Raw genomic sequence first — 72,089 nt, 5'->3', positions numbered from 1 at the left:
AGGACATGTGTGGGAAGAGCAAGCTAGACCACAGAATTTTGGCATTGGCTTTCTATTGCCTTGCCTTTACTGTCACTGAGACCTTAGACCAGTCACCTATCACCCCTGAGCTCCCAGATTCTTTTTTAAAAAATATATTTTTATTGATTTCTGAGAGGAAGAGAGAGAGAGAGAGAGAGAGAGAGAGAGAGAGAGAGAGAGAGAGAGAAACATCAGTGATGAGAAAGAATAATTGATTGGCTATCTTCTGCACGCCCCCTTCTGGGGATCGAGCCCAAAACCCGGCAGGTGCCCCACACGGGAATCTAACTGTGACCTCCTGGTTGATGCTCAACCACTGAGCCACACCACCAGGAAATCCTCCCAGATTCTTGACACCTCCCCCTTCCCCCCCAACCCCCCTCCCTCCTCCCAGCTCTTCTGCTTTAATAACACTCATCTCCAATCCATTCGGCCACCTCTACTTACCTCCTTGCATCTTGGTACTTGCCATTTCTCCAAATGGGTCATTTCTAGAAACTAAAATTCTGAAATACCCATATTGGTCTACCACTTCCATTATCTTGTGGTTATCAAACTCAATTCTTTTCCTTTTGACTTTCCCCTATATACCAAGCCTACCTTCCCATCCTGGCTTCATTTTCTTTTCTTCCCTTTCTGCTTTGGGCCATATGACTCATCAATTAATTCACCAGATCCTAAAATATTCTCACCTTCTGGACCCTCTGATAGTTCTCTCCCCTGCCTTAATGATGATTTTGAACTTTTACTGAGTGTCAGACACTGTTCTCAATTCTTTTCAAAATTTAACCCATTTAATCATCACAATTCTCTGAGCTAGGACTGTTATACCCTCATTTTGCAAATGGGAATACTGAGGCCAAGCAGCCAGTAGGTGGCAGAGCCATGATCTGAACCCAGGCTGTCTGGCTGCAGTTCATGCTGGTGATCATTATACTATGCTGCCTAAACTACTGTGCTCCACAGACAGACAGCTCTTCTTCACTGATGCCTACGGTTACTGAATAATTTTATAAGCCTGCTTGAATCAGTGCCTGCAAGAAAGTCTTTACTCCCCAAACCAAGTTCATCAAGTCCTATCCCTTTTACCCCAAATTTTTCTGCACTTACTTGGTGTCTTCCCTTCTCGTATCAGGGAGAGTCAGAGTTGTTGTTATTTGTAATTGAGTTATTTGATTTTCTGTGCATTTCACTCTGCTACAAGCTAACCACCACTTAAAAAAAAAATCCATGAATGCCAAGGGTATGATCTAAGATTTTCAACCCATAGCCTCAGCTCCTAAGTCAATGTTTACCAAGCCTGATAGCATGTAAAATGCCCTACGTGCACAACTAGGAATTTGGAATTTCTGCCATTCCCCAAGATGGGTATTTATTGAACCTGATACCAATGGAGCCACCAACTCTAGCCTTCCTCTGTCACCCACACTGGATGTCTGGTCTGAATGGCAGAGCTATAAATCATTACTTGTATGGCTAGGACTCTTGCCAGCTTTCTCTTTCCAGAGGCTAAACCATGTTCTCATCTCTATCCACTGGCTGGAATTTTCCTCCATCCCTGATGAAGTTCCTCCTGGAAACAAATAATGTCACCCAACATGAAAAAACAAAACAAAAGCAAATCTCTCAAAATCAACTAAAAAGTATAAGACTGAATTCATGCAGAGTTTGTATATTCCTTATCACAGTGGTTCTTAACCTTTCCCCTAATTCAACAAAGCTATTGATAGCAGTGGCTCACAAATGCACTGATTCCCATGGGGGTTGGCCATGGGCCACATATGTTTTTGGAGGGTCACACCAGAATGTCTGGGGAGAGCTGTAGTTCAGAAAAAGCCCTCCAGGGGACTCTGGTATCGCCACCTCTCTGGGTATTCCCATGCATGCCCTGAGATAACAAGGCCTGCTCAATCACTGTCTTGGTTTGGTTTATTGGATACCAGACCGCCTGTTCCTCTGTGTATTTGGTTAGAAGAGCAGGCTTCAGGGTTAGACTGTCTGGGTTAGAATCTTGGCTTTGCCCCTTAACTACTCTGTGCCTCAGTTTCACTGATACCCTGAGCTTCCTAGAGCCATCTCTTCGTTTCTGTCTGCCTACAGAACATGAATCTGTTCAGATAGTGTTGGCAAGACATCCCTGACCTCAGATGGGCCCACATCTTACCCCAGCCCAGGGTATGATCATGATTTGTCAAGAACAGTCATAGAAATCTCTTCCCTTTTGGCCAGGGATTAATCTAAAGGTGGGCTGTGACCCAGTTATGGCTAGAGAGATGTAAGGGCAAATCAGCTGATGGGTGAGGTGGGGCAGAATCCATCCCAAATATAAGACAAATCTTTGAGGGGAGAGAACTCTTCCTTGCTCTTCCTGCCTGGATGCTGACATGATCCTAGAGGTGCAGCAACTATCCCGTGGCTTGGAAAGGAGAGTCGACATGCTAAGAAGGGACAGGGAAAAACAGAGACTAGTAGCTGAACTGTGTTATGGAGCCTCTGCACCAGCTCTGGACTTTGGACTTCTTATTCAGTGAGAAAAGCAAACAATTCATCTGTCAAGCCCCAGTAGATTATGTTACTTCCAGAATGCATTCTTATCTGGTATATTCAGTTTCTAACTTATAAAGTGAGGATAAAAATAGTACCAACTGAAAAGGAAGAAATAAAGTTATCTCTGATTGCCCATAACATGGTCTTATATGTAGAAAATCCTAAAAATTCCATGGAAAAAAACTTGTTAGAACAAATACATTCAACAAAGTTTCAGGATACAAAGTCAATGCACAAAAATTATGGTTAGATGGTCTAGACGTGTTTCTTCATGTTAACAATGGACAATCTGAAAAAGACATTAAGAAAACAATTTTATTTACAATAGCATCAAAAAGAATAAAATAGTTAGGTGTAAATACTTGTACACTGATAACCATAAAACATTGCTGAAAGAAATTGAAGAACACCTGAATAAATGGAAAGACATCCTATGTTCAAGGACTGAGAGACTTAACATAATTAAGATGTCAATGCTACCAAAGGCAATATACAGATTCAATACAATCACTACCAAATTCCCGATGACAGTGTTCTGCAGAAATAAAAAATTCCATTCTAAAATTCATATAGAATTTCAAGGGACCCCAAATAGCCAAAATAATTTTGAGAAAGAAGAACGAAGTTGGAAGTCTGACACTTCCTAATTTAAAAGCTTACTACAAAGTTATGGTAATCAAAACAGTGTAGTTCTCATATAAAGACAAAAATACAGACCCATGGGATAGAGTGGTGATCCCAAAAATAGACTCAACATGTGGTCAAATGATTTTCAACAAGGATGCCAAGACCATTCAATAGAGATAGGACAGACTTTTCAACAAATGGTGCTGGGAAAACTGGATATCCAAATGCAAAAGAATGAAGGTGTACCCTTGCCTTATGCCATATGCAAAAATCAACTCAAAATGCCTCAAAGACCTACACATACAAGCTAAAATAAACAAACAAAAAAACTCCTAGAAGAAAACATAGGGGAAAAGCTTCATGACATTGGATTTGTCATCGAGTTCTTAGATATGTCACCAAAAAGCACAGGCAACAAAAGAAGAAATGGATCAAATTTCATGAAAAGAGGACTTTATCAAAATTACAAATGTGTGCCTTTCAGGACATTATCAACAGAGTGAAAAGACAACCTATGAAATGGGAGAAAATGTTTGCAAATCAAATATGTGATAAGGATTAATATTCAGAATATATAAAGAACTGCTACAACTCAAAAAATCAAAAAACAACCCAATTAAATGAACTTAGGCCTTGAATAAACATTTTTCCAAAGAAATTATATAGATGGCCAATAAGCACGTGAATAGATGCTCAACATCACTAATTATTAGGGAAATGAAAATAAAAACCACAAATAGATAACACTTTACACCCATTAGAATGATTATTATTTTTTAAAAAGTGGTTTCTCAAAAAATTAATCAGAATTGCCATATGAACTCAATTACCCTATGAGCCATTAATTCTATTTCTGATTGTATATCCAAAAGAATTGAAGGCAGGAACTCAAAAAGATATTTTTACACCAGCATTCATAACAATATTATTCACAATAGCTAAAAGGTGGAAGTAACTCATGTGTCCATTGACAGATGAATGAGCAAACAAAATATGCTATATACATACAATGGAATATTACTCATCCACAAAATAGAAGGAAGTTCTGACACATGTTACAATGTGGATGAACCTTAAAAACATGCTATGTGAAATAAGCCGGATACAAAAAGGACAAATATTATATAACTCCACTTATATAAGGTACCTAGAATAGTCAAATTTATAGAGACATAAGTAGAATAGTGGTTACTAGGGGCTCTGGGGCGGGGGGATGGGGAGTTATTATTTAACTAGAGGCCCGATGCACGAAATTCATGCAAGGAGCTCGGCCCTCGCAGCCCTGGCTTTGTTCAGAAGGACATCCGGAAGGTCGTTTGGCTATCTGGTCTAATTAGCATAGTACGCTTTTATTATTATAGATGCATATGGAGTTTCATTTTGGGAAGATGAAGAAATTCTGGAAATGGATAGTGGTGATGCTTGCACGACAATGTGAATGTACTTAATGCCACTGAACTGTACACTTAAAATGGTTAAAATGGTAGATTTTATGTTATGTGTATTTAACCACCTCAGGGAAGTTGTAAGCATTAAATGAGGTAACTCCTATAAAATGCTGGGCATAGTGTTTAACACACAGATCACATTCAACCCATGTTGTTGTTATTAACACTCATTACAGTCCTTGTAACTTGTTCCTAAATGCCCTGCCCTCCTGTCTCCCGCCCTCTCCAGCACTGGAGACTGAAGGCCTGGCATTCCTAGGCTAAGCCCCTTCTTGTCCTGAGCCAATGGTAACAAGCTTTGCTAGAAAGAATCCCCTATCCCCAGAGAAGTTATCTTCATGGGCACCCATCGGAGCCTCAGATCACAGCAGCCTTTGGTCCAGGATCCCGGTTCCAGATTCCTCTCCCTTGCCTGAGGAGGACTGGTTCTGACCTTGAGTCGATCTGGGGGCAGATTGCCTTTGCTCACCTTCTACATGTGGACACAGCAGACAACAAGCCAGATTTTCTGCCCTCCAGGAATTTAGTTTCTAGTTGAGAAAGACAGGCAATAATCATGTGACTGAAAAATAAGATGATTTTGGGTAATGAGAACAAAATAGCATAGGATGATAATGAGTGGAAAGGTTGTTTTTAAGTACAGTGGACTGGGAGACATCCAGGTTGATAATCCAGGTTGAGCCTGGAACAATGAGAAGGAGTCTTGTAGAGACCAGCTGAATGACTGCTCCAGGCAGAACAAACAGCAAACACAAAGTTCCACAGCGCAAAAGTGTGAAGAGTTTGAGGGATGGCAGGAAGGGGGAGGCAGGGAGTGAGGGTGGAGGTGGTCAGAGGTGAGGTTGGAGATCTTGTAGAGGCCTATAGGACTTGGTTAGGATTTTGCTTTTTGAGCCTAGGGTAGTGTTAAACCACTGGCAGTTGCCAGGAAGAGGAGTTAAGGAGCCTGACCGTTGCTCTGGGTGCTGTGTGCAGGATGGATGGTGTATGGGTAAGAGTGGAGGCAGGGGGACTAGTTGGGAGGCTGCCACACAAATCAGGCTGGACATTGTGGCTTCAACTTAGGTGGTACACGTGGAGGTGGTGAGACACGGAGTTGTGGTTATATTTTGGAGGCCAAATTAGCCCAACTGGATTAAAGAAGGAGAGGAAGTGAGGACATCAAATATGGACAGGACTGTATAGGAACCTTACTGGGAAAGGCTTTGGACTTGATTGAGTGGAGGGTAAAGAGAAGAGAGATACCAAAAGTGACTCCCATGGTTATGGTCTGTGCATCTGGGTGGATGGAGGTAGCAGTCACATAGGTTGCACCGTTGGTACAGGATGTTGGGAAGGATGGGCGCTGTTCTTCAGCTCCACATCTGCCCAGGGCTGCTTGGAATTTGCATGAACTGAAGAACCCCTTCTCTGTGGGTGGGCCAATGTTCTTGGTCATTAAGCAACAAAGATTAATTTCACGAGAAAGCCATGTGAATGCCCAATAATTTACACACAGGTTTTAAATTGGTTGTGTGTCTTTAAAATCTAAAAAAGCAAACATTAGCTCTCAAATCTGCTGTGCTGCACCACTTCTGGCTTCTTGAGAAACCATTTCTTATTTATTAACAAGCACTCTCTACTGCCAGCAGCTTTCTTTTAATTTTATTTGGAAAATAGCAATTAGCCAACGCTGCTTTCAGTTGTTCACATGAATTAGCCTCAATTTATATACTCAGCTGTGGGAATTATTCCAGGGTTACTTACTAACCCAAATAAGTTATTAAAGATAGTTAAATCATGAAATAAAAGTTGATTTTTAAAGTTCAGCCAGAAAAAGGAAAGATTCGCTTCTATGATAATTTTTAATTTGAAAAATACATATAACCATCATCCTTCCCCCAAATTTTTGAGGTTACTCTGCCAATTTTAAGTGTCCCCTGCTTCTAAATACTACAGATTTCTTGCCTTTGAAACACATTAGTCTATATAATAAAGGAGGTGAATGTGAATTAACTTTGTTTAAAAAGCTAGAAAACAATTTCAAAACAATCATCATTGCTTTCCCAGCAATAATGTTATAAAATATAAAGAATATTTTAAGAAATTACCAGTATCCCTGGAAAGGAAAATAAAAGTATACCTTGCTGATGATTGACTGTAAATTTCTCTAACTTTCCAGTTCTAGGTGCTCCTTCTTTTTACTAAGTTGTGATAAAAATGCTCATTTCAGTAAATCGATTTTAAAGAAGGAGCAAAGCAAACTGGAGAAAAGGTGGGCATTTCTTTCCTGAAGACTAAAGAGGATCAGTGTTCTCACTGCTGGTGAGCATATTCTGAGAAACCCAGGACTGTAACCTAATGTTCACTTGTGATTTCTACTTGTCTTCCTTCATTTTCATCATGTACCTTCCCGGCTCAAAATCTCGATGGAATGCTGTATTTTTTTTTAAACAAGATTTTAAATGCATAAACAACAAAAGGATATACTAAGAAATGTCCTTGCCTAGTCCCCAGCCACTTAATTCCCCTCCCCAGGTTCAATCAATGCTTCCAGTTGGTTGTGTAGCCCTCCCTTCAGAGATTTTATACATTCACACACAATTATATATATACATGTGTACACTCATCATCCAGATTCAACTTCTTTTAAAAATAACTTTATCGCCCTAACAGGTTTGGCTTAGTGGATATTGTCAGCCTGCGGACTGAGGGGTCCTGGTTCAATTCTGGTCAAGGGCACATGCCTGGGTTGTGGGCTCGATCCCCAGTAGGGGGCATGCAGAAGGCAGTCGATCAATGATTCTCTCTCATCATTGATGTTTCTATCTCTTCTTCTCTGAAATCAATAAAAATATATTAAAAAAAACCTTGATCTTTTGAACTAGTTTATGAATATAAAAAGCTATAAAAACATTGCAGAGTTTCTGTGTACACTTTATCTTTCCCCCAAAGATAACATCTTACATAAGCATAGCACATACTTGAAACTAAGGAAAATGATGTTCGTATTACTAGTATATTACTAACTCAAATACAGAACTTATTCCATTCATTTTCATCCATCTTATTTTCATATAATAGCATATTATGATAGTATATTATAATATAGCATATTATATTAGTATAATAGCACATCACTGTATACTTTCTGTTCAGCACCTTGTTTATTTTTTTACAACATAACCTGGAAATTGTATCAAATTAATACATAAAGCTCTTCACTTTTAAAAAAAGTTTTAGGGTAGCTGCATGGAAAATCAATTTGACCAGATCTTCATTGCTAGGCTTTTCAAGTGGCTCTCAATCTTTTGCAATTACCAACAATTCTATAGTGAATAATTCTGTACATAAGTTATTTTACATGTGTGAGTATATCTGTAGGAAGAATCTTTAGAAGTAAGACGACTGGGTCAAAGGTATGTGGATTTGTAATTTTAATATTGCCAGATTAACCTCCAGAAAGATTTATCAATTTATATTCTCCCCAGTTTTATGTAAGCAAATTCCTATTTCCTCAAAGCCTCACTAACATAGTTTACTAATCTGATAGAGGGAAAAGTATATCTCAGTGTGGATATAGTTTTACATTTTTTCTTATTACAAATATGGTTGAGCCTATTTTCATATGTCTAAGGGTCATTTGCATTTTCTTTTTGGCAATGTCTCATGTGTTCTCCTACTGAGTCATGAGATTGTTCTTATTGATTTGAGGAAATTTTATATTTAGGGAAATTAGTTTTCACTCTAAAGTTTTAAATATTTTCCATTAACTTGTTGCTTGTTCTTTAAAAAAAAGAAATTTATTAACCATTTTTTGAATTCTGGAGATTGTTTCATACTTAGCAAATAGCACTAATCAGTACCAAACCAAATGTTCATAGAATTGAGAGCTAGCATCTCTGAGAACCAAGAAAGAAAGGCCCTGTATCCTTACAGATGGGTTGGTTAGGCGATGATACCAGCATGCAAAGTACAAGGCCCCAAACTAGATACTGTGATAGAAGTTTGTGAGTAGTTGCTCTTGGTATGTTGCAGATCCCTCGTTACATGGGTTCAAGCTTCACTGAGATGATTTTCAGCAACCAATAGACATTTTAAGACAGAGAGAGGGGGTTAAAAGTCTTCAAGAGGGGGTGATTATAATAGTGGAACTTGGCATCCAAGTCAAGTAAAAAGGTAAATGAAGATATGAGAGGTGGGACAAGAGAGACTGAAGAGATGATAGGGTCAATGGATTGGAGGTGCTGGGGGAGGCAGAAAATTGCTGTACTTGGTGCTTGAGAAAGTAAGTTGGAAACATAGGAGTTGGCCATCAGGGAAAGGGTGAAGTGCTTAAGATGGAGAGGATGGAGGTTGTGGCAGCGACGGTCATGTTTCCACAAAACCCACTTCCTTTACCTCCTGGGGCCACAGCTATACTAGGGCCCACCCTCCCTTTCAGGTGCTTGGGGCCTTGGGACTGAGTTCTGGCCAGTGGAATGTGAGTAGAAAAGGACCATGAAATTTAGAGGCACGGGGATCAGAGGATTCCCTTGGAGGGGATGTAATTCACCTTTTCTCCCTCATCCCTTCCTAAATAGATGCATAGCAACACAAGGTCAGCTCCATCTACACAGAACTGTTAATAGTCATCTCTGGGCAATGGGATTGGGAATGGAAGTAATTTAATTTTCTACTTTTGTACATTTCCAAATTGTTTACATTTTTTTGCAAAAAATGTAATACTTTGATAATGATGAAGTCAAAGCTATGATATGCAAAACTTCATGTACTAGTAAGTATTTTGTTATGGATACCCTACTAAGTAGGTTTCTGATCCAAGATTATGATTATATTACCAGGGATAAAGAAGGCTAAAGGTCATTTTGTAATCAAGAGATCCAATCAACCAAGAGGACATAGTAATCTTAGATGTTTCTAAGGGTCATATGCCTATTCCTGATATTCTAATTGGGAGCCACCAACAAAGCAACCTGGTTGGAGTAGGGGTGGAAGCAGTTCTTGCAAAGCAGGAGACCTAAGTAGAAGCAACAATAAATGCCCATTAGGAAGATGCTCAGTTTGACCAGTCCAAGGATATGAACAGAGATGTGGTACAGAATAAGGGACATTAGGATGTTCTGGGAAGTTCAGGGGAAACCTCAAATCTCTAGGACAGCCTTTCCTTTCTGCTCTCAAGGGTGTTTATTATTGGCATTTGTGGAAGAAATGAACACATGTATGAAACTGTCAATTTCAACTCTAAAATTGGCTTATTTATTTATTTATTTGGGACAAGCTGAATTATTTGATGATGGAATCATGGCTACTAAAAGATGTACAGCATTTGATGAAGCTAACAGGTTTTTTGAAAACATATATTGGTTCATTTATTTAACAAAAGACAGTATGTTTTCTACTACTCAAAGTAGAGTCGCTGGATACTGATTATTTCACATCTCCCTTACATTAAGCGGATAGCTTCTAGGTTTGGTTTGCATTGAAGGGAATACATGAGCATGAAACTTTTTTTTTATCAGGTTCTATTTCCATATTTACCTGACAAATGGTACAGCCTTTTCTCTATATTAATTTCTCTGCCTTTAACATGGTTTCACATACATTATTTCTTGGTAATTTAATTCAAAAGGTTTTCTCCTGCTCCAGATAGGAGCAGGCTAACAGAGCACTTACTCTGTGGGGAGCTGGCCCAGGAGGCGCCAGTCTGCATCTGATGTGATCACAGGCTCGTTGGTGAGGGACACTGAATACACACAAAGAGAGTATGATAAGGAAATCATCTCTGTCACCATTTTGGAATTCTAGTTTGTAGGCACCATTTGGAACCCAGCTTCAGCCTTACGGGAGGGTTTAATAGGTCCCTCGGGAAAAATAATGAGACATTTGGAACTGAGGGATGGCAATGGAAACATTGCTTTCTTCTACAAATACTTTCTCTCTCTCTCTCTAAAAATAAATAACTCTCCTTCTTCCAAAATAGACTTACTATTTTGCCCTTGAAAAAAATTGTCTGAAAAACTTGATTTGCTGAAACAAACATTTTATTTAGAAAAAAAATTGTCTAGAAAATTGTTCTAACCAGTGTAATTTTCACTCTCTCTAAATGATAATACAGCTTCAGCAAAACCTCTTTTTTTACCACTGGATCGCCTGCTGTCTTTGCATTATTACATAACTATTCGGGCTTGTATACCTTTTATCTCCCAACTCCAGGGAAGAAGGTGGATTTTATTCCCTTTGCATATCCTTCAGTGCTCAGCACATATATAGTATATATGCAACAAGCATTTGCTAAGTGAATGAATAAGTTGATGAATTAATGACTACTAAAAGCTTAACAATTTTGAAGCTGTCTGTAAGCCTTCTTTCTGATATATTGTGGATTATATTACAGTTTGTTTTATAATAAAGCAATCTATAAGTAGCCATCTCATATGTAGACATATTTACCTTTTGAAAATATTGATGACAGAAAAAGGCAGGACAAACAGGTGGAACTGGGGAGAGATGGTCCCCAAAAATAGAAGTATGATAATGTGAAGAGTCTTTTGGACTAAGGGTGGGAGAAAAAGAAAAGGAAGCTTTTTAGAGAAGGTGGTGATCATCAGGCATGGCACTTATACAAGGGTAAGAGGGTAAATAGGGTTCTGAGACTCAGTTTCCAATGTGTGTGTGTGTGAGGGGGAGGTGGAGGGGTTATCACACAGCACCAAGTAATTCTCCGGAACCAGCTAAATATTCTACAATTCAACTCAGTTCTGACGCTATCTACCTGGAAATAGCATCAGATCCCATAGGTTCATTGTTTAGTCCTACAAGAGAACTCACCCCCCCCCCCCCACCGCCAACTACAGATGCCAGTTATTGCCCATACTTCTGACTGACCAGCTGTAGATTGGAGGTTCTAGTGAGCCCCCTCCTTGGACTTCAGACACCAGTTGCAAGTCTAGGTTGTTACCTGTACTTCTGACTGATTGGCTAGAAATCAGAGGTTCCCACAATCTCCTCCTTGGGTTTGATTGCCTTGCTAGAGTTGGCTCACAGAACTCAGAGAAATAGTTTACTTACTAGAACATCGGTTTATTGTAAAAGGACATAACTCAGGAATAGCCAGATGGAATAGGTACATAGAGCAAGGTATAGTAGTCCACCCTTATCCACGGAAAATATGTTCTAATACCTCCAATGGATGTCCCAAACCATGGAGAGCCCTGAACCCTAAAAAACACTATGTTTTTTCCTATACATACATACATGTGATAAAGTTTAATTTATAAATTAGGCACACTAAGAGATTAATAATAATAATGAATAATAAACTAGAACAATTTTATTACAACACCATATGACAATAAAAGTTATGTGAATGTGGTCATTCTGTCTCAAAGTATCCTACTGTACTGTACTCACCCTCCTTGAGATGATGTGAGATGATCCAATGCCTACGTGCTGAGGTGAAGTGATAAATGACTACAGTTTTTAATAATATCACTCAATATGTTGGTCACTGACAATCCAACTTTTCAGGAGGGAATTAGGGCAGTAAAAATATTAGCTAGATTTATGGTTCTTTCCATTATAGGAAGTGAGACAGAGCGTTTTATGTATGGGACATATAAGATGGTGGATAGGAATTTAGTTTTCCAGTTTCCATTGCTGTAAAAGTATTTTCAAGGCTTTTTTCTCCTTGGACTAAAATGTTTCCACCTCCAAATTTCAACATAAGTTGTTTGTTTATTCCCCCCATTTTTTTATTCTCCTTTATTACTTTCTGTGTGGGTGAGTGCCAGCAGATGTCAACATAGCTTTGAGGCCTGGTACTTATAGGATAATTAGAAGAACTTCCATCTTGAGAGAAAACACAATTCCTTTAACTGAGAAATTAAGCTAATGGACCTTTATCTCATTTGCCTGGTGTGATGGTCCCTGAAGCTGGCTGGTGGTCAGAATGCCCTGGGAAGTTTTTCACATATTTTCCACTGTTGATTAATTCATTTCAATGGCAAGAGTAGTATGCGCTTTGGGTTAAAATGATTCAAGAAGTGCAGAAGGATAAAGAGTTGAAAGGAGATGCCTTCTCTCTGCTAAGTGAAATAAGTCAGAGAAAGACAAATGTCATATGATTTCATTTATATGTGGAACCTAAAGAACAAAACAAACAAATAGAAACAGGCTCATAGATACAGAGAACAGACTGATAGTTGTCAGAGGGAAGGGGGGCTGACGCTTGAGTGAAAAAGGTGAAAGGGTTAAGAAAAACAAATTGGTAGTTACAGAATAGTCAAAGAGAGGTAGATTACAGCATAGGGAATATAGTCAAAAATATCAAAATTATTATTATTATTATTTACTAGAAGCCCGGTGCACAAAATTTGTGCACGGCGGGGGGTTGTCCCTCAGCCCAGCCTGTACCCTCTCCAATCTGGGACTCCTGGAGGGATGTCCGACTGCCCGTTTAGGCCCGATCCTGGTGGGATCGGGCCTAAACGGGCAGTCGGACATCCCTCTCACAATCCAGGACTGCTGGCTCCCAACTGCTCACCTGCCTGCCTTCCTGATTGCCCCTAACCGCTTCTGCCTGCCAGCCTGATCACCCCCTAACCACTCTGCTGCCAGCCTGGTTGATACTTAACTGCTTCCCTGCCAGCCTGTTTGCCCCCAACTTCCCTCCTCTGCCAGCCTGGTCACCCCTAACTGCCCTCTCCTGCAGGGTTGATCACCTCCAATTGCCCTCCCTTGCAAGCCTGGTCCCTCTCAACTGCCCTCCCTTGCAGGCCGGGTGCCTCCCAACTGCCCTCCCCTGCTGGCCATCTTGTAGTGGCCATCTTGTGTCCACATGGGGGCAGCTATATTGTGTGTTGCAGTGATGATCAATCTGTATATTACTCTTTTATTAGATAAGATAGAGGCCTGGTGCATGGGTGGGGGCCAGCTGGTTTGCCCTGAAGGGTGTCCCGGATCGGGGTGGGGTTCTCTTGGGGCGTGGGGTGGCCTGAGCGAGGGGCCTGTGGTGGTTTGCAGGCCAGCCACGCCCCCTGGCAACCTAAGCGGAGGCCCTGGTATCTGGGATTTATTTTCCTTCTACAATTGAAACTTTGTAGCCTGGAGCAGAGCCAAGCCTGCTGTTCCCTCCGGGGCGGCAGCCATCTCTGTGGCAGTTAATTCACCTTCTACAATTGAAACTTTGTTGCCTTAAGCGGGTGGGCCCGGCCAGGGTGTGCTTTAAAGCTTTGCTTCCCCTGTTGCCGCCGGCAACCCTGGCCTGCTCTCTCAAGCTCCATTCTGCCGCCATTTGTTTGAATTTGTTTACCTTCTATAATTGAAACTTTGTAGCTTGAGTGGAGGCTTAGGCCTGCAACGGCTATGGAAAGCTTGGCTTGCTCTGTTACCTGGGAAACCTTGCTCTCTGTGGCTGTAGCCATCTTGGATTGGGGTTAATTTGCATACTCGCCCTGATTGGCTGGTGGGCGTGGCTTATGTAGCGGAGTGATGGCTAATTTGCATATTACCATTTTATTAGAGAAGATTTAAAAAAAAATATCATATAATTATGTATGGGGCCAGGTGGGTACTTGAAACATTGGGGGGGGGGGCACTCTGTAAGGTACATGATTTTCTTTTTTTCCCCCATTGTTTTTTATTTTATTTTTTAACTCTTTATTGTTGAGAGTATTACAGATGTCCCCCTTTTCTCCCCAATGGTCCCCCTTCACCAAGATCCCACCCTGCCCCAGGCCTTAACCACCCTATTAATTATCTGTGTCCATGGGTAATGCATGTATGCATATAAGTTCTTTGGTTCATCTCTTCCCACCACCCCCCTCCCAAGTACATGATTTTCTAACCACTATATTGTACAACTGAAACTAATACAGAATAATATTGAATGTGAACTGTAATTGAAAAATACCATTGAACCTAAAAAAAGGTAAATGTCCTCTCCTCCACTTTGTACTTCCTAGAATAAGCCCACTGTGCATTGCCTTGCAAAAAAATGTTTGTACATAATGCCATCATATGCTTACTTACACCATCCCCCCCCCCCCCCCCCCCCCACACACACACAATGTGACCATTCTACATCTACCATTCTGTAACTTGCTTGTCCCGGCCCCTGTCTTCTTTTTTTTTTTGCCCCTGTCTTCTGAACACCTTTATATGGAGCACATGCAGCTCCACTTCAGTCTTTCACATGCGTGTTTTCCATTAAAATGGTTCTGATTCATTGGATCAGGTGAGGCCCAGGAAGTTGTACTTTTCACAGAAGCTCCTCCGTTATTTCTGATGTAAGCTAGCCCACTCACTAACATTTTGAAAACACTGTCTTAGCTCGTGTCATTTCCATGTTCGGCTGAAGCTTTTCCTCATCAGGACTAGACACCATGTTTTCCTTCTCCTTGCTTGGTAAGAAGAAGAAATGCAATATACAGCTACCCCCAAAGAGATTTCTTATAATGATAATAAAATTCTCCTATACACACAAGGAAGAAAAGTTTCCTTGGCAACAAGTAGCAAGTATGGAAGATAATAGGTAGAATTTATCATAAGAATAAGGCGACATTTCTCCTGAGAGCGTGTCAGAGTGCAGCAATCTAAATGTGCTACTTACAGGTCTGCATGCAGAGCAGAGAATAAACACCTGATGTTCAAAGATAAATAGATGATAATGGCAAAGTAGTTAAAATTAAATATCACTCGTTTTTTTTTAAACAGCTAAAAGGGTATCTTTTCTAACAAAATCATCTTTACCTTGAACTTGGGTCCTGGTGAATTGCCTTAACTATTTTTCCCTGTCAAGAGATAAAGACTTCACTTTTGAAAAATGCTATTCAAAGCGGCGGGTGGGGATTTTGAATAGTCTTCTAGGAAACAATTAAAAGTCAGTAAGCCTGCCAACGAGCTTTTCTGGGGCTCCCCCGGAGTAGAAGCTTGTCATCCACCAGCAATGAAATGTGTTTTTCTGCAGGATGAGTCATGGCTGGTCAAATTAAGACTTGCCAGGAACCGTAATTAAAGCAATGTAAGTTAAAGTCCATTTCCTCCCTTAGGAAAGATTATAAATGGTGTGGGGGAGGGGACTTATGAATATTGGATCTATTAAATTTTAGCTTAGAGGACAGCACCTGCCCATCCAAACTGAACATCTCCCCAGCTTGTGACAAGTAGCTGAAATGATGAACTTCCAAGGCATGAAGATCAAGTTTTATTTTAACCACATCATATCCCGCCCCCCCCCAAAAAAAAATCAAACAAAATTCAAAAGATCTTTTAAGCATAAATTTGGGATATATATATATATATATATATATATATATATATATATATATATGAAAAACTGGAATAAAAGCTGAACACTTTCAAAGAGCATCCTCAGAGATTCCATTTTGGATTTTATGAGTCATGAGAATATCTCATTTTGGAAATTAACACTTTAAAAATTCAAACAGAATGAGAATGTGTATCATAACTATGAAAACTCTGGAAGCATATTTTAGTTTGTACTTCTAGATTGGTTTCTGAAGACACATTCATTAATTAATCTATTTATTAGTCACTATATTAGTTACAGTCCTTTGGTTAAAGTTAGAAATCGAGTCAAGTTAACTTAAGAAAAACTGGAATAGATTGAAAGGAAATCACAGTTTAACACTATCAAAGGAGAAATTTGTCACACATAAATAAAGAATGGCAAAGTCATTAAAATGAAGCAAACTTTTTTTTTTTTAAAAAAAAAAAAGCTAAAAGTATTCCCTTCTATCAAAATCATCTTGAATTTGGGTCCTGGTGAATTGCCTTACCTATTTTAGTTACCAGCAGGCCTCAGGAAAAATTAACCAGAGCAGCTCTGGAGGTTCCATGAACAGGCTCTTTTGGGCATTGCCATCAGGATGACTCAGCTCCAGCTGCTTTCCACCCGGTGTCACTCTGCTCAAGAGTCAGATTCCTGGGAAAGAGTTGGATTAGCCCAGTTTGGACAACAGCTTACCCCTCAACCAAATCTCCTTGGTGAGATGCCATGGCTTACAGTCCCATCAGGACCACATTGAATGGGAGGTGAAGAGTTACCCAAAAGAAAGTCAGATTCTTGTGATAAGAAGAAGGGGGAGGAGCCTAGCCAGTGTGGTTTTAGTGGATTGAGCATTGTCCCAAGCACCAAGAAGTCACTGGTGTGATTCCTGGTCAGGGCACATGCCCAAGTTTCAAGCTCCATCCCAGTAGGGGGCCTGCAGGAAGCAGCCAATAGATGTTTCTCTCTCACATCGATGTTGCTCTTTTTCTCTCTCTCAAATCAATAAAAATATATTAAAGAGAAAGAGGACAAGGTGGACAAGGAAATGCTTGCCAAGCCAAAATCATAGCAATCCAGTACTGTCACTTAGTATATCAATTAAGATGACTTCAGTGGCAAGTAGCAATAACTAATAGGATTGTGAACAGTAGAGATTTCTCTTGTCTCACTACCTTACAAGAAGTCCAGAGGTTGGTGGTCCCAGAAGTTATTCAATAAATACTCATGATGAGTAGATAGAGAGATCGAGGAAAGACAGGAGGTAGGCCATAAACTGGGGAAGTGAGAACAGCTAGAAAGAGCAGTGGAAATAGTTTCAAACTGTCTAATTTATTTCTACTACTGGGGGAGATATTGACACTATTAAAGCCAGAGAAGAGAGAGGAAAGTGGTAAAAGTGAGATGTCTTTTCTGGTAGCATGGGGTGGAGTCTAAGGCACGGGGGAAGGTGACCTCTGTACAGAAAAAATACAGACCCATGTGCTGTGGGGTTGCAAATGCCCATCTCAATTTTTGATGAGCATGGCCACATTATGTGACTACCCCAGCAGCCCAACTCCAGTGACATGTCATATGTAGAGATCTGCTGATTTTAAATGCCTATAATTGACTCTTGCTGCCATAAGCCTTCTCCTGTTAGGTGTTGTTCATTCCCAGTGACATTGGTGAAGTACTTCTCAGAACCATTCAGAGGGAGGGTTTGAGGGCCAAGTCCCCACTTAAAAAAATATTGATTAATTTTAGAGCGAAAGGAAGGGGGAGAGAGATAGAAATATAGATAGAGATAGAGAAACATCAATTTATTGTTTCACTTATTTATGCATTTATTGGTTGATTCCTGTATGTGTCCTGACTGGGGATTGAACCTGCAACGTTGGCATATTGACATAATGCTCTAACCGACCAACCAAAGCAGTCCCCACTTCTAATCATAGAGCCTGAACTGGTTTCATGTATGTCCCTGGCAAGCTATGGAGATAAGAATTTCATTCTGGGCTGATAGGTAGGAATTACTTCCAATTTATTGTGCAGGGAACTCTAGGTCATGGTCTCTTGTGGGTGATGATAGTTCACTGTATGGCAAGAGAAGCTCAAATACTAGGACTGTATGTTTCACTGGGACTCCAAAGCTGTAATTTCTTCCAATTTTTTTTCTTGTTGGTTGTACATTTCAAAAGCAAGTGCAATAGATACTAAGGATTGAGAATGTCAAGAAATGCTACTTGATTATCCCTGCACAAAATTGCTGGGAGCACTCTCTGATCTGGCTGGTTGACTCTTTCTTCAAGTTCTCTTTACACCAACTCTATGACTCAGTGAACATTTTCTCAGCATCCCTCAGAGAAAATATAGCTCAAGTTTACTGAGATCTTACCAGGTGTTTGGCTAAGCTCTGGGAATGCAAAGTTGAATAAAACCTTGACCTTGTGGAATTTGTGTTTTGGTGGTGGTAGTGCGGGAGCGGGGCGGTGGGGGGCGGTGTAGAGATAAGACATCGTGATACAATGTGGTAAAGAATGTGCCTAAAGTACAGAGGGAATAGGAATGATTTCTTCCAAGGAACAGAGGAGAAGGCTTGCCAAGGGATTCAGAGCAAGAATCCCTTCATTGGAAGGTGTCACTTTGGCATGCAGACTGTTTTGAGTGAAAGACCATCAGGGTCCAAAAAGACTCAGGAAGAGCTTATTACCTCCTCTTTGCCTAACAGAATTTAGATAGAGGGCCTGGCCCAGGAATAAAACTGTCATCAGAGATAACTACAAAGAGTATGTATTAGGTGTAATGAGCTGGGGAGGGAGCTAGGTAGGGCCTGGAGATCAAAGTCTTCTGTGTCCCATGGTAAAGCTGAACTGCTTTACGTATATTGATTCATTTAACTCTCACAACAACCTTCTGTGGTAGGTAATGTAACAGTGGAGAATTGTAACCCACCCCACCATTCTTTTGACATTGTTTCTGTAAATGCGGAGTCTGAATTACATGGAGCGTGTAGATAAACAGCATGCTTGTATAAGAATCCTAGGAACTAACTTCAGGAAATACAGGCTCCAAATTTCCAGTTCTAGGAAATTTGCTGACCTTCAACCATAGAACCAGGATGATGAGGACCAGGATGATACATACCAGACTAGCACTTGACCAGTTTTGAGATCCTTACAGGCATGGACTGTGCCGGCCCATGTGTAGAGAACTTTTCAACCCCCTCCCCTTGATCTCTTTGTTCTGCTTTCCCTCTCCCTCCTTATAAAAACCTCTGCCTGCACTGAGAGGCTGAGATGGGCCTTATGACAAGAGCCCCCCATTTTCTCAGGTGCCCGGCACTTAAATAAACCACTTTCCTTTTAAACTAATATTTGTCTCACTAATTTGGCTTTCATGGCAGCAGGTAGCAGAACCTTGGTTCCAGTTATAGTCCTATTATTTTTCACAAATAATAGGAAATGGAGACAGAGAGAGGGACTATGTAACTTGGTAGTTAGTGGTAAATTTGAATTTTCACCCAAGCTGCCTGGCTCTAGAATCTGTGCTGTCTATTGTGTAGATTATATCTATATCAAACATTTATGAGAGAGAGAGATAGAAAGACAGAAAGAGAGAGGGGGGGGCGCTTTAGATTATTCAGTTATAAATGTTAGGAGTTGACCCCATAACTGACTGGCTCCAAAGTCCTAAACCTTCAATTTCTTGCTCTGCTTCATCTTAAACATAATATGAGTGTTCACCAGGCTTTTCACAAAGACATTCAGAAAACTGAACTTCTGCAGAATTAAAAGAAGCATAGTAGAGACATCTCTGATTCCTGTTGGGATTAGAAGCAGTCAGTTACAGGGGAGGCTGGAGAAACTCAAGGTGGGCCGATTGAGAGTCTGTAAGAAATTAGGATACAGAATACAGCTTCAATCTATGGTTTCCAGCCTGAGACATTGTATCTAAAATCATATTAAGCCCAGCCAGTTTGGATCAATGGTTGATCGTTGACCTATGAACTAGGACAGTGGTAGGCAAACTGCGGCTCGCGAGCCACATGCGGCTCTCGAGCCGTGGTTTGCTGCTCTGTTGACTAATGAGTTTGCCGACCATTGAACTAGGAGGTCGTGGTTTGATTTCTGGTCAGGGCACATACCTGGGGTTGTGGGCTCGATCCCCAGTACGGGGCATGCAGGAGGCAGCTGATCAATGATTTTCATTATTAATGTTTCTATCTCTCTCTCCCTCTCCCTTCATCTCTGAAATCAATAAAAATATATTTTAAAAAATCATATTAAGTTATTCAAGCCAGGAACCACAATAGTAATCTATCTATCTATCTATCTATCTATCTATCTATCTATCTATCTAGATATACTAAGTGACAAATATACATGTATTTGGTTATTTATTAAAGCATTTAAAATCAGAAAATGATGTCCCTCTTTATCTCCCTGAATCCTGGCCTAGTTTTCTCTATTAAAAGGGCCTGAATTTGGAAATCACTTTCTTTAGAAACCCCTTTGAGTCCAGACAATCTCTTTGAGCCCAAATTCCTTGTGCTTTAGCTAATGATTAAATGTCTCCTTTTCACTTTCCAGTTTCCTCCTTCTTTTCCAAGCAATTTAATCTTAACCATTTATGTATATTGTTTAGTTAGTCATGGCAACGAAGCCACTTGATAGGCCAATTAGCAACTAAATTTAGACATGCTATTGACAGTCCAGCTGTGTTAGCCAAATTTTTTAGATTCTAGCATAAAGGCTTGAGTGATCTCCATGAATTGCCAATACACTTGGAAATGATGGTGTAACTAAAGAAAAAGTTCCCTTAGCCTATTAGAATATATCGTCTGGCTTTCAAATACATTTGCAAAACCATTATGAGGGTGAGAATGTGGCTCATTTAAAGCAGTCTATGAAAAACATAATCTGGTGGGGAGAGGAATTCCTTCGGAGGAAAATAACTTTTGGGGAGAAATGTGGATTTCAGAATTTCAATATCAAGCTTCATTTTATTTTCCAATTTAGAGAACAAGTATGGAATTTTTAAAATCCCATCTTTAAAAACTAAACTTATAAAATTATAGTATGTTGCAATGAAGACTTCGTATATACACATCTAAACTGTCTCTCACGGTTTTCTCTAAGGTTTGACAGTGTTTTATAATTTTAAAAAAATTTTATTTCTTGATTTGAGAGAGAGAGAGAGAGAGAGAGAGAGAGAGAGAGAGAGAGAGACATCAATTTGTTGTTCCACTTATTTATACATTCATTGGTTGATTCTTGTATGTGCCCTGACAGGGGATTGAAAAGCCTTGATATATTGGGACGATACTCTAACCAACTGAGTTACCCAGCAAAGGCCCTGTTTTAGAATTTAAAATATGTGATCTTCATTGTGATTCACATGAAAGGGCATTTGCACATTTAACATTACTTTTGTAAATGAATATGTAACATTGAAAGAATCTTTTTGTGGGTTTTTTTTTAAGCCATCAAAGATAATTCAACCATGTTTCAAATCCTCAAAAATAATATGCAAAATAACCCACAGAAACTAAAAAGAATTTCAAGCAAGTTCCTTCCTGCTTATGGTTGAATTCTAGCTTGATCTCTCTTTCAATTCACCAGGGCAAGCTTGTCCACTCTGCTCAGGAGAATAGATGTTTTTCAGATCCTGAATGTTCACCTACCCAAGGAAAATGCTCACAGTTCCCTGAAGGAAATGAGGGTATTTGCTTAACAGTTTGCTTGGGAGAAAGGGACATGACATTATTTATTTTACATGTGCGTTAAACGTCCATCATGGTGCCCATTAGGCACCAAGCAACAGGTTTGTCACCTGCCTGCTGGACACCTCCTCCTGGTTCTCCTCATTATTGTAGAGAGCCGCTGACTCTGCATTCTAGATCTCAGCTGGACCTGCTCAGTCTGTATTCACGGGAGCACAAAACATTGTACGAGCTTTGGTGGTGGCTTAGACACCAATTTAAAATGCAACAACATCTCCATTTACTCCTTTTTTTTTTTTTTTTTAAATCCTCACCCGAGGATATCTTTCCATTGATTTTAGAGAGAATGGACGAGAGAAGGAAAGACAGAGAGAAACATCGATGTGAGAGAAACACACCCATTGGTAGCCTCCTGCAGGAGCCCCAACCGGGGCCCCGGGCCGGGGAGGAGCCTGCAACCGAGGTACATGTCCTTGATCAGAATTGAACACGGGACCCTTTGGTTTGCAGGCAGACACTCTATCCACTAAGCCAAACTGTCCAGTGCAACATCTCCATTTATATGAAATATTCAGAATAGGCAAATCCATAGAGACAGAAAGCAGGTTAGTGGTTGGCAGGGACTGAGAATGAAGGAAGGGAGTGTGGAGTGAGTGCTTATCAGGTACAGTTTCTTTTTGGGGTGATGGAAATGGTTTGGAAAGAGATAGTGGAGATGGCTGCAAAGCATTGTGGACACTAAATGCCACGGAATCATACAGTTTAAAATTGCATGGTTATGTTATGTGAATTTTATGTCAATTTATAAAATGTAACAACATCGAAGTGCAAGGGCTGGCAGTGATTGTTGAGGGAAAAGGATGCTATATTTCTGGTCTAGGCCCAACTCTCTCCCTTTAGCTTAGAGAAAATGAAGTAGATACATTGTGGGAGCTCTAAAATGGGGTCCCACCAGATGCTTGACGGCAGGGCACCAGATCACATTTTCTGGGACCCCTTCTGGCTCTGAAATCCTAGGAGATTTGCTTAGCACAGCTTTCGCTCCATTCTTGGGACTCTGCCTATTCATTAGTTCTAAGCCCTGAGACTTGGTGCGCTGAGGTGCCCATACCTAACACACAAAGCCAAGAAGCTTTAAGAGCAAGGCATCTTCTTATCCTCCGGTGTCAACCAAAATGTCACATCATCAGCTAAAAACCACTTGTGTTTTATTTAAAACATTTTTTTAACATATATTTTATTGATTTCAGAGAGAAAGGGAGAGGGAGAGAGAGCTAGAAACATCAATGATGAGAGAGAATCATTGATCAGCTGCCTCCTGCACGCCCCACACTGGGACCAAGCCCGCAACCCGGGCATGTGCCCTGACTGGGAATCATACCCTGACCTCCTGGTTCATAGGCGACGCTCAATCACTGAGCCACGCCGGCTGGGCTCCACTTGTGTTTTTAATCTCAGCCTGTTATGTTGGCTGAATATCCATCTTCATTGCACTTACCTACACTGGTGATTTGGGGCTTTTTTTTTTGGTCTCTTTCTAAGGTCAGCAACGTGGCAGCACAGGTGGATGCTCACACCTATTCCTGGGCTCCTGCATTGGTCCAAACCCTGAGCCAGATGCTGGAGAAACAACGATGAAGCCACACCAGGCCTGATCTCAGTGTCAATGAGCAGATAGTCCAGTGGGAGAGACAGATGGCAAGCTAAGAATCGCAGAGAAACCTAGAGCTGCCACCGTGACAACTGCTTTGAGGACCGAGAGGCTGTGTACTCGGGGCATTTAACCTCGTCAGGGAGGTGAGACAAGGCTTCTCTGAAGAAGGAATAAGTACTTTGTAAAATTGGAAAGCCGCGCAGGAATTAACGAGGCAAAGAGGAGAGAACAGAGTGTCCCAGGCAGAGGGCAGCCAGTGCAAAGGCGGAGTGGTGGGAGGGACACGACATAAACAAGAGACCGAAGGAGAGGTGGATGGAGGTCAGACCAAGCAAGCCGAAGTTAGGGCTTCTGTGTTTATCTTGCGAGTAATGGACAGCTATTGAAGATGCTCAGGAAGGGGGGCGGGGTGATCTAATTAGATCTACATTCTGAGAAGTCAGTCTTTGTTGTAGGGAATGGAAAGGGAAGGGGAGTGGCCACGGTGCCTGACCAAGCTCTCCTCCTCCCCTTCCTCTCCAGTCCCTGTGGTATGGACAGAGCGATAGGAGTGCAACAAGCCTGGCTGATCAATTGCCACCCCCTCTCCTCCTCCACGACTGGTCCCTTGAAGAACACGTGATGGAGAGCTGGCTCTGTCAGAGTGACTACTGGGAACGCAGCAGGAATTGCCAGAAAAGATGCACGGGCTTTCTCTTTGGCTTTGAACTTGAGCACACATTGAGGGGCCGCGGTAGCCATCTGGCCACCATGATGAGGGGAGTCTGATGTTACCAGGAGCCACCCAGTGGGGCCCGAGAATGGGGCTGAGCTGAGAGATGGTGTGAAGCTGAGTCCTGATGACTTCCAGTATCTTGTCAAAGCACAGCCCAAGTGGTCCTGGCTTATGTCCATTTCAGTCCTGTGAGCCAATGCTTCTTGTTTTGCTTTTGCCAGATCTCACCCAATAGTGAGAGGGCTGATGGGCAGCAGGGGAGCCTGGGAGCGGTGTCCATCTGGGCATGCCCATCTGCTGCATTAGGACAGCGGGGGCAGGGATTCCTGTTTCAGCTCCTGCTGCCAAGCAGAGGGGCACCAGAGCCGGGGCAGGAGGGAAACGACCATCGGCCTGGGCAGATGTATTTTTGGGGGCCTGGTAATCTCATCTAGCTAGAACAGGTTGTGTAATTTAGCCTTGTGTAGGCTGAAAAATTACTGTGTAGGGGGCTACTGTCTCTTGGTTTCCTAGTAAAGTTCTTCTTGGAAGCTCGGGTCTGCTCTTGGTTGATCTGAGTGGGAAAGGGAGGGAACCAGGGGACCAGAGAGATCAGAATGTTCTGGAAGCTGTCGGGTGGAGAAGGGGGTGTGTGTGGCAGTCACCGACGCCAAGCTTCAGCTCCAGGGAGTGTGCCTGTGGCCAGGCGCCAGGAAAAAAACATGACTACCCTTCTCTCCTACCCGTGATGAGACTCCCTGCTCAGCTCCTTCCCACCCAGCCTCCCCAGCCAGCCACTCTGGGAGCCTCAGCAAACACTTCAGGTTTTCAGAAGCAAAGCTGCCTCCCCAAATCTCAGGATGACCTGAGGCCCCAAAGTCGGCCCTTCTCATTCTCCCAAAGGAGGAATAATATCCACGCGGGAGGGTAAGTGAGAGGGAATGCCATCACTCCAGCCTGTCTTTCAGGATGAAGGAGGCAGAACAGCATCACCGAGGGAGCTGGGCAGGAAATGAGGAGCCGTGGGTTCAAGGTCTTGCTCTGCTAACTAATAAAGCAACGGTGAGCTGGACCTTTTGGCTCTGCTCCTCACTCTCACGCGAGAGCATTGGATTCGATCGTCTTAAGTCAAATGCTATACCTGTTACAGTGGCTCACTGCCTTTTTACACTACTCAGAAAATGACCCCTCTCTCAAGTTTCGGGAAAATCACCTGCTGTTTAAGTCTCTTAAGTGAAAGCGGGCAGCTTCTTTCTCTCTCTGAGCCTACAGAGCATTTGACCTTGGATCTTCCCTCCCAGGGCTTTGAGTCTAGACAGAGAGGCATGTAGGTAGGGTGGGGTTGGGTTTGTGACGGCAACGTGGGTAGAGGCAGGGCAGGCAGAGTGGCACTGGAGGTCAGAACCCTGCACCGTGGCTGCGCTGTCCCATTGCCCAGCCTCCCTTGCTTCCCGACTGCTTCCCAGGTTGAGTCCCCAGCCTTCCTGTTAAGTCTGTGAACCACCCAACAGAACTTACCCCTTAAGGTTTTCATGAGGGTTAAATGAGATAATCTACGCACAGTATTTGACACTGTGCCTGACCCACAGTAAGAGCTCAAAAGTGTATTATTATTGTTTTCAAAAAGATGATGTAAATTGTTTTTGAAAACCCAGTCCAAGGATTAATAATGGCAGTTGGGCTTAAGCATGTTTTCACAATGATTTTCTTTCACTTCCCCTCACCCTCCTCCATTTGCACTCACACACAGACATTTTACCTGCTCTCCTCGTGCAGTAAGGCAACAAAAAGTGTGGGACACCGTCTCTCCTCAAGGTGCTAACGGTGGAGTCAGAGAGATACGAAATACATACATTTAATGCCACCTGTTTAAAAATGTCATGTATGGGCTAAGTAGCATATTCCATAAGAAAATGGTTTGAAACATGTTCAAATATTAAATAAGGAGAATTATAAGGGAAGTCCCAATATATTTCAAATCACTACTTTGATAGTGATAACTCTCTCCAAGACAAATTAAAATCAACAGTAAAAAATATTAATACATTTTTAAAAGAAATGCATTTGGGGAAAAAAAAAGTTCTCAATGATTCCTGGATTGATAGGTAATGGAAGTCACAAAGTATAACTGAGCAACAGTGAAAATACAAAATACCAAACCTTTTGGGATGCAGTACAAGCAATATTTAGAAGAGAGAAAGAAAAGAAGAAAGATTTAAACAAGTTTGGGGTTTAACTCAAATTATAAAAATAACAGAGTAAATGCAAAGAAATTAGAAAGAAGAAAATAATAAAGATGAGGACTGGAAATAAGTGAATAAACAAAACAAAAAAGATAAAAAAATTGAAAACTCTGAAAACTCCAATAAAATGGACAAATCTATAGCAAGACGAATCAAGAAATAAAGAAAAAGTGCAAATGAACACTCTGGAAAGGCAAAAGGGGGTACAGTCACAGGTAGAAGAGATAAAAGTTGCCACAAGGAACCACTGTGATCAATTTTATGCCAATGCACTTGACCATGCATACTGTAGCAGATACAGGTTGTTGCTATATCGGTGTTATGATACATTACGCAATGCTCTGCTCTGCTTTGATATGATATGATACGTTATGATAACACAATGCTAACATCCCAGGGGCTTAAACACAACAAAAGTTCCTTCTGGCTCATGTTGCGGGACCTGTGTGGGTGTGGGTGGGACCTGCCTGATGTAGTGACTGAGGAATCCAGGCTGATGGAGAATGCAAGTCTTCCACATGTGCTCCCAGGTTCCTTGCAGTTGGAGAATCTAGCTCTCGCGATCAACCGCTCCTTCTTGTGCAGTAGGCTTGGAGATGTGCTGCTCAGATGTCCTTTCCAGAGAGAACCTACTGTGGGCAGTGGAGTTGGCTGACAGCCTTCAGTATCTGCCGCTTGTGTTCTAATCCAAATCAAGATCTCTCTGGGCAGCTGGCAGCCCACAGTGGGTCCTAGAGCCTGGCCATCTCTGCCTGGGACCACCCTTACCCTTACATGCAATCTACTTTGAAAGTTCCCAATGGCCCTGGCCAAGACTTGCTCAGAGCCGCAGCAAGCTCAGAGCTTCTTCCTACCCAGTCCTCCTTAGGTATCTCTCTTCTTATTTCTCCCATGGGTGTCAGACCTGCAATGCAGCCTGAAGGCTTTCCTGCCCACTTCTGACCCTTTCTCTTGTATCTTTCAAGCGTGACCCATCATAAATCTCGTATTCCTGACTCCTGACTCCGAGCAGACCAGAACTCATAGAGCCTCTAAGTTATATTTCATTTTTACTCACATTTTATTGGCCAAAGCTAGCCATATGTCCATGTCCATCTTCAAGGCAGCCGGAAGCCTAATCCAGAACACAATGAGACAATGAGACACATTTGTATATCTATTAAACTACCGATTAAACAGATATTAATTATTCCCTCTTCCTCTCCCCACCTGACCCTCCCAGCAAAGCCCCAGTTTTGTTCAGGAGTCTATCCTGCACTCCCTATCATGACTCAGGGATAAATTGTAACTTATCAGAGCCCATTGCAACCATCCTATTTACCTTCTCAGTGATTGGATCAGGCCGGGGCGTGTGACCCAATTCTGGCCAATGAAATGGGAGAGGAAGTGTCCAGCTTTAAAAAGGACAGAAAGGCCCTGCTGGTTTGGCTCAGTGATGTAACCTCAATCCAGGAACCAAGAGGTCACTGTTGGATTCCCCATCAGGGCACATGCCTGGGTTGCAGGCTCAATCCACAGTAGGGGGCATGCAGGAGGCAGCCAATTGACGAAGTTTCTCTCTCATCGATGTTTCTATCTCTCTCTCTATCCCTCTCCCTTCCTCCATCTCTAAAAACCAATAAAGAACATATTTTAAAAAAATGAAAAGGGACGGGAAGGGAGAAAAGCCCCCTTTCTGTTGCTGAGATTGCTGCGTGTGGATGTGTTACTCAGAGCCGAGGCAATCATCTTGCAGCATGTCAACGGGGAAAAAGAGAAAAACAAAAATAAAACTCAGGTTGGCAAACTTTTGTGGGGAGCCTTTTATGGAAGAAACACCATGAAAATGGAGACGTATTTAGCCCCATGTTCTCCTGTCTTTTGCTTTCTTTTTCTTATCAGACCAATTTCAGTCACACACCTCTTCTCTCTCCTTCACACCACATCAGCTCTTGTTTGAAGAATGAAAACAACAGCTGAACAGTATGATTCAACTAGTGCAGAGAAAGAAGCTAAAATTGACCAGTCAGGAAATGAGGCATGCATTAATAATTTTCTTTTGCATCATTGTTTTTGAAAACATCCAAATGCAATTAACTGTTGTCTACGAAATAAAACAAATTCCTAAAAAGGAAAAAGGAAACACTGGACTACTCTTTCATTCCACATTAGGGAGAAGATTGACATTTATGGGGCACTTATTATATGCTTAACACTTTATTAGGAACTTATCATACACTGTCTCATCAAATGACTTTCCATTGCCCTTTGAATAAAATTTTAACTCCTGCCTGGCTGGTGTGGTTCAGTGGTTGAGCATAGACCCATGAACCAGGAGGTCAGGGTTCAATTCCAGGTCAGGGCACATGCACGGGTTTTGGGGCTTGCTTCTTAGTAGGGGGTGTGTAGGAGGCAGCCGATCAATGATTCTCTCTCATCACTGATGTTTCTATCTCTCTCTCCCTCTCCCTTCCTCTCTCTGAAATCAATAAAAATATCTAAAAAAATTTTTTTTAACTCCTTACAAAGCCCATTATACCTAGTGTGAGCTGGCGTACCTCTCCAATTACCCACTGCCATCTCTGCTTTAGCTGAGCCATCCTGACCTTTTTCTGTTTATGAAACATACCCAGCATGTTCCTGCATCAGGGCTCTTGCACATGGCTTTACCTCTGCCTGAAGTGCTCTTTCCTTGGTTTTCACATGTCTGATATGTTCTCATCAATCAGAACTCAGCTAAAATACCCCTTCCTCTGAGAGGCCTTCCTCAACCCTCCTGCCTAAAATAGCATCTCTCCCTCTACCCCTCATCACCTATTCTAGTGCCCTACCTTATTTTTTCCCCCATTGAATGTATAGCGTCTGAAATTATCTTTTTTTTTTTTTTGGTTTGATTTTGATCCGTCTGCTCCCACTAGATTTTTCCTCTGTGGCTTGTTCATTGCTATATCACAAGCATTTGGAAAAGTGGCCAGCACAAAGTGGCTGCTCAATAGTGCTTGTTGAAAGAATGGAGAGAGAACACTAAGAATCCTATATAATAAAAGGCTAATATGCAAATCAACCAAATGGCGGAACGACCAGTCGCTATGATGCACACTGACCACCAGGGGGAAGATGCTCGATGCAGGAGCTGTCCCCTGTGGTCAGTGCACTCCCACAGGGGGAGCGCCACTAGGCCAGAAGCCGGGCTCACGGCTGGCCAGTGCAGTGGCGGTGGCAGGAGCCTCTCCCGCCTCCATGGCAGTGCTAAGGATGTTCGACTGTGGGCTTAGGCCTAAGTCATCAGTCGGACATCCCCCGAGGGCTCCCGGACTGCGAGAGGGTGCAGGCCGGGCTGAAGGACCCCTCCCCTCTCCACCCCCCTGAGTGCACAAATTTTATGCACCGGGCCTCTAGTGGAGAGATAACCTTTCAAGGCAGAGTACATATTAATTACAAGGATCAATATCCTCCTGCCAAAGACCACCAAGATCATGCTGGTAGTTGAACTAGTTGGGTTTATTCCTCATTGCAGTAAAAGAGAAGGCACACCGTGGGGGACCATGATATATCTCAGTTACAGGGTGTTAGAAAGGACTGTAAAGGTCTGGGGTTTGAGTTGGGTGATTTTGGTTGGAATTTAAGAAACCAGGATTTGCCTGGCCAGCATGGCTCAGTGGTTGAGCATCAACCTATGAACCAGGAGGTCCTGGTTGGATTCCCGGTCAGGGCACATGCCTGGGTTGTGGGCTTGACCCCAGTGGGGGGTGTGCAGGAGGTAGCTGACCAATGATTTTCTCTCATCATTGATGTTTCTATCTGTCTCTCCCTCTCCCTTCCTCTCCGAAATCAATAAAAATATATTAAAAGTTAAAGAAGAAAGCAGGACTTTTTCTGGATTGGATGTGCTCAGGAAGTAGGGACAATTCTTAATAAATCTCATCTATGAGGCAGGAAGACTGGAATGGAGCTAAAAGTGTAACTGGAAGCAAGTAGCAGTCATCCTTATTAGCCAGGATGGGGTGGAGTTTGGTGTTTTTGTGGTTTACCAGTGACATTGTTTTTTGTCATGCTTAGACAAGATTGCTGAGTGGTCTCATTTGGCCTCACTTCAGCCCAGTTGTAGAATGGCCTTGTCTGATGATATTGGTGTCTGTGCAGCTGTGTTTAGTGGGAGAGCGCGAAGGCCTAGCTGTGTCAGGCCAGTTTCTGGATGTCAGGGTCTGTTTTTCTCTTTCTTTCTTTCTTTTTTTTAAATATATTTTATTGATTTTTACAGAGAGGAAGAGAGAGGGATAGAGAGTTAGAAACATCAAAGAGAGAGAACCATGGATCAGCTGCCTCCTGCACACCCCCTGCTGGGGATGTGCCCGCAACCAAGGTACATGCCCTTGACCGGAATCGAACCTGGGACCTTTCAGTCTGCAGGCCGACGCTCCATCCACTGAGCCAAACCGGTTTTGGCATGTTTTTCTCTTTCTTGTGAGTGTCTTAGAGCTGGAGTCCAGTGTAAGTCCAGAAATAAGCAAGAGTATTTCTTTTGGCTGTTTGATAGTCCCCCCTTCCTCCCTGCTAATTCTGGATTTGTATGGGGGTAGCCACTGAACCAAGATAATGGAGGCCAAGGTAGAGAAACTGCTTCTAGGAGTCAAACAACTCAAAAACACCCTATTTGTCCAAGAATTACCATCTCAGCCCATGCCCAGGTATATCTAATTTTCAAAGGATGGATGACGCTCCTGAGTGATAGGGTTGCCCAGTCCTCACTGTTGCCTGGCAGGGCATGTTGAACAGTCCACTAGGGCCTTGGTCCTGCCTCAAGGCTTTCTCTAAGCACAACAGAACGGTTTTTGGAAGTCTTTTAACCAGTATCTCGTCTGGGCTCCCAAAGCACCCCGTATTCCTCCGGCAACATTCCTGCTATATTGCAATTAATTTGCTTATAATCAGTCTGTCTGGTTAGACTGGCTCCCACATGTTTGTATCCTTGGAACTTAATTTTAACAAAAGACTTGGCACAGGCTAGGCTCTCTATAAATATTAAATGGGTTTAAAATGGAGATTTAATTCTTGGCTTGAATTCATCTCCCAAAACATTTACCGAGTCTGTACTATGAGCCAGGACATTATGATAAATCATCCAGTCCTTACCTTCAGGGAATTATTATTCATGTCTAATAGATTTAAGGAAAAGAAGAATAGCTGGCTTTTTTTTTTTTTTTTTAAAGGATCAGGCACTGCGTCAGGCACTGTGGTAGGTGTTAGGTGTACCTGAGTTATTATTGCAGTTTCACAGGTAAAACAGCGGATACACTAATGGGTTAAGTAACTTTGCTGAGGTCAGGAGGGGCAGAGCGGGAATTTTAGCCTGGACGATCTGATTCCAATAACACTCAACTATTAGACTGAACGGTGCCATGTAAATTCACAGTTCTGCCACTTACTCAGAGTGGAGGTCCTGTAGCCAGGTTACCGAAATGGTGGCATTTATTTGAAAGAGGAATACGTTAATATGACCAACATTGGGAACATACATGTTCTTTATTAGCCAGTGTGGATGCAGGAACAGAGATGCATCAGCTCCCTGTTAATAAAGCACACATGCATTTCGGTTTGGCTTCCGATCTGAGCATCATTCAGTCAATACCATTTTATTGGGCTCCCCACTGCGCGCGAAACAAGTGTTCCCTGCCACCTCCTCTGCTCCCCACATCCTGGTGGGGAAGGAAAGGAGAAGGCAAAAAGGATGTGCAGGGTGAGCAAGTGAGCATCCCCAGCTCCTAGGCCACAGCCCCGCTTCCGCCCCGGCCACGCCCCTCAGCCTCGCCCCAGCGGCCCAAACCCAGTTTAAACTCCCGCCCCCTCTCAATGACGACCAATGCCGGGTCGGGGAGCCCGTAGGAGGCTGCGTATTGGCCGGCGCGTTGTTGCCAAGGTGACGGGTGGGCCCGGCGGGGTCCCGTCAGGGCGGGGGCTAGGGTGCCCGGCGGTTTCCGCCGCGCCCTGGCCCGCGCGCGTCTGCGGCGGGCGGGGCCGGCCCCCGCGCGCCCCCTGGCCCCGCGTGCCCCCGCCGCTCGGGACGCGCCGCCCTCCGCCTCCGTCTCCGCCCCCAGGAGCTGCGGCCGCCGGCTGCGAGCGCCGCTTCTCCGGGCCAGCGGGCGCGATGGGCTGCGGGAACTCCACCGCCACCAGCGCGGGCGCGGGCCCAGGTGAGCGCGGCGGGCAGCCCGGAGCCTGGGGTCGGCGACGCGGGAGGTGGTGGGGAGTCCGCCGGGCGGGCCACCTCGGCTCGAGAGGCCAGGAGAAAGGCGGCGGGGAGCCGGGGAGGGAGGGCATGCACCCCTTGTGCCTGCCCCCCGTTTTCGGGACCGGAGCAGACCGCCCGCTTTTGGAACCGCTGAACGCAGGGCATGTGCCCCGCGCGGGGGCGGTCACGCCTGGGCGAGGAGAGCCTGCAGGACGATCCTGCGGAGGGACCGCGGGGAGGACTGGCGGCGGGGTCCCCTGCGGCGGGGTCCCCTGCGGTGGGTGGGCTGGGCATTCTCCTGGGGGAGAGGGTTCCTAGGAGTGGTCCGTGCCCGTGCCCTGCGCGCCAACACTTGCCCCCCCGAGGCCTCGCCCCAGCCCCTCGGAACCCGGAACCCAGACGCTGCACCTGGAAAAGTGTAGCAAAGCAATTCAGGACTTTCTGATGGTGGTGCTGAGGGGATGCGAGTGGGGTTAGAACTGCAAACAGGGCTCCAAAAATTCATCCGAGTCGGTGTTGATGCTTAAGACCTGCCGGGGCTGTTTTTGTAGGGTTTCTCTGAGAGGCTGCAGTGCAAAGGAAGCTTTAGATCTGTGAGAGTTTTAATAGTAGCAGTGATCTGTTCCTAGATTTTTCATTAAAAAAATAAACACATACTGAAACTTCCTTTTGACACCACTTCGTTTTGCTGATTGGCAGGCGAAGTCTAGATTTCCTCCAGTCACCCAGGTTTTTTTTTTTTTTTATCAAGTGACTTATTTCCAAAATTCAACCCTTCCTTTTAACCCAGCTAGTGCCTCCCGATTTAAGAGTCTGGATCTGTTTTGAATAATACCTGCTGACCTATTTTAGTGCCCGTTAGGATCAAGAATTTGTATTTCCTTCAGCTGAGATCAATCAGATGCCTCATCCTATCCCAACCAGCAAATGCAAACAGCAGGCTGATGCTGCAGTATTTCCTAGGGGGTGTGTGGGTGTGGGTATGGATGCCCTGTCAATGGCTTTGCGACCTTGGGCCTGTCACTTCCCTTAACTCAGATCTCGGTGGAAGATTCAGTTTAAAATCCAAGCTTTATTTGTTTATTTATTTTAAAGTTTATTTTGATGCTCATATACTGGGATCCGATATGGAAACCTGCTCAGTTAATTAATTGGCCAAGTTTGTTTTTCCTCTTTGCTTGTCTGTGACCACACATGTGGAATATTTTAAGAGAAGGTACTAAAGTATGTGGCATTCTAGTCCTAGAGCTGTGAATGAACCCAAGTAATGATTTTTTTTTTGAAAAGTTTACCTCTTGCAGGTAACCTTTATTGTCTTGAATTAAATTCCTGTCCTTGTGACATGCAGAGAGAGCCACCCGGGAACAAATCTTTTGATTCCTATAACAATGACATAGGTTAATTAGTGCCTTGTGTTATAGATTAATTAGTGCCTTGTGCCAAGGAGGGCAAGAACAGGATTCTCACCTGCGAGTGGCCAAAGAGCTCTGCCTGGAAACCTGGAACAATGTCAAGGCCACATCACTCACCATGATTTATATTTCTCCACCTATCATGCCCTGTGGTCCTGTGCAACCCACTGCATGTGCACACACCCTACTTTACAAAAGGGTTAAGGACAATTATCCACATAAGAAAAAATATTTGGCGGGGGGTGGGTGTGTGTGTGTGTGTGTGGGGGGGGCGGTTTGTGTGGCTCAGTGGTTGAGCGTGGATTCATGAAGCTGGAGGTTAAGTTGGATTCCCAGTCGGGGCACATTGCCGGGTTTGGACTTCATTCCCCAGTAGGGGGCGTGCAAGAGGCAGCTGATCAATGATTCTCATCATTGATGTTTCTCTCTCCCTTCCTCTCTCTCTCAAATCAATGAAAACATTAAAAATAGTAAAAAATGATAGAATGCTTTGTAACATTTCCTGTAAGGTGGAGCCAGTTGAGTTCATTTACATTTTTATTACTGAACTGCTTATCCGGTGTGAGGATAGAGGGAGGAGTCCCATGGCTAAGTCAGAGTAATGATAAGGTAGCTTTGAAATGGTAATGAAAGAAAATGGGAAAAATATGATTCTCCTTACACATATCTGGTTGATCACCACCCGCCGCCCCCCCCCCGCCCCCCCAGCACATTCCTTCTTACATAAAGGGAGGTATAGTTATGTTGGAAAAACTCATGTCTTAATGAGTAGCCTTACTTTTGTTTATGATGGACAGCTCATGCAAGAGTATGTTAGTCTCTCCTGTAGCTTGCTCTTTGCTAAAAATTACTTCATGTTCAGGGAAGAGCAAGATAGCAAGTGCAGATTGTGAAACATTAAGGAGAAGAAAACATCATGAACAGGGAGTTATTGCATCACCTCTTTGAGGGACCTTCTCTTATCTTTGAGAAGTCATTCTCCAAACATTTCCCTGCTGAGTCCAGCTGGCGCGCTTGGGGATTTGGTCATTGTTATTTTGAAATTTTCTGTTAGCTGGTGGTATGACTTTAGTTTCAGAAAGGACATGCATCAGGAAGAGAGATGGCAGGTAAAAAAAAAACCCAAACCAGAGTGCAAAGGTACTTCAGTTCTTTCTGTTGTGAACTTAGACATTAGTATCAAATATGCTATCGACTGGCTGCAAACTTGTAGTACGGAACCCAAGCACAATGAAGTGCATTACATAGATGTTGTCCCTGAAATGTCCCAGGATCATACAATTCAATAGCCTTACGTAAGCAACTGCCGGGGTTCTTGTCCCAGCATTACGAAGGGTTTCAGCAATCTGTAGAAAGGAGCTGATGCGTAGATTCAATAAGGAGTCCAAGAACGAAAGATAGTTTTGAAAGGCTTTGGGGGTCAGACGAGCTTCAGCTAAAGGAGCTAAAGACTACCCCTTGACTCAGGATCCCGTGCTATTTATTAACACAAATTGTCCTAAGGCAAGGTGGAAATAATACACTTCAAAGGGTAGGGTTTTAAAGGGTAGGGTTTACAGAAGCATTGTCAGATTGGGGAATAGCCTACAGGTGTCTGGCCAACAGGAGGCAATAACATGCAGATTAAGATGCCCTGAGCTGTCTGGCAGCAGACAATCCTATTCAGGTTTGGGGAAATGCCTTTCAGCCATCCCAGATGATTCAGCCCTGCTGACATGCTGGAATTGGCTTCCGGCAAGCAACAACAACAACAACAACAAAAAAGTACTGAGAGAGATGGTGGGAAGGATGCTGAACTTGAGCCTGGAGAGTGCGGGTTAAGCTTGACTTTGGCACTGTGCTGGTTGTGTTACGATGGCCATTTCATTTCACCTTTTTTTGAGTTCCTGATTGAAAGCACTCTGTACTGTAATTATTATAGAGGAGTGGAATATTACCATGTTGAAGGTGAAATGGCTTTCCCTGAATATTTTTCTGTGAGAACATGGCAAATCCACTTTCAGAGGAAGCACTAGTAAAACTCTAATAATGCTCCCGAACTGGAACGCTCCATGATAAGCCCTGCTTTTCTCCCTAAGTGACCCAGGGAAAGCAGGTCATTGTTGCTCCTTTCCCCGAGCTATCTGACAACTGCCTTTCTTGGCTTTTGTCTGGTGGAATTGGTTAATATGACACATTGGTATTTAGTAGTGTACTTGAGTAAATTTGATTCTGTGTGTCCACTACGTGGAGAAACGGATAGGCAGTAAAATGGTCAACGGCCAGAAGAAATCAGCCCCTAGGTCCGTGAGGCCCTGGATCATCCCGGTTCCATTTCCTTCACAGGAGATTTCTAACCGCAAACGTAAACCTACCCTTCAAATGTGCAGAGGACTGCACCCTGCTGGGAACTTAGGGCAGGGGCAGGGCAGCCAGCAATGATGGTTGTACAATGAAGTCAAACTTCCTTGCTCTTGCGAAGTTAATAGACTAGGTAGGAAGATTAACGATTAGAGAACAATTGCAAAGCCAATAGACTACACATTGAACCTCCACGTGGCCAGGAGATGTTGAATAATACAGTTCCATCTGGGAGGAGTTCAGCTATCAGTCTAGATGGGATCATGGGAGCCATTTAGTTTTAGTACCTTTTTATTCCTCTCAATGGAGGAATTTGATTTTTCCCTCCTGAGAGCTATGGTGGGAGGATTTGTATTTTCCACTCAGTGAAGATTCAGTACATTTTCCTGCATTGTCTATAGTCTAGACCCTAACCTATAGAGAAACATCTGGATTAAATAGCCCATTTTTAAAGGGTAACATTTACTATAAGGCAGGGAACTTTTGCTCTTGCTGTGTTTCTCTGTCCCCCACCCCCACCTCTCTGCCTCAGCCATCAGATTCTCTATATCTTTGTTTTTCTTTGAACATATTCCTTAACCAGGCAGAGAAATGAGCAAGCCTGCATTAGAGCTAATGATTTATATCAACTCAGTCATTCCCTCTTATATAATTATACACATAGATGGTTAAGCGAGTCTGTAGTGTAAACCAGGAAGTCCCTTAAAAGTCTGGATGGTTCCAAGTATCTACAATAGCCCATTTCCATGCAGACTAAGGCTGTAGAAATTGTTGGCAGTAACAGTTATTTCAGAAGTATTCTGCTCTTGGTAGTTGATTGAATTGATTAGTTGTAGTTTTTCTTTCCTTTTAAAATAAATATATATATATTTAAATTGATTTCAGAGAGGAAGGGGGAGGGAGAGAGAGGTAGAAACATCAATGATGAGAGAATCATTGATCGGTTGCCTCCTGCACGGCCCCTACTGGGGATTGAGTCTGCAACCTGGGCATGTGCCCTTGAATGGAATTGAACCTGGGACCTTTCAGTCTGCAGGCCGACCCTCTATCCACTGAGCTAAACCGGCTAGGGCTAGTTGCAGTTTTTCTACCAGAGGTATGTGAGTGGCAACTACCTAACCATAACTTTACGGGCAGTTGATTATCAGAATGTTTCTACCATGGTTCTTCCGCTGGTTATATAACAAGAGTCTGAGGAGGAGGAGGAGGCGTTTAATGATTATTTATTCCATTTTATCAGTGTACCCAGGGAGTTAATCTAATTCTCTTGGGTCCAATTATTTAGATTAGTTATCCTCATCTCCAATTAGATAATTTCATTCTCCTTTGGTGTAGCTGTACAGTCCAGCCTTAATTTATATCTAGAAATGCTTTGGTAGTATTGAAATGCTGCCACTGTGCTTAGTTAGCATTAGTCCGGGCTGAATAGTGGTGGGAATACTATATAGTTTTGTTGCTTTCATCAAGAAGTCCTCTTACCGTGTGCTGCTCAGCTCACTTAGGCCCCAGCCCCACCATCCTCCTTTCTTTTCTTAAACCTGCTGAACTCACTTGTTTTCTCTCTGAAAGAGTCTCTGCTGGAGAGCGGATATTTATTGTCTCTTGTGTTCAGATGTAGGCCTTGGGAGAGCCTCCTGCATCCTGTTCATAGCTGTTCCCTCAGCCTTTAGACCAGGGGTGGGTGGGGTGGGGAACCTTTTTCTGCCAAGGGCTATATGGATATTTATAGCATCATTCTTGGGCCATAGAAAATTATCAACTTAGAAATTAGCCTGCTATATTTGGTCAGACATTTAATTAACTCACCCCTCATGCCTTGGCAGGGCCAGACCCAATGATTTCAGGAACCTTATACAGCCCTCGGGCCCGATGTTCCCCACCCCTGCTCCAGACCAACAAACAAACTTTCAAAGGAATTTTTTAACCCTCAAAAATTTGTTGCTATCAAATGAATGAGTATATGGGGTGGTGGGGAGAGATGATGCAAAATTAAGTCCTAAAATGTATGGGGACACCGTGACGGATACAGCAGTTGAGAGAACAAAATAGAATGTTTGGGAGGCCTCCTTGGAAGAAGTTGGACCTGCGTGACTGTGAAGAATAGGTCAGAATTGGAGTAGCAGAAACAGAAACAAGGGCATTTTTAATGCTGTATGAAATCAGAGGGATGGAGATGGGCCTGGTGCATTTCAAGGCAGTGAGAAGCCTGGCCTGCCTGGCTTTCGTAGTGATATTGATTCCAGGGAGTTTGGAAGGAGGTAAGAGTGGTCAGGATGAGGGTGAGGAGGACAGAGAGGCTTTTTTCATCTTATCATAGCAAATCCTGCTTTCATCATTGATCAGCTGCATGCCCTTGGGCAACTCGCTTAAACTGGTGGTACCTTAGTTTCCTTAACTGTAAAATGGGGGAGTAACTATGGAACTGAGTCAAGATGAACAGAGTTAATGTATGTAAAGTGCTTTGTATATTGTTAAGTACTCAAATGCTATTTATTAATATAGGGAAAGACATCCACAGCTAGTATAGAAAGACAGAGTGAGCATATAGGGTGGCATAAATCAAAGCTGTTCTCTGGGATCAGTGTATTGAGGAGGGTCTGGGGTGGTGGAGGTGTTGATGCCAGTTGATGCCAGAGACCCCTGGAGGACAGACGGCCAGGCTAAGGGTGGACTTCCTGTCAGGGAGGAAGGAGGAAGGGGAGAAATGAACCCAAACTGTTAAAGCCTGGGAACTGGAAGGAGATGCTACTTACTACCTCTAAAGGGGAGGTAGGAAGCGGTAGGTGATCAATGTCCTCTCAGATGTACCTCCTTTCAAGTGATGGTGAAGGACAAGAGATGTGGAAATACCTCGCTCAGGCATCACTACGGGTCCGTCAGAAGCAGGAAGTTCACTTGTTCCAATCCCCAGAATTGACCTTGAAATCACGTGAATGGTTCATAAAGGTGACCTAAGTGAATTATTCAGTTCTGCTATGAGCCACTTCTAGCTCAACATAGACATGGCTTACATTATAGCAGCTAAATGTCAGTGCGTTACCTTAGGTCTGTACTTACATGGCTGCCTTTCTTTATGAATTTTTACCTACCTAAGGTGTGATTCCTCAGGAAAACTTGTAAGCAAGAGATTTTCTGTAAGCGCTTCTACGTTCATTAACATAATTTTGTATTTCCAGGACCCATTGACCTGAATGTTTTTTCTCCATTGAAGAAATGAATCTGTGTCTTTTGTTGGCTTCTTGAAAAATAAACATTGCTTTGGATGAACTGAAGAGCTGTTGTTCTACTTCTTTGGGCCAAACTGAGACTATGACATAGTTTTAGAACTATTGTGGGTCAGAGGAGACCTAGCAAGCTGTCAGAATTAAAGAGAATTTTGTTTCTTTTTCTGTAGTCATGTTCCGCAGTTCTCAGAGGGGCTCTTTTATAAAGCAAATAAAGATTAAAACATTCCTGCATATTTTTATTATTTCCCATAGGAACCATCATCATTTTATGTTTCTGATAATTTATGGTGAAAGAAGACATAAATCTTTAGTACTTTTAAGAAATTCTTTATGTATATAATTTTAGTTTTTGGTGTGTGTGTTTAAATGATCACCACTTAGTATGAAAAAAGAAATATGCTTTAATGAAATATAATTTAACAGTTCATTTACTTGTGTGAATATTTCCAGTATATTACATCAACTTTATAAAATGCATATAGAGTAGTGATGAAAAAAAGGCATTAATTAGACTACCTTTTCAAAAGTAAAAATGTATGTGATCTTTCTTTTACAAAGATAAGTATTTTCTTTGTATTAGAACTAGGCATGTGTGAGGAACTCATAACAATAAGTATATGAATCTGAAAAATAATAAAAACATACTGGGAAGTATGGCTCACTCTTTTTAACTTGTAAGACTGGATTAGGTTGAAAAGGGACATGTGTGTATAGGAACCAAGATGAAAATTACTGAACTGAAGTAATATCTTGCAGCTGGCTTGCTTTATCTCCTTCATTAGGAATAAAATTTTGTCTCTATTTGCCAAGTTATATAAAATTTAATTCTCCCTCAAATATTAACTTTGCTACATATTTCTGTTCAAAAGAGAATTTCTGTTTTGGAAGGAGTGGGGCGGACAGAGATAAGAAGGGTTAGGAGGTTGAATGATAACCTAAAAAGTTATGTCCATGTCCTAATCCTTCAGTGTGTGAATGCTCTCTTATTTGGAAAAAGGACCTTTGAGATGTAATTAAGTGAAAGATTTTGAGATGAGAAGGTCATCTTAGGTTATCTGGGTAGACTCTATATCTAATGATACGTGTTCTTATGAGAAACTGAAGAGGAGAAGACAGACAGAGAGAGGAGAAGGTGGTATGAGGACGAGCAGAGTGAAGTGGACTAAGCCGAAGAAGACGTCAATGTCGAGGAATGCTCACGGCCACAGATGCCAAGAGGCAGGGATGGAATCTGCCCTGTGGCCCCGGGAGGGAGTGTGGACCTGATACCTGGATTTTGTCCTGGCCTCCCGAACTTCGAGTGCCTAACCGGTGACCACCCAGTTTGTGGTGATCTGTTACAGCAACCATAGGAAACTAATACAGGAGGTTTTCCTGCGGCTGTTGGGGAATGGGACAAGATTAGAATAGCCTATCTAATAAAAGAGTAATATGCAAATTGACCATCACTCCAACACACAAGATGGCTGTCCCCATGTGGTCAAAGATGGCTGCCCCCATGTGGACACAAGATGGCCAGCAGGGGAGGGCAGTTGGGAGGGACCAGGTCTGCAAGGGAGGGCAGTTTGTGGGCAATCAGGCCAGCAGGGGAGGGCAGTTGGGAGGGACCAGGCCTGCAAGGGAGGGCAGTTGGGGGTGATCAAGCCTGCAGGGAAGGGCAGTTAGGGGTGACCAGGCCAGCAGAGGAGAGAAGTTGGGGGCAACTGGGCCTGCAGGGAAGGGCAGTTGGGGGGGACCCAGGCCTGCAGAAGAGAGCAGTTGGGAGGACCAGGCCTGCAGGGGAGGGCAGTTAGGGGTGGTGACCAGGCCTACAGGGGAGGGCAGTTAGGGGCAATCAGGCTGGCAAGGGAGTGATCAGGCTGGCAGGCAGAAGCGGTTAGGGGCAATCAGGAAGGCAGGCAGGTGAGCAGTTGGGAGCCAGCAGTCCTAGATTGTGAGAGGGATGCCCGACTGCCCGTTTAGGCCCGATCCCGGTAGGGCAGTTAGGAGTGACCGGTAGGATCGGGCCTAAACGGGCTGTCAGACATCCCTCGAAGGGTCCCAGATTGGAGTGGGTGAAGGCTGGGTTGAGGGACACACCCCCTGTGCACGAATTTCGTGCACCGGGCCTCTAGTAAGAAAATATCGTTAAAAACTCTGTACCTGGAATGTAAATAATTATTGGTTGAAGTACATACAGCACAATTCCATCCTGGTATGGTTCATAAATCATTTCAAGGTGGTTCAGAGTCTCATTTATTAGGAGACCAAATTTTTGTAAAGTATTTTGTAAAACCTGACGAATATCTGAGAGGTTTTTTCCTCCGGATACCAGCCAGTTCTCTGCTTCCCCGACACCAGCTGGGTGTCCTACAGTTCAAGTCCGGTCTGACACTAACCCCACGCAGTGTCAGTCGCCACAGGTTTAAGGGCTGGTGCCACCAGATGCCCAGTCACAAGCATTGTGTCCCCAGGTTACTTGCACTTTTGGGGGGATATCCACAGCACCACCCTCAGATTTTATCATTCGTTAGAAGGGCTCTCTGAACTCAGAAAGGTTTTTTACTTAACAGTTTAAATTTACTGGTTTATTGTACCCATTTACAATTACTTTTTGTCACTAGAACTGCATGTGATAGATACTTTTATGAAAGCAAACCTCCCCCTCTTCCACTTTTTAGGAAGGTATTTAAAATTAGGGTGATCGTTTACACAGTTGGAAAATAGTCATTAACTCTTTGACCCACAAAAACTAATGGTCCGTTTGTTTTTGTGGTGCTTTTATTCCACAAGAAACATTGCTACCTTGTTTCACCTCTATTTCTCCTAAGGTTATTATGTTAATACACCCAGGCTACCTTTAAAAAGTAGAGTCATTTTGGCAGGAAATGAAGTGGCGCTAACAGGGATGATTGCTCTGTCCCCGGGGTTTGGAAAGAGGTGGACACACCACTATAAATATTTGTTTAATAAATGACAAATCACGGGAATCATACATACAATAGTTCTTTTTATTTATTTATTTATTTATTTTTTTAATTGAGGTATTATATGTGTACATATCTTACCATTACCCCCCCCACCCCACACCCACACATGCCCTCACCCCCCAGAGTTTTCCGTCCATTGTTTATGCTTATATGCATGCATACAAGTCCTTTGTTTGATTTCTTATCTACCCCCCCTCTCCCTAACTTTCCCCCTGTAATTTGAAAGTCTGTTTGTTGCTTTAATGTCTCTGTAACTATCTTTTTGTTCATCAGTTTATAATGTTCTTTATTATCCATAAATGAGTGAGATCATGTGGTATTTTTCTTTCATTGACTGGCTTATTTCACTTAGTATAATATTCTCCAATTCCATCCAGGTTGCTGCAAATGATGAGAATTCCTTCTTTTTTATGGCAGCATAGTATTCCATTGTGTAGATGTACCACAGTTTTCTGATCCAGTCATCTGCTATACATACAATAGTTCTAACCAAAGTACTTTTGCATAAATTAGAGACCATCTAGTTAAGGATGATCAAATTTTAGTGAAGTGTGATTAAAATGTTGCAGTGAGGGAAATGATATATATTCTTATATTTCTAATAATTTTATGATTTCATACTTTAGCTGAACCAAGATATTTCACATTTTATATTCCTAGATATTCTGAGAGTTTTGCTGGGGGTTTCCAACAATTGCAGTTTTTCCCCAATGATTAAATTTTTTTTTTTTTTTTTTACTGAGAAGTTGTGTGTGGGGGGATCATGTTCTACCTGCCCTTGTAAACTTAAAATACCATGTTATCTTGCACATTTTCTTCCCTTAATAAAAACAGAGCACATGTATGCCCTTGAAGTAGTGTTCCTGACTCCTTTGCCCTCCTCTCCATTGTTAAATAGATGGTGATGTGAGTAAGGGACATTTGAGAACAAAGGCATGATCTCTGACCTCCTTTGGGGAGGTAACTCCAGGCCCCTGCCTTGGCCTGCGGGATGGGAGATGGCGAACCCAGCTGGGAAGAGGCCCCTGGGTGCCCGGAGCCGGTGCAATCTAGGTGAAGTGGATGGAGGGTTCCTGGTGGCTGATTAAAATAAGTGCTGATTGGACAACATGGCGCTGTTTTGGAACTAATTTCACACACGTTATTGAGCCGTCTTCTCTGGGGCCTTTATCCAAACCCAGTTAGAAACGGAAGCAGCGTGATTTATTGGCTGTTAGACACATATTGGAACAAGGACTTGACTGGGGCCTTCTGCCTTCCCATCCCATGGTGTTCTTTTCCTGCCACCCTGCTGCCCCCGCTGAGGTGGAGGGGTGGCATCTGCCCCCTCCTTTCCCTGTGGGCTGTACTAGGTGGCCCTTCATTGCCGAATGGACTCACGGTCCACAGGATGGTCTCGGCTTTCTTTTCCAGGTAAACACTTCCCAGAATCAAGTTTCTGATACATTTGTGTCTCCCTTTTCTTGACCACACCAAACCCCTCAATTCCCTTTCCTTTTCCATGAAAATAAAAATGAGGAAAGAAGGCTATTATTTTAATTCTGGACTGTCTTCCAGATTCTCATACTTGTTTTGACTTTGAAATAACATGTTCACTGTCACGGGTTTTGGGTGGCACTAATCCTTTATTTTTTCTCTCTCGAGTTACGCTGCTGTTGGCAGTGTTTCTTATGTTAAGATTATTTTTTTTTAAAGTTTTCGGATTTTTTTTGGTTTTATGATCTCAGATGCCAAAGCACTTTTTATTTATATAAATGATAGTTGTGGCACAGAAATATTACCCTTCCCTGAAGGAAGGAACTACGTTTGTAACAAAATTCAGGCTTGGTCAAAGCCTTAAACGTATTTGTTTGAGACACAGTCTTGATTATCTGTGTGCTCCGCAGGGAGTTTGCAGCAGGACAATCCTAAATTAGTATCCCCAGGGCACAGTCCTTGCAGTCCTGGCAACAACTTTCCCTGCAGACTCGCTTGCTTACTCTGTAGCACATCTTCCTTTATTTCGATATTTCTGTGACTTGTGCAGAAGTTACTTTAATTTCCATTTCATAGATATGGAGATCGAGATATTAAGTGGAATGTGACTGTTAATAATAACAACTGAGCTATTTTTATGGCCAGACTTTGTGCTATGTTTACATGTATAGTTTTTTTTTGTTTTTAATCTTCATAACCTTTGAGGAAGCTACTCTTATTACCCTCATTTGACACATGAGGGAAGTGAGGTTTTGAGAGGTTGCAGGACACTGGCTGTTACGTGGATAGTAAAGTTGGAACCAAGCTCTGTGTCGCTAGGTAAGGATACTAGGAGAAGGAAGTGTGGAGACTATGTGGTGGGCAGAGAACCTGTGATGAGTGATAGACTGGGGTCCAGAAGAGATGGGTTGTTTCTGGCATGTCAGTGGGAAGCAGAAACGGGGAGGCCCCATGGCAAGTGGGAGCACCGTGACAAATGTCTGTGACTCCTCGGGAGCTGGGCTGGTGTCCTTGACCCTTCCTCCTTCACGCAGGACGTCACCTTTTTGGCTCCTGACTTTGCTTTACTTTGTGACCAGTGCAGAGTGTGACATAGCACAATGCCAGATAGACACCAGCTTAGAAGGGCTGTGGCTTAGAAAAGAATTTCTCACCCTAACCGGTTTGGCTTAGTGGATAGAGCGTCGACCTGTGAACTCAAGGGTCCCAGGTTTGATTCTGGTCAAGGGCATGTACCTTGGTTGCGGGCACATCCCCTGTAGGGGGTGTGCAGGAGGCAGCTGATCGATGTTTCTCTCTCATCGATGTTTCTAACTCTATCTTTCTTCCTTCCTCCCTGTAAAAAAAATCAATAAAATATATAAAAAAAGAAAATATTTCTCAAATCCATCTGTTTCTTTCTCTGTAAAACAAGAAGATTGGATTAGGTGATCTATAAAATCCCTTCAGAACCACCACCTTGTAATATATAGGAATTGCTAAACATGGGCAGAATAAATTCTAAATTTAGGATTTGAATTTTATGATTGTCTTGTCTTCCTTTTCCTGAAATAATCGGTTAAAACACCATATTCTGAAGTCATCTCATAGAATATTATTTTATTTGGGTATTGGTCTTAAATTCTTTTGTGGGGGGCTGAAAATTTTTGTGGCAATATTAACTATCTCACTAATACAAACCTATTTTTTTTTTTCTCCTCTAGGCCCTGCAGGAGCGGCTAAAGATGTGTAAGTATTTAATATTATGATTTGCTAAACTCTTCCTAAGGAACACACTTATTTCATGATTATGACCTTTAGATATATGTAGGTATGGCCGAAGAGACACGGAAATACTTTCTGTACTATGTACAAATCAAGATTATCATTTGGTTTATGACTAAAGTGCTATTTGAAGAATGTGATCATGACTTTTTTCCCCCACAGATTTTTTAAAAATTGATTTTTAGAAAGAGAGGAAGGGAGAGGGAGAGAGAGATAGAAACATCAATGATGAAAGAGAATCATTGACCAATCGGCTGTCTCCTGCATGCCCACTGCTGGGGATCGAGCCCGCAACCCGGGACTGTGTCCTGAATTGAACCATGACCTCCTAGTTCATAGGTTGATGCTCAACCACCTAGCCATGCTGGCTGGCAGAAAAGTAAGAGAAAAAAATCAGCTGTTATTCTGCCACCAGAGACAACCATCATTAATAGTTTACACTATTCCATTTTTTTCTAATTCTGCCTGATTGTGTGTATGTCTGATCTTGTACATTGAAGTCTGTTACCCTTTTATTTAATTTTTGTGCGGAGGATATGTAGGTGTACTTTTAGGCTAAAGGGTTGAAACCAGTAGAGTCAGAAAAGCTGGTTTGGGGAGGGAGTTATCTGTGGCGAGGGAGAAAATAATTGATGGCAATAGGTGTTAGAACAGGCGACAAGGATTAAAAAGATAGATTAACCTTAAAAACTCGAGATAAGGAGGAATGCATGGGTGAAGATATCGCCTTAAGACAGACTCGCATGCATATCTGGGAGTGAGCCTTCCCTTTTCTCCCTCCCTCTGTCTCTTTAAAATTAAATCACAGTGCAGTGACATGCAGAACAAAACAGAAGTGGCTTCAATGTGATGACATTTGGCTGCTTTCACAAACCTGCAAAGATCAGCCATGCTTTTTTAAATTGCAATGAATGATCTTAGCTCGTTGGCACAAACAGGTTGTGTTGGGATATTTTTGGTTGGAGATGGCAGAAGCCCAGCTTAAACTGGCTTAAACAAACAAACAAAAAGGAATTTATTGGCACGTGTAACGGAAAAGCTCCAGGGGTTTGGCCTAATCATCGGGGTTCAGGTAATCAAATGACAGGAACGAACGCTCTCATCTCTGCCTTCCTGTTTTTGGCTCCATGCTTAGGCAGCTTTCCCCAGGTGGTGATGGAGATGCCAGTTTATATCTTACCAGCTTAATGATTCCTGTGGGAAAAGGCCTTCTCTTTCCTTGTGGTTTGATTAAAAGTTCTAGGGCGAGGCTCTCCCTGGCCAGGACTGGGGTTCTGTGCCTCTTTCTGAAATAGTCAGTGGGCCAGGGAACGTGAGCTTCTCATTGGCCAGGCCTAGGTCATGTGCCCATTGCTGCAGCCAATCAGTGCAATTAGCTCTATATGGCCAAAAAGTGGGAGAGTGGTTCCCACTCCAAAGAAAAATTGGGATGCTGTTACCAGAATGGGGGCAATTACATCTGGGCAGGCAGAAACAAAGCATGTTCTCCATGTAGGCCAATTTTCATGTTATTAAAAAAAACTCAACTTAAAATTTTAAGCAGTAGTTATAAAAACATTATAAATATGTTTCAAATAAGAAATGCTATTAAGCAAGTTGACTCAGACTTAGTAGTTGCTTAATAGCATTTACTATTAAAAGTAAAAGACCATAGCCACTCACTGTAAGCAAGATAACTCAAGTGCTTCTTTCACTTAAAACTTGTAAAGTGACATTTCATTAAGATTCCTTTCTTGACAAAGCAGTTTTATTCTTATGGAAGGTGGCAGCTGGAGAGAAAATTATCTTGGAATGAGTTAACATAAAACATACTGAAGCTCTGTCTTTTTAAAAAAATGAAATTACGAATCTCCAGTCTTGAGTTTTCTTAGAACCTTTTATTAATTTCTGTATCTAAAGCACTTATATCAGCTCTCTGTTCCTTGTTACGAACCCAAGGGTGTCTGATGGACCCATCCTCTGGGAAGTAGTTGGCAGGGTGTGGAGGATGGGGCGGGGGTAGCATTGGAAAAGCATGCATTTGGGGAGCAGAGAGACCTGCTGCCATTTACTAGCTGTGTGAGGCTTTGTCCTTAGTATTCTTATCTGCAAAATTGGAATAACAATAACTGTGCAGGGTAGAATCTTCATCATTACCATCATCCTCTGCAGTTAGTAGCTCATTAATGCTGGACATTGGGCGACATTTAACGCTGGTGGTCTTGATCTGGCATCTAGAAGGGTTCTGGAATCTGGAGAAGGGCCGTGCATAGATTAAATAAGAGTCCAGAGTTGAAAGATAATTTTGAAAGGCATTGGAGGTCAGAGGAGCCTAGCTAAAGGAGCTAAGTTCTCCTTGTCTCAGGACCCCTTGCTTTTTATTAACACAATTTGCCCTAAGGCAAGGTGGAGACATACACTTCAAAGGGTAGGGTTTTGTTTAGAGTCCATTGTCAGAATGGGGAATAGCGTACGGCTGCTGTTCAGGTGTTTGGTCAGTAGGAGGCAATAACATGTAGATTAAGATGCCCTGAGCTTGTCTGGCAGCAAACAACCATCCTTTTCAGGTTTGGGGAAATGCCTTTAGCCATTCCTAACAGGTGATAACATATGTAACTCAGCTCTTGTTGAGTCCCCAAGTTCCACCAACCTTTCGATGAAACTCTTGCAATTATGACATGCTGGAATTGGCTTCTGGCAGTTTGAGGCTGTGTCCTTAGTATTCTTATCTACAAAATTGGAATAGCACTAACTGTGCAGGGTGGCCATCTTCATCATTACCATCATCCTCTGCAGTTAGTAGCTCCTCTTGATTGAAGGCTGTGAGCTATATAGCGAATCTAGCACTTCGGGTACATTATCTCATTCCATACCCATTGCAGTCTGATGGGGACAATAATGCTCTTTCATTTTGCAAATGAGGAATGAGGCAGAGAGTGCTTAACTAACTGCTCGAGGGTTATGATGGTTATTGGTACAGTAGATTCTGTGTCCTGGTATAATACTTGGCATATGCCTTGCTGCCCCCTGTAAATGCTAGAGAGGGTTGGGTGGTTTAAGTGTTGTTGAAAAGATTTAGCAGAGCCTCTGTTGTGAATACCTGATGGCAGAAGACCCATTGCCTTGAGGGCCTTACCTTCATAGAAATCACACAGTCCCAGTGGGTGTCCATCCATACATGGTTAGATTTTCCTTGGGTAGGACCCAGTGGAATATGACCTTGAAGAGATAAAGTAGATGGGTGGCTTCCTCCAAGGATAGAGACCAGCAAGTGTTGCTGAAATGCTTGACTACAAGGCATGGGCTAGAGAGAGGGGGAGGGACACCCATGGGGGCTAATGAATGGTGTGTGTGTGTGTGTGTGTGTGTGTATGGACTGGAGGTGAAGTTGCAACAAGACAGCGGGGGTCTTGGGACTGGGAACAGCGGAAGGAAGACTTTTCTCCCCCTTAGGGAGTGGGATTTTCTCCTCTGAAATGTCAGAGGTGAAGTAGTTCCAGGAACTAAGCTCCACTGAGCAGCCGTGGGAGTAAGTTATTAGAGCAGCAATTAAAATTGTTGGGATAGAGGAAGTCAGTGAAATGTGAGGCAAGAGGTCGATTGGATGATCACGATGCTTAGAAAGAAAGCCAAGGCCTTCGGGACTTTGGGGCTGTTGCAGTGGGGCTCCGACGCCCGAGGGGAGAGGTTTTGAGTGAAGGCGGAATTGGCCCCGAGTGAAAGAGCTCTGTGGGGAGTTTGGGGGAGCATGCTGGCTCCATCTCCTGTTTGGAGACTCTGGGATATGAGAAAACAAGCAGCATATGTTCCAGGTTCTGAAAAAGTGATACCATCAGGGAAAAGCAAGGGTTCTTTAGCTAAGGAGGTGGAGAGAACATTCCTGACTTACTTATGGCAAATGACACTTTCACAGCCAGTGATGAAATAACCCCAACTCCATGTGCTTCTTAGGAGAGCAGTAGAGGGGTAGGGAAATTGCAATGCAGCTCTGATCCATTAGCCCCATACAAGGAGTGACTGCTACTCAAGTTCTCCAGTAATACATTCTAGAAGAAAGAAAGGGACCGATATTGCCAAGGGACTCATCCAAGGAAGAAATTTAAATATGACTGTCCAAAGAAGTTTTGAAATTGGGAAGAAATGAATGAGGTTTGCATATAGGCCAAAACAGGTCACGATAAAACATAAATTCGATCCTAAATCAAATGTAATTGTTTGGTAGACTTGATCAGAAGCACCCTAAAAAGCAGGAGCCATCATAAAACATTATAAAGAAAGTTAAATAATTATACTTTATCTGGAGATAATTTATCTGTATAATTATACTTACTGTGGTGTGACTGGAAGTCAATATTGTCAATTAATAAACTTATGCCAAAAGATTACAATGAATGGTAACTAAAAGAAGATAGTTAGCTATGTTCAAAGTCTGCAGAGGCTTCCATATTAAATTTTTACTGTTTACAAATCAAGCTAAGTTAATGGCACTGCAAATACGGAAAAAGAAAAGACTGTAGACTGGTTTTCAGCTTCTTAGATCATTGCTAATAAGAATAGCTCTAGATTTAGAATATTTTTCTTGATGAATAAAAAAATAAATCTCTCTCCCTTTTTTTTTTTTTTTTGCCCCATAACTATGTTATGTCTGGAAAGCTAGGGAAGTGAGAACTTCGTGCATTTTAAGGCAGGCTATAGCCAGCATGAGTTAGGAGATGCTAATTGGATGTGGGGGAGGGACTCCTGTCTAACATTTGTCATCTGTATTTGTTCCTGAGAGTGCACACAATGGATCCGTGCCATGGTTCCATTATTTTACCTTTGAAACCCTTTTTAAGGTCACTTCAGATAGCTCTTTTACTAGTATACAACTCAGAAACTAAGCAAATAAGTGAAGAAAACATTCTGACTATCATGTATTACTGAGGAAGAAAAAAGTAGTGGTTTATATTTGATACTAGAGGCCCAGCACACACGAAATCGTGCACTAGTAGCTGGCTTCCACTTGCCTCAGCTGGCTGCCCTGCCCATCGCCGCACGTAGCTCGCGCCCTGCCCAATACGGCGGCATGGCCACAGGCCTTTTATTAGTATAGATAGTAACTCTGGATAAAGTTTCTTTCTTTTTAAATTTTTTGTTTTTGTTAATCCTCACCGGAGGATATTTTTTCCATTGATTTTTAGAGAGAGTGGAAGGGAGAAACATCCATGTGAGAGAGATACTTCGATTGGTTGCCTCCTGCACACACCTGACCAAGGCCAGGGAACCTGTAACCAAGGTACATGCTCTTGATTAGAATCGAACCCAGGACCCTTCAGTCCACAGGACAACGCTCTATCTACTAAGCCAAACCGGCTAGGGCTCCTTCCTTCCTTCCTTCCTTCCTTCCTTCCTTCCTTCCTTCCTTCCTTCCTTCCTTCCTTCCTTCCTTCCTTCCTTCTCTCTCTGTCTCTCTCTCTCTCTCTGTCTCTCTCTCTCTCTCTCTCTCTCTCTGTCTCTCTCTCTCTCTCTCTCTCTCTCTCTCTCTCTTTCCCCCAAGGATAAGTTTTACATTGATTCTAGAGATAGGATGGGAGAGGGAGAGAGAGAGAAACATGCATCCGACAGGGGATCAAACCTGAAACCTCAGTATGTGCCCTGACCTGGAATCGGACCTGCAGCATTTTTGCTGTATGGGACATACCAACTGAGCCACCTGGTCAGGGCCGGATAAGGTTTCTTTTAATTAAAGTGATAGTTATTGATAAGATAGAAATCATAGTGGTATAAACTGATGGAAAGATTTAGGTATTCTGTACAGATACTTGGTTTTAAATAGGAAGGAACAGAATACAATGATAAGTAGGAGAGGCAGAGAGGAGAGCCATCTCACCCCAAAGAGCAACCGCAGACATGTAACTGGTTTGGAGGCAGCCCACCTCCTGGAACCTTGACTTGAAAGAAGTCAGAGAAATTCGGTCTGTCTGGTTCATTTAGGAAGGATCTACAGAGCTAGTGTGAGGCAGACAGGCGTGCAGTTACCTGGAGGATCTGAGTCAGTGTAGATGTTCAGTCTGAGAAGGATTAAGATATTAGCAAGTTCATAGGAAGTAGGCTACAGGTGTTGGTGGAAACTGAGATATAAGAAAGCAGGTTTGAAATCTGAAGTTATCCAACTGTAAGCTTAGTTGTGGTTGCTGATGGTTAGTTCCTTTTTTCTTTTTTCTTTTTCTGACATGCTTGTGTGAGGGCCAAGTGTTGGGCCAGCTTTGGTAAGAGAGATGTCACTCAACAGTATACCACTCTGCAAGGGTCTGTCAATTTTAAAATGTCAACTGAAGATTTATCTTTTTAACAATCTCCCAAGTGGGGGAAATATTAGTGACTAGTGGTCCACCCTCAAACATATTCATTGATGCTGCGACCAAGAATTTGAATCAGCGCCTGTGAGCAGGTGATCTCACTTTAGGTTATCATGAGAACCACTGGGTTAACCTTGGACGTTCTTTCTCCTTGAACACCTCTCCTTTGGTAAAAGAAGCTACATTTTTGCTAACAAAAGAGACCCAGTTTTAATGAAATGCCCAGTGTATTTTTTAAACCTGGTCCAAAATAGTTAATACATGTTCCATGGTTCTTAGGAAATGTTCCTTTGGCTTAAAAGGTTTTCTTCATAAGATGGTATGTGAGCTGATGATTAAAAAAATAATTGCATGGTTACATTTTTTTTCAAATACTACAGCACTTTCCACAACTTTTCAAATGATGTTTATGGTCAGAAAGAAAGCGCTCTCTTAGTAGTGGAGAATGCAGCTTACCATTAGGCTTTCGGTCATGCTCTCTCTGCAGCAAACACGTTTAGCATGCAAGCTTACTCTGTAGAGTAGTGGCCCACATCTATACTAATAAAAGGGTAATATGCTAATTAGACCGTACATCTTCCAGATGTCCTTCCGGACAAAGCCATGGTGGCATTGGTGGTTAGGTGTGATCAGCTGGCAGGGGGGAGCAGTTAGGGGGCAATCAGGTTGGCAGTGGGGGAGCAGTTAGGGGGCGATCAGGCCGGCAGGGGGGAGAAGTTAGGGGGCAATCAGACTGGCAGGCAGAGGTGGTTAGGAGCAATCAGGCCAGCAGGGGAGCAGTTAGGGGCATCAGGCCAGCAGGCAGAGGTGGTTAGGGGCGATCAGGCAGGCAGAAAGGCGAGCAGTTAGGAGCCAATGGTCCTGTGGGATCAGGCCTAAACCGGCAGTCGGACATCCCCCGAGGGGTCCTGGATTGGAGAGGGTGCAGGCTGGGCTGAGGGGACCCCCCCCCCACCCGTGCACGAATTTCGTGCACTGGGCCTTTAGTATAACTAGAAAATGGAAGAACTCCTCATTAACAATAATGCAAGTCCTTTAGTACTACTTTGCTCCTTTGCTCTCTGGACTATAGAAGCAAGTCTTCCTTCTAAGATTGATCATGGGCACAGCTGTGGAATGGACGATGTCGATACCCAAAACCCAGACTTAGTTCTGGCCCTTCCCTGGGGTGTGTCTGTCTGTCTGTCTGTCTGTCTGTCTCTCTCTCTCTCTCTCTCTCACTCACTCTCATACTTCTCTCTTTGGCACAGAGGCACACATAACTGATCATAGAGATCTTGAATTTGTAACTTTAGCCAGTAGGTACAATTAAACTATACTTAAATCTCATCCTTTCTAGACCCTTAAAATTATTCACATTGATTGCTTATATACCTTTGAATAAAAAAAAGCCAATCTATCTGCCTCCTTACCTCCCTTTACTCTTTACTTTGATAGGGAGGCCAGAAGTCAAGGTGGGCTGTGACTTTCCCGTCTCATTGCATTTGGTCATTCTATTAGGGCAGTGGTCGGCAAACTCATTAGTCAACAGAGCCAAATATCAACAGTACGATTGAAATTTCTTTTGAGAGCCTAATTTTTTAAACTTAAACTTCTTCTAACGCCACTTCTTCAAAATAGACTCGCCCAGGCCGTGGTATTTTGTGGAAGAGCCACACTCAAGGGGCCAAAGAGCCGCATGTGGCTCACGAGCCGCAGTTTGCCGACCACGGTATTAGGCCATTGAAACTGTGGTAAACTCAAGGGTTTCTCTGGTAGAGTTTTAGATTCAGTTCCATATTGCAGGGAGGATTTTGTGGCTGTTTAGTCCCTGGTTAGATTAGAGACAGCTGTTGTAGCCTATTATGTTTCCTATTTCCTCTCTCAAGAGCACTAGACGGGCCCAAATTAGAACTGAGGGGAAACTAGTGACAGAGTGGACTTTCTTTGCCATCCAGGAACTTTCTGTTTTCCTGGCAGTGCCGTCGAGAAAGGGGGTAGGCCAGTTGGGTGGGAGGCATGGAATTGGGGTGGTTGCCTTGTTAGGGTGCAGTTGTCCTCCTCCAGACTTACTCTAGTCACCCATTTGCCACTAGACCCACAAATAGAGGCAGACCCCAGTGCTCCCCAAAGGGACAAGTGCACAGTCTAACCTGGAAGGAGAGAGCTTATACACAGAATAACTGCAGGGTTTTGTAGGTTGTATGACCAGACACCTAGGGAATGTGCCTGGGAATGGATTCTAAGGGTGTGCAACGAAGAAGGAAGGAGTATCTACTGAGTTAGCCTGGATTTATTATCTAATGGAGATTCTAGATTTAATAACTTAGGTGCATGGTTGGGACGGTTCAGTTAACTCAGTTGATGAAACAGAATGAGCTTGCACTCTAACCGGGGAAGTTATGACATAGCTTCCCTGGTACAACGGAGAGGAAGGGACCCAAAGGCTTAGGGAGATAGGAATGCCGGTGTGAATTTCTGAAGTGTGACCTGCTCCATTGAGAAACAGAATAGAGCTTATCTCCGATAAGCTCTAAGGTGGCTCCCCCGTAAGATGGCTATGACAGTGGGAGAAACTGTCCCTGAGATGGGCTCTTAGGAGCGGAGGCCAAGTGGTGGTAGAACTTAACACGTGAGACAAGGTGGACACACTTACTGTAATGGACAACAGGGATGAAGAGGCAGTTAAAATGTTTATTCCTGGCCTTGCTGGTGTGGCTCAGTTGGTTGGGCATTGTCCCATCACTGCAAGGTTGCCAGTTCAATTTCCTGTCAGGGCATATGCCTGGGTTTTGGGCTCGATCCCGGGTAGGGAGCATACAGGAGGCAGCTGATCCATGTTTTGCTCTCACATTGATGCTTCTCTCCCTCTCCCCCTCATTTCCTTTCTAAAATCAATTTTAAAAATCTTAAAAAAAATGTTTTATCTTGGAAGGCTCTGATCATAGCTAGTTGATCACAGTCTCCATTGGGATGAATTAGATGGACGGCCTTTTAAAAGGTTAATATTCTACCTCTGTGTATTTCTATAAGGGGAAAACTTCTGGTCTGGGAGTCAGGAACCTGACTTGAGTCATCACAATGGAAACTCAGTTTCTAGACCCAAAGTAGTCTCTGAGCCCCTTGATTAAAGGGGAGGCCATGCTCCCTGAGGGAACATTAAACATGGCCACAGGCATGTGCTGTAGATCATCTTCCGTCTTCACCAAAGGGACTCATGTGCAACTGGGTCCAGAGCTAAAAAAAAAAAAAAAAAGTACCTGAACTTTTTAGACATTTCTAGACACTGGCTCTGAGTTTATATTAATACCCAAAGTGCCACTATGGTCCACCAGTCCATGTGCGGGCCTATGGTAGTCAGGTAAAAAATGGAATTTTGGCTAATGTTCAGAATTACAGTGGGTGTAATAGTCTGCAGACCCGTGCTCTGGTTATTTTCTTAGTTCTTGAATTCATGATTGGAGAAGACATATTTGGCATCTGGCTGACTCCCCGCAGTTGGCCCTCTGGCTGGTGAAGTAAGGCTGTCTTGGTAGGAAGGGCTAAGTGGAAGCCAATGGGATTTCCCCTCCCTCCCAGGATAATAAACAAAAGGAATACTGCATCCCCGGGGGAATTTCAGAAAGTAGTGTCCTCACAAAAGACTTGGGAAAACAAAGGCATGGAGATGCCTCTCCTGTCCCCATTGAACTTGCCTGTGTGGCCTGTGCAGAAGGCAAATTTATTTTACAGAGTGACTTCGGAGTATTGTAAAGCTCATGAAGAGGTGATTTTAGTTTCAGCTGCTGTTCAAGATATGGCATCTTCATTGAAAATAACCAACAGAGCCCTGGCTTCTGTTATGCACCCTTTCGTCTGGCAAATCCTTCATATCTGAGCCAGTTTGCAAAGATTACCAGGAGCAGCTTGCTATTCCTGGCCTGGCTGACAGTACACCATCAGTCTTGCCTCTGTGTCCCATCCTCTCTTCTGCACAGCACATCATACTGATCCAATGTATTGATGACACTGCAAGTGGACCTGATGAACAGAAAGTGACAAGTACTGTAGATGCGTTAGCGAGACGGGTTCGGTGGGTGAGATGAAGCCCATTCTTGCCGCCAAGTGATGTATTAGTTAGTGTCCAGTCAGGGTAAGGGAAGTCATGAACCATTCTGGCAGAGAGAATGTACTGTGAGGACTTGGTTAAGCAGATGTTGGAGGATTGAAAATGTAAGAAAGGAAGGCCGAGATGAACAGAACTAGTAATAGTGGGAAGAGGCTACCTGAGCTTGGGCTGGAGTGACAAAGGAAAGAGGTTGGGGTTATGAACATCTAGGAGCTGGAGGAAGAGGGGTTCTCAGGGGCTGGGGCCCAGATTCTGAGGAGAGAGTGCTGCCTGGCTGCTGCTGGGAAGATGGGCCGCCCCAGGCTGGAGATGACACATCTGACTCTTGAAATCCCTCAGTGATCTCAGCCGCAGGCCACTCAGTAGCCACTGCCCCCAGTCCCCCACTTGAGCTGTAGTGACCAGAAAAGGAGAGTCAAGGGTCCTGCTCGGGACACAGGAACCAGCTGCTGGGGGATGCTGACAAGAGCAGCACCCAAGCTGGAAAGAGTAGTCCTTTTCCTCCTTTGCATTTGATCTCCAGCATCTCCTTGGTGGAACCTGCCAGGGAGCAAGATGGCAAAGGAGAGTGTGGTTTGCAGAACCCCAGCCCCAGCATCACAGAGTAACGGGTGGGCACTTGGTGGTGAGAGACATAGCTTCATGTCCAGCACATGTCTAGCAAGAGCACGTTTTACCTTGGTGTGCCACATGGTTGTTCTGGGTCACCCTTGACCCTTTGGTAATTTGTGCTAGTTTCCTTCCCCCCTCATTGAGCCCCTTTGGCTCCCTGGTGGTGACCTTGGGGCCAGGGCAGCGGAGCAGAGTGGGAACCTGGTAAAAGTTACCTTTCACTTTTTATTTTTAATCCTATGTTTTTGGTTCTCTTGGTAGAAGCCTTATTCTCAAGGTGTCTTCTCCGTTTGCGGTAGATTTCTCATTCTTCAGTGTCTCTGCTTTTGGTGTCTGGGCCTTGACTCCTGAACGCTGTTAGAACTGTTATTTAGAAGGGCATTACCTCGAGGAGGTTCATCCTGGCTGATGTCTGTCCACTTGCTCCTTTTCTGAGGGAGCAAGATTATGGGCCGGCTGAGTCATAATCATGAACCAGTAACCCCTGAGTAGAGTTATCAAGAACAGCAGAGCATTTGGCCTCTTTTCCAGTTCATCTGCTGTGAGCTGGCCTCGTTTTCACTTGATCTGTTCCAGCATGGAATAATTTAATCTCCGGACTCTCCTCTCTAAGGGAAGATTCACGGGTGAGGTCATCTTGTTCGCTGCCTTTCCTGATCTGCTCCAGCACTGGCAGAAAGTAGAGTGATGAGACCTGTTTCTGAGGACTTTCTAGATTGTCCATGCCGCTGTTCTCCCAGAGCCGGGAGGTGTGGCTTTGTGTTCTGTTCTCCCTCCTTCCCTCTTGATGGTTTGGGGGACAGATTTTATAATCCACCAGCCGTTGCAGCTGCAGGCCACCCAGTAGCCACCCTTCTCCCACTTAAGCTGTAGTGACCAGGAAAGAAAAATAATCAAGTCCTCCGTGAAGCAGACTGGCTCATCCCAGAGCTCCCTGGTGGGGAGGCGCTGGCCTGAGCGGGGTCCTCACCTGAACGTTCTGTGTCTGTGAGGCCGAAGAAGGACCACGATGGACTAATTTCATTCCCTCAGAAACTGAACGGAAACCTGCATGTGCCCACAATGATGCCGCACAGGCTCACCAGATTCCATTACATCAGCTCCCAGTGGGAGCCCGGGATATCCCAGGCTCATCACAAGCTCCCTTTGGCATCTGTATGTCTAAGAAAATATCAGTGAATTCGCTGTTAAGGCCGGTTGATAACAAAATCTTTCGAAATGTGTTTTGTGAGAGGAAACAAGTGCAATGATATCTTAAAATGGTGTCCAGATGGGCAGCACCAGTGTTCAGACAGCCAGGGCATCATTCCAAACCTGAGACTCTCCCAAGGATTAGAATCCCAAAGATTTAAGTTTCTTGCTCAGTTGCTTAGTGGTCAGATAAACTTAACCCCCCTGTTTTGAACTGCCTCACGATAATATCCACTTCTCATATCAACAAGAAAGAACCTTTCAGATGAAGGGATGGAGAAGTACAGATTGGTAGTTACAAAACAGTCAGGAGGATGTCAAGTACAGCAAAGGGAATACAGTTGGTTTGTCACTGGAAGTGTTATTGACTTTTATGTCTTCCTATTTGAGAGGCGGATTAGAGTGGTGGATTAGGATGCAGAGTGTGGCTTTGGTGTCAGGGTCAGTGTTAGTCTTGCTTATTGGTCTTGCATGTGTATTAATGACATGGCTCTCTGAACCTATTTCCTCAGGTCTGAACTCTCTGAGTTGTTGTGAGGAATAGCACTGATGGTGTGAAGTGCCCCGCACTGTACCTGACACATGAGAGGGACTCACTGATCATGCCATATTTGCCCATGTAGTATTTGGTCTCCAGTCATCGTATTGCAGGATAATTGTTTGTGGAAGGAATGGGTGAAGCAGCAATCTTATACATGAGGGCATATGTACAAAGGCAGGCATTATAAATTATTTGAAGGTTTAAAAGAATAGACATAAGTGGTATTTTTTTCACATTTTGTATTATATCTGAAGCTTAATTTATTATCCAATAAATATGGTAGCTACATGATCATTTCCTGCAAGTTAGATATTTAAGGTTGTTGATTATTTTTTTAGAACAAATACAATTTTTATTTGAATGCCATTACAAACTACTGACATATGAATACAGATTAGGTTTTAGGATATTAAATAATCCTATATAATAAAGAAGTGATTTGCAAATTGACCATCACTCCAACACACAAGATGGCTGCCCCCATGTAGTCAAAGATGGCTGCACCCATGTGGACACAAGATGGCCACCACAAGATGGCCAGCAGGGGAGGGCAGTTGTGGGCGATCAGGCCAGCAGGGGAGGGCAGTTGGGGGGATCAGGCTGGCAGTGAGGGCAGTTAGGGGTGACCAGGCCAGCAGGGGATAGCAGTTAGGGGTGACCAGGCTGGCAGGGGAGGGCAGTTAGGGGTGACCGAGCCGGCAGGGGAGGGCAGTTAGGGGCAAACAGGCCTGCAGGGGAGGGCAGTTGAGGGGGACCAGGCCTGCAGGGGAGGGCAGTTGGGGGGGGGACCAGGTGGCAGGGGAGGACAGTTAGGGGCGACCAGGCCTGCAGGGGAGGGCAGTTGGGGGTGACCAGGCTAGCAGGGGAGAGCAGTTAGGGGTGACCAGGCTGGCAAGGGAGGGCAGTTAGGAGTGACTAGGCCAGCAGGGGAGGGCAGTTGGGGGTGACCAGGTCTGCAGGGGAGGACAGTTAGGAGCGACCAGGTTGGCAGGGGAGGGCAGTTAGGGGTGACCAGGCCTGCAGGGGAGGGCAGTTAGTCGGACATCCCTTGAGGGGTCCCAGGTTGCAGAGCGTGCAGGCTGGGCTGAGGGACACATTACCCCCCCCCCCCGCCCCCCCACCCCCCCACCCCCCCCCGTGCACCAATTTCGTGCACTGGGCCTCTAGTTAATATATAATAGATTAAAATTATTTGTGATTTTGTTATATTTGGGGAAGTTAAAATATATTTTAAAACCTTGACTCTCTCCTTAAGCAGAACTAAGAAGGAAAAGAATTAAAATAAACAGATACATAACTGGATATGAAAAGGTTAGCTATGGCAGAAAATATGTCCAAATCTATCAGTTATATATAGCTTCAAAAATAATTTCATGATAACCTTTATCACTCAGGACCAAGTAAACCTTTCTAATAATCTTGAACAAGTTTGTCACCATCATTTTCCTATTACGTATACTAACAAGTTATAAATCCATTTTAATTACAAGGAGTAAACAACACTTTGTTATACCACTTCGATGAGCATAACACCATTTTTAATACAGTGTGACTTTGACACCTTTGAATTAAAAACCGACCCAACTTGAGCAAGAGAGAAATGAAGTTGGTAATTATCTGGCCAGGGCAGGTTATGTGCTCACTTGGATCAATGAGACCTCCAGCGGATCTTGCACTCAATTGGAGTATCAGCTGTGGGCATGGCCAATGTGCAACAGATAATTGCCACCTTTATAAGCCCCTCCTTTATAGACTGGGACTTACTGGCTGTTGCAATGAAGTAAAATCTCATGTACATATAAATTTGGAATATTTACAGCTTTGAAGTGGGTAAACCCACAATTAGTTCCTAGACAGTCCCTAGAATTAGAAGATTCAGTGAAGCTGTTTAGATATTTTCAGTTTGCTTTTCTTCTTTTAAAAAGTTTTAATTATTATTTTTAATATATATTTACTGATTTCAGAGAAGAATGGAGGAGAGAGAGATAGAAACATCAATGATGAAAGAGAATCATTGATCGGCTGCCTCCTGCACAACCCACACTGGGAACTGAGCCTGCAACCCAGGCATATGTCCTGACCTGGAATTGAATCATGATCCTGGTTTATAAGTCAACACTCAACCACTGAACCATGCCATCCAGGCTGCTTTTCTTCTTGACTGAAGCCCCTAAGAATTGTTTGTTGAGTTCAGCCAGATATATTTGGATCTTGTTGAGTTTTTCTTTTCTTTCAGAAAAGTAACGTATGTATGCTAACTAGTGCTTCAAGGAAAGCTTCCTGATCCTCTTAGAAATATGCCAAGGAATTCTAGCAGAATATGGGTTCCCCTTATACCGGGAAAGGGGCTGTGCATTTTACAGTAGTGATTCCTTCTACAGACTTCCCGTTAAACATTTCCTCCTTCTCTTTGCAATAGATCATGCATGAAATGGTGGGAGGTTTTTTTTTAGATAAAAAAGATCTAATTGACATGAATTCTTTTTGTACTAAAGAAATACTTCATACCTGGAGTTGCTCCACTGAACTGGCATGAGAAACACAAAGTCATAGTGTATTAGGACCCTGGAAGGGACCTTCGGAGCCATCTGGTCGACCACTTTATTTTACAAATGAGATACATGTGGGCCACTTGCCCACAGCCTGTCAGTTACACAGGGGTTGGGTGGCACAGCTGAGAGAAGAACCCAGGCTTCCCGACACCTCATTTCTGTGTTCTCCCCAATGTTGGCTGCCCTCAGCATTTAATTTTGTTTGCAGTTGAGCTTTCTGGCATTTGCTGGGTTTGCATAGTTTGTTAAGTAGAAAATCACCCATTTTTTTTAGTGTATGAATGATTGAGGAAGAGCCAGAACACTGTGTAACAGAGATACTTGATGGAAGAACTTGAAATAAAATAGACTTTAACTCAGTGTCCCTTTTCTCATAACCAAAAATGAAGTCTCTGACTATATAACCAAACGTCTCATAACAAATGTTTTTGACCTTTCAGAACAGAAGACTCGTTAACAGAAGATGACAAGAGGCGGTATGTTTGATAGTGAAGCTGGCTTTAATTTGAATAATTTTGGCCACATCTCATGGATGTAATTTAACGTGCTTTAATTTAACTCACAAATTTAATTTAACACTGTAGCACACTACTAATAGAGTAGAGATTCCACCAAGACAACTTTTGGCATGGAGTATGTGATCTGGAAAAGAACTTGCCCAGGGTTCATTATCTTTGCCTCTTTCAAGCAAGTGTGGTTTCTGTCCTGTGCACGTGGCCTGTAGTAGTTTTCACCCTGTGGCCTTTGCCTGTGCTATTCTTCCTAAGCAGGTGACCTCGCTTTATTCTCTCAGCCTTCTCCGTCACCCCATTCCTCTTCTGGTTAACTCTCCCTGCTCTCATTACTCCTGTCTCGGAATTTTATATTTATGTCTACCTATAGCTGAAATGTTTTTGTGTGTCCATAGCATTGAATATCACTTTAGCCCCTGGGAATTCTTGATAAATGTTACATCACTCCACTGATATTTATTTCTATATCTCTTTTCTTCTTTCCTATTGTAAGTAAAATATCTAAAATTTCTACTAACTCAGTATAGCTTTCTTTTATATATGTAGCTTCTTTTAGTAGAAAAAAATTGCATTTCCAAGGGCAATAACAGTCTGAATTCTACTTTTGAAAAAGCATGAGTTATTTTAATAATTCTGTAATTGTTTGAATTACTCCATGCTTCTACTGCTTTCTTCAAATATAAAGTTCCATCGAAATTGGTCTGATTTTTCTATATCTGCTTCTTGAAGAAACTACGGAGGAGTGTATGTTGGTCTCCCATCTGAAGCTGTCAACATGGTATCTAATCCAACAAAGACAGTTCGAAAAAGTAAGCAAAATCACGTGATGTTTATTTTCTCTAAAGATGTATTTTGTGTTTTGTGAAAAATATGAAATTTAAATTTCAGCCTGCTTGACTCAACCTACATATTACTGAGTAGCAGGGAACCATGTATCTGTTCTTTGGAATCATTTGTTGAAATTACCACTCATGTGATGAGAGTCATAATTTCGCCTGTTTGTGGTTATGCTCCAGGGGTATTGGTATGTTTCATTTTTAATTAATTTCAGTGTTGATCAGTGTGAAAATGGAAGGTAAGGTGTCCGTCAGTTTACGGGTTTTTTTGTAGAACATACAAGTAAATTCTTACATGTAGAACATACAAGGTAATGAGTCTGGTGATTAGAGGAAGAGTAACTGCCTGTTGTACAATTAAATGAAGTAAGGTTAACCGCACTAGTAATTGTGGGATGAACAAAGTCCTTTTGATAATAGGTGTGACTGCAACCTTGTAGATAGCTTCTTGCTTAAGTAAACTTTTAAGTGAGGATTGTGGTAAAGAGTGCTGATTTACTAGGCACTGTACAGTTGTCTCATGGAGTTTTAAGGAGCTATTAATACTGGTATATCTAATGTGCACACAAGGCTGTATGACATTAATTTTAGCATACGTTATTTATTTGTTCCTCATTGCTGTTTCTCTACTTTATGATTTGAATTAGCAAATAATCTATGTCACAATTCTTTGTGGTTTTATAAGAAACTAGAATATGTTCTGAATAGTTAACTTTTCTTAATTTTCTCTTTAAGATTAGAAGAAAATATCATGATGATAATCAAGAGGTACTGTATATTTTTCTAAATAATTGGAAATTTTTAGCCTTGATGAATGAACTATAGATACTATTTTACTATGTATTTCTAAGAAATCTTGGACTTCAAGATTAGGAGGGGGGTTCATCTTGTGCGTAAATCTATGGAACAGAACATGTTTTATTGTAAAGAGTCTTTAATGATCAGATCAATTTCCTTTGCAGGTTTTAAAATATTTTTTATTTTCTTTCAACTGAAACTTAATTCATTTAATATAGGCAAGCCAAGTGTTTACCCAAAACAGTGAGATTTCTCTCTCCATTGCCTAAAACGTTAAGGGGCTAGGACCTTAGAAAGTCAGGGAGAGACTAGAGAGGCTGGGGCTGGGAATTAGGTTAGGATCAACATTAAGTGTTTGACAACAGCCAGGAGTTAGTTAATGTACACAGAGGAGATGTATCAGTACCAAACTCCAGTGGAGATGGGCAATCCATCAGTGACAAGTTATGCGGGAAGGAACAGTAAAATCATAGGCCAAGTTTATTGCTTGGATATCATAAAGCATGTTCAACGTAGACAGAAGAAAACATTGTCTAAAGGATGCACTGTGGACCTGGGGTCCTGGTGAAGAGCTTGGAGTTAGAATTATAATACGATGAACACGAACAGGTGAAAATAGCTTCATTTATTACCTACCCCAGCCTCTGAAACATACCAAGCAGCCTTTCGGTAGAGGCAAGAGCCTCAGCCCACCTGGTCTAACAACACATTTAATGGGTGGCTCCCTCTGCCTTTCCGTCATGCTGGATAACATCTCGCCTCTTGAACCTCCAGTGAGCAGGAATGCTGTCTTCTGAGATTCCTGAGGTAGCCCATTCTCTTTCGGGAGCCATACAGCCTTGCGTTTGAATTCCAGCTCTTTCACTTATGAGCTGGGCAAATTATCCCCCCCCTTTTTTTTTCTTTAAAAATCTGCACCCAAGGACATGTTTTTAGAGAGAAGGGGTGGAAGAGAGAGAGAGAGAGAGAGAGAGAGAGAGAGAGAGAGAGAGAAAGAGAGAGAGAGAGAAACAGCAATGTGAGAGAAAAATATTAATTGGTTGCCTCCTGTATGTGCCTTGACTGGGGATTGAACCCACAACCTTTTGGTGTAAGGGATGACACTCCAACCAACTGAGCCACCTGACCAGGACTACTTCCTCTTTGTTGTCTCCATTTTTAAATCTATAAAATGGAATTAATGCTTAGCAAGACAGATTGCTGTGGAACCAATTCTTGCTGAAGGACATAGTGGAGTTGGTGTTTGGGATGGGGAAGAGTCACAAAATAAGCTCATAGGTGGAGACAAATACTAGTAAGCTTTCCCACTGGGGATGGGGACATAGTCTTGGGTAGCCCCTTCTTCAAAGATTTCCTCGTCAAGGCAACAGCATCATGGAGCTTTATTCCCTCGTGCCCATGACCACGTTAGGATGTTGAGTTTCTCTAGGAATTTGATGGAGGTATTTTTTAATAGAGTTCTAACCCTCCATATAGATCTCTAAATTCCCTGCCAGTTTCCCCCTATTGCAGTAGTACTTTAATTATTTTCATCAATTAAAAAAGGTAATGTCGTTGAAAGAATGCATGTTACTGTTTACCTTCCTGAAAACAGGGTGTATTTCAAAAAGCAAGGGAATAGAGTGGGAAAAGGTACCACGTAGACAGGTATCAGGCGACTCCGTAGCTCTGTTAACACAGGACCTTAGACAAATCCTTTACCTTCTTCTCTCACTTTTAGTTTTCTCAGGGGAGGCAAGATGATTGCTAAATTTTGTGTATGCATCTAAAATTCCCTGATAACAATTTAGCATTGTTGCTCCTAATCCAGCCCACCTAACTTTAGACAGCTGGCTAGAATATTTCCTTACAACTCATAGCTATAAATGTATATTGTTTTATTGCCATTCCTCTCTCTTCTCAGTTTTCCCTATTTCTATACAACCAGCTTGATTCCGGTTTTTTCTTTGGCCTCCTTTGAATTACCTGCAACATTTCCTAAGTTGAAAGACTGTCAGTTTTCCCTAGTTGCTAAGCACCCATGTGGTGCTTATCTGTAACACATCTGAACTCATGGCTTTTGGGCTTAAATTACTGGGCAGAAACCCTGATGAGAACACTGTTCTTTGGAAAGAAAGACATTGTATGCAGAGGAGTGGAGACACGTTTTTGTGGCCTCACATGTAAAATCTCTTTTGAAATAAAGCCACAGAACTCTCTCAATGACCAAAGTTCAAAGTTGACTTGGGTGCTTTTTGAAGCAAATTGGGGAGTGATTTCAGTCTTTTAAGAATACTTATATCACGATACGAACGTGTAGTTTCTTCTACAGATGACTCGAGGGTGAAAGTTCTGCCTGCTTAGATGCGTGGAGTGTTGCCAGCACAGAGGAGCTCAAGGGATGGCTCTCAGATGCCAGTGAATGGGCTAGCTACATCAGCATTCCCCTTGGACATAATGTGGATGGCAGGACCCCTCCCAGGAGTCTGCCCAAGTAGGGAAGGGATAGGGCTGTGGCTGAGCTTTCTGTACCTTTAACTTGGGTGATGCTGATATGCAGCTAGTTTGGGGAGTTATTATGACATGTTTTCATTGTAAGTTTATGAGTCTTCTTTTCTACCTGACTTTGTCTCTTTATATAAGTCAGTGATTAGAGCTGTGCTGGCTATGCATTAAGTCTTAAGTAAACAGGAAGTGAATGTTGAATGTGTGTTTTACTTAAAAGAAAATCAGTAAATAATTGATAGACCTTCAGATTGCTATGGAACCATCATAGCAATCTGAGGAAGATTTCAGAGAGGAAGGGAGAGGGAGAGAGAGATAGAAATATCAATGATGAGAGAGAATCATTGATTGGCTGCCTCCTGCATGCCCCACACTGGCACACTGGGGATCAAGCCCGCAACCCAGGCATGTGCCCTGACTGGGAATCAAACTGTGACCTCCTGGTTCATAGGTCAATGCTCAACCACTGAGCCATGCCAGCCAGGCAGCTGATATATTTTTGTTGACGTTGTACCTTTTCAAGCTTGCTAATTATTTCTCTTTGTCTGTTATCTTCATAGCTTGTTCATCAAGATTTAGAGACGTTGTAATGTGCAGACATTTCCAAGGAAATTCTAAACAGTCACCTGCCTCCCCAACCTCCCCAAAGTTCTTAAGTCTGTGGTTAAAGCCATGGGTGCATATGGAACGATGTGCTACTAGAAAGGACTTAGTTAGACAGTACACCTGCATATGGAACTTTCCACGGTCCACCTACGAAAGATGAGCTAACAGACTGCTGCCCAGCCAGGCTGCTCTGCGCCTGCAGCGTTTCCACCCTGGCCACTCAGCCCGGTTCATGAAGATGACGCCTTTTCACTGATACTTTTTTGATAGTTTTTATATAACCAAGTCCTTATTCTATTTGTAACTGAAGTTAATAAGGCACTATAGACGAATTACCTGAAATAATATATTTGTCTGTTATCTTTCACTATTTCTAATTCACATTAATTTTTAGCTGTAGAATTGTTAAATTGATTCTTACTGTTCTCTCTTTCCCTTTTTTTACTATTTGGTTTTCAGCTTTATTTAAATGTCAGAGAATTTCCTTCATTAGGAACAATGTATGACATTGCAGTATTAAAGATAAATGACTGAAACTGGCATGTGGTAGATACATTTGATTATCTTCCTGTTTCCTTTAGTTCAAGGCTCTGTGACTACAAACACTACATAGCCATTGAGTCTCCCATCCTACTTTCGAACGATCACAGCCTCTCCTCATGTTAATCCTATACTATTTCAAGGACCTGTGACGGATGGTTAAGAGGATATTTGGAAAGTTTTTAATTTGATGATGACATGTATATCCTCTTAGTATTGCAATGTAAATTACTCAATTTACCAATGTATTTCAATAATTAAAATATTTTTATCCCTGTTTACCTGGATTTCTTAATTCTTTTTCAAAAGAACGCTTTCAAGGAAGTCATATACAACACTGTGCTATATAGATACAATATGTCAATCTGTGAAGATAATGCATATATTACCATGATAAACCAAAATTTTTCACAAGAAGAAAAGCATCATCTTATATATTTGGTCCATATGACAATCCTAAGGACATCAGATTGATAAAAAAATGTCAGAGGTAAGAATCACTAAGAAATGATATGATGCACATATGCCTGTCTTTTATCCACAAGTCCATAATGGCATTAGGGTGCACTATCAGCAGTTTTTCCATTAGGGATGTCAGATAGAGTCACTTTTTGAAAAGTTTTAATTTTAAAATAATTCTAGATTTACAGATGAGTAGAAAGGCAGCACAGAGAGTTCCTGTATACCTTTCCCTCAGCTTCCCCCAACATTAACATCTTACATGAACACGGTACATTTGTCAAAACTAAGAAATATTAGTACAGTGCTGTAAACTGAACTACAGCCTTTACTTGGATTCTGTTAGTTTTTCATTCATGCCCTTTTCCTGTTCCAGGATCCAACCCAAGATTCCATTTCATTCTGTTGCAGTTGGTCATCCTAGCTCCTGGCATTTTTTCAGTCTTTCCTTGTTTTTCATGACCTTGACACTTTTGAAGCCTGCTGGTTGATATTTTGAGATATTTCCCTTCACTTGGATTTGTCTGATGTTTTCTGATGATTAGACTGGGGTTATAGAATTTGGGGGAGAACGTCCTCACCACATTGTAGTATAATAATGACATCACCGTAACTTTTACTGGCGATATTAACCATGACCACTGGGTAGGGCCATCTGCCAGGTTTCTCCACTGAGGTTTCTGGTTTTCTTTTTCTATCCTTTGTTCCTTACGGGCGAGTCGCTAAGTTTAGACCACACTCCTGAGGAAAGAGTATCAAGGAATTTGTGGACATTGGCTAAAAGCACCACAGGCTCTAGTCAGTTTGGCTCAGTGAACGTTGGCCCGAGGACTGAGGGGTACCAGGTTCTATTGCGGTCAAGGGCACGTACCTCGGTTGCAGGCTCGATCCCTGGCCCTGTTTGGGGCATGTGCGGGAGGCATCCAATCTATGTGTCTCTCTCACATCGATGTTTTTCTCTCTGTCTCTCCCCTCTCTTCTACTCTCTCTAAAAATCAATGGAAAAATATCCTTGGTGAGGATTAACAAAAAAAGAAAAGAAAAGCACCATAGTTATTAGTATTTTGGGGGAGACACTTTGAGACTGCAAATGTCCTGTTTCTCTTTAAAGGTTTGCCCACTATTTTAGCACGCCTCCTTGGGTGCCACCTGCAGCGTTTACTACTGTGGTGTTCCAGTGGTGATTTTGTACTTCCCTCATTTCTTCACATGTACTACTTGCAAGTCTTCTCTAAGGAATATCTATTTGTTCCTTTCCCCTGTTTATTTACCTGTTCAAACATTTATATCTAAGTGGTATTCATTTTGTTTTTTAGATTATAATGCAATCACCATCTTATCACTATCGCTATTTCATTGCTCACATTGGCTGAGCTGTGACCATTGATGCTTTTTTCAGGTTGGTTCTTGACAAATCCCATCATTTTTTCCCACCCTTCGGTTGTCTTTTAAAAGCAAGCAGGCCTATGAAATAAAATTCCAATTCAAAAGTTCATTAAAACAGTTCTAAAGCTTGACCACATTTCATTATAAATGAACAGTGTTTTCCATGTTATGACAAGCCTTAACGTTTTCCTTCAACTAGACGTTATTTAAATTTAGAATTTTGTGATTATTGTATGTTAATCACACTTGCCACCCACCTACCTATGTCTGATTATAATCTTTATTACATATGGAAGAATCTTGAGTGAAAGACTAGGAGAAGAATAGCTATTAACACAAAGATCTTTCAAAGGGAGAGATTTAGGTATATTTTCAACTGATATAGGGGCTACTTCCCCTTTGTTGCCTCCATTTTTTAATCTATGAAATGGACCTAATGCTTAGCAAGATTGATTTGCTATTGAACCAACTTCTTGCTGAAGGACTTAGTGGAGTTGGTGTTGGGGATGGGGAGGGGGTCACAAAACAGTTCCTTTTGGAGCTAGAGAATAAAATCTATAACTTGGGATTTCCAAATTCCCTATTCAAGGGCGGTATATTGAGAAGGAGTGATTGAAGGATGTTGTGTCCTTTAGGAACAAACTATTCTCCCATTTGTCTTCGGTGTTGAATATTTGGGGCTGGGGATGGCTATCTCTCCTTCTCTTCCATCTAATCCCACAGGCCTTTCTAGGTATCCTCTTCTCATTCTCCAAGGGCAAAAGGACATCCCATGCCCTGGAAGCTTAGTCCAGAGTATTTATTCTTCTTGGAGTATTTTTCCATTTCTCTCCATCTGTCTGGCAGGCTCTTTTTCATCTTAAAGCTGAGTTCCAATGTCATCTCCAAGCAGAAACTCCCTCTCCTGCACTCCTCCGCCACTTGGCTCTAATACAGCGCTTAGCACATTGTTCTTCAAATGCACTTTCATCCAGTTGCTCCAGACAGACGCTGAACCTGTCCACTTCTCTCTGTCCCTGCTGCCACCACTCTAGACCAAGCCACCACCATCTGGTGCCTGAACCGTCTCTGATCTTTTCACACAGAGTAAGGGTGAGTGCAGAGTGGTACAGTGGCGTGGCGGGCCCTTGTCTCTCATTGTTCAGTGAACATCTTGCCTGGTACACCCTGACCCCTGGCAGCAGCCCAGTGTCTGGCTCACAGGAGGGAATAACAACGGTTTATTGAATGTTGATGGAATAAAGTACTTTCATTTGCTTGGCAACTTACCAAACCCTTTCACATACATAATATTTAATCCTCACAGCAGTCGTCTATACTTTAAAGTAAAAGGAAAATAGAAAAGTAGTTTGGATTAATTTATTCCTTAATAATCAGCATAAAATATGCGATAAAACTTTCAGTGTTTAACATCTTTAAAAAAAATTCTATGGGCTAGCATCATGCTGAGGTAATGCATGTGTCTACTGCCCCCTAGTGGAATTAGCTTCTAATGGCAGCTTTATTTTTCCTTCTTATCGCCCATGGGAGTAATCCCTATCATACTTTCTTTGATATATTCACAGATTTCAGGATTCTTCAGCAATTTCCTTACAAAGGCAGGGAGTCTATATCCTGGCTTATTACATAATTATACCCAATTATTACCTGTGTATCTTGAGCAACTTACTTCTCTGTGTCTCAGTTTCCTAACTTGGAAAGTGGAGACCATAACAATGGGGTCTTCCCAGATGTGATTGATTTATATGAAGTCATACAGGATTAAGTGAGGCCTAAATTCAATGTCATTGATGTCCTTATAAGAAGAGAAAGAGACACACTAGACATTACTTATTGGAGTGATGCAGTTACAAGCCAAGAATTGTTGGAAGGCACAAGAGTCTGGAAGAGGCAAGAGGATTCTTCCTCAAAACTTTCAGAAGTACAGCCTTGTTGACGCCTTGATTTTCCATGTCCAGCCTTCAACACTGTGAGAAGAAATTTCTATTGTTTTTAGCCACCCATTTTATGGCACTTTATTATAGCAGCCACAGGAGGCTAATACACCAAGGAGAACATGGCTTTCTGTTTATAATGAAGACAGTTTGTGTGTATCTCATTCATGAATAGATGGACTTTCCCACCCAGCTTGTGAAACACTGCCCATGGGTGAGCAGGCAGGCTCCTGAGGAGGAAGTAGATTAGCTGTGCACACCCAGTTCCTTCTCTAAAATGCACCAATCAGAGGAGAAAGACAGGAAGTTAGGTGTAGTCTCACTAAAGCTCCTCCCACAGGAAACATGGGGAGTGGGAAGCAAGAGTTCCTACCTAATAGTGGACTGCAGATGCCAGTATTTCTGCCGGCACAAAGTTTTCCTAAAAGTATTTGAGTCAGTTCTCAACATTTAAAAGTTGGTAGATTTCATATAAAAATCCAGATTTCAAGCTTCTCTTTGAAGATGGAAAATCTGGCCACTCTGGGCCCCCTTCCCACAGAGCTATGACTGGCTGTTGCTGCAAAGTTGGTGCCTTCTTCCAATGGACTGCAAGCTCCCCAGCTCACCATTCTGCCTACCACTCCTCAGGTCTCACCCCTGACCTGTGCCGCTCATTTCTGTTCTCCCCCATCGGCTTTAGACACTGTGGTTAAGGATTCCAAGAGCACAAACTCTGGAGTTGGACAAGCCTGCGTCCAAATCCGAGCTCAGTCACTTCCCAAATGTGTGCTCTGGGAAATTTACTCAACTTCCCCGAGCCTCAGTTTCCTCATTTGTAAAATGGGAATAATAATAGAACCTATCTTATGGGGACGTTGTGAGAATTCAAAAATGTAATTATGTGGGTCTTTTTGTACAGATGCAAGACACATAAGTGCCAAATAGATGGGAGCTATTGTTACCATTTGATAAACAAAACTGGCAAAGTAGGAGCAAACTGGAAGAGAGAGAGAGAGAGAGAGCCTCCGGCTTCAATGATGCTTTGTCTGGTTTAAGCACTGCCTTACAGTGCACCACTTTTCAGGAAAATATTTTACTAAGCCAGCTTCCAAAAAGCCCTCTTTCTGGAGTGAGGAGTCCAATAGCAGACTTGGGAATTGGAGGCCCAATTAAGGTGCTTTTCCCTCCTGCCCACAACTTGATTCTTTTCTGGAAGGGAGTTCGCAGGGAGGCAGGAAACTCTGGAAACCATCCAAATACTTTGATGTCTGGGTTTTAAAATAGCTGCGATCCTAGCTGGCTTTGCAGACTTCCCAGTGGCCCTCAAAGGACAGTTTCTACTGTGACTGATCACTTCTGGGAGGCCCAGAACGATGGACGACCCAGAAGGGACCGATCGACTTCAAATAACCTACTTCCAGGTAGAGGTGAGGAACCAGATGTAATTGGGAAGGAGGTACAATGACAGAGAGGAAAGTTATTTATTTGTTTGCTTGCTTATTTACTATTCATTCGTTTATTTTTATGAAGAACGTATAAATTTCTGTGAGAAGGAATGTCCAGGTAGGAGGCCCTTTGTAAAAAAGTGAATTGATTTGAAAGGATACTGACGTATTTTATAGCTCTCACAGGACAGCAAGACTTCCCCA

General features: G+C 42.8%; 1 protein-coding gene across 1 annotated transcript; it reads left to right on the top strand.

Annotated features, from left to right (window-relative positions):
- Positions 1-32,122: 32,122 nt before the first annotated feature.
- Positions 32,123-67,037, top strand: LOC307101625 (overexpressed in colon carcinoma 1 protein). Its single transcript, XM_079774776.1, has 6 exons — positions 32,123-32,377; positions 45,543-45,567; positions 61,344-61,379; positions 62,145-62,224; positions 62,987-63,019; positions 66,094-67,037. Exons 1-5 carry the CDS (start codon positions 32,332-32,334, stop codon positions 62,989-62,991), a joined length of 192 nt encoding a protein of 63 aa, XP_079630902.1. The 5' UTR covers positions 32,123-32,331; the 3' UTR covers positions 62,992-63,019; positions 66,094-67,037.
- The last annotated feature ends 5,052 nt before the right edge of the window (positions 67,038-72,089 follow it).

Source organism: Cnephaeus nilssonii (genome assembly GCF_951640355.1).
Source record: "Cnephaeus nilssonii genome assembly, chromosome: 6".
Lineage (NCBI taxonomy): Eukaryota > Metazoa > Chordata > Mammalia > Chiroptera > Vespertilionidae > Cnephaeus > Cnephaeus nilssonii.
Note: the sequence above shows the minus strand (reverse complement) of the source record. Positions and strands in the feature narration are given on the sequence as shown.

Coding starts and splice junctions, on each gene's coding strand:
- LOC307101625 (XM_079774776.1), top strand. CDS start 32,332: ATGGGCTGCGGGAACTCCACCGCCACCAGCGCGGGCGCGGGCCCAG. Junction 32,378..45,542: donor CAGCGCGGGCGCGGGCCCAG/GTGAGCGCGGCG, acceptor TTTCTCCTCTAG/GCCCTGCAGGAGCGGCTAAA. Junction 45,568..61,343: donor GCAGGAGCGGCTAAAGATGT/GTAAGTATTTAA, acceptor TTGACCTTTCAG/AACAGAAGACTCGTTAACAG.